This window comes from Ictalurus furcatus, chromosome 22, assembly GCF_023375685.1.
Source record: "Ictalurus furcatus strain D&B chromosome 22, Billie_1.0, whole genome shotgun sequence".
Classification (NCBI taxonomy): domain Eukaryota; kingdom Metazoa; phylum Chordata; class Actinopteri; order Siluriformes; family Ictaluridae; genus Ictalurus; species Ictalurus furcatus.
The window spans coordinates 2556033-2624934 of NC_071276.1; the positions used below are offsets into that span (position 1 = coordinate 2556033).

The 68902-nt window shown below is 42.9% G+C and overlaps 8 protein-coding genes and 1 long non-coding RNA gene across 19 annotated transcripts in view; 3 read left to right on the plus strand and 6 right to left on the minus strand.

Annotated features, from left to right (window-relative positions):
• The window catches only part of tango2 (transport and golgi organization 2 homolog (Drosophila)), a 14653-nt gene extending 7666 nt beyond the window's left edge, over positions 1-6987 (plus strand). For 2 of the 3 annotated variants that reach the window (XM_053610486.1, XM_053610488.1), the window contains 6 exons: positions 152-271; positions 1001-1115; positions 3988-4055; positions 4217-4367; positions 6163-6267; positions 6374-6987. In XM_053610486.1, coding sequence (XP_053466461.1) covers positions 152-271; positions 1001-1115; positions 3988-4055; positions 4217-4367; positions 6163-6267; positions 6374-6494 — 680 coding nt within the window. In that variant the 3' untranslated portion in view covers positions 6495-6987. The remainder of the gene's footprint in view (positions 1-151; positions 272-1000; positions 1116-3987; positions 4056-4216; positions 4368-6162; positions 6268-6373) is intronic. The other variant, XM_053610487.1, reaches the window with a different exon arrangement.
• Positions 6988-11122: 4135 nt separating this feature from the next.
• On the plus strand, positions 11123-17188 carry tmem150aa (transmembrane protein 150Aa). 3 transcript variants are annotated; one of them, XM_053610483.1, is made up of 9 exons: positions 11160-11221; positions 11327-11403; positions 12075-12302; positions 12400-12447; positions 12534-12620; positions 13192-13259; positions 13869-13996; positions 14088-14265; positions 14369-17188. In XM_053610483.1, the coding sequence occupies exons 3-9, from the start codon at positions 12238-12240 to the stop codon at positions 14629-14631; spliced, it is 837 nt and encodes a 278-aa protein (XP_053466458.1). In that variant the 5' UTR covers positions 11160-11221; positions 11327-11403; positions 12075-12237; the 3' UTR covers positions 14632-17188. The 3 variants fall into 3 exon arrangements, with proteins under 3 accessions (XP_053466459.1, XP_053466458.1, XP_053466460.1); XM_053610484.1 differs by lacking the exon at positions 11327-11403 and having other exon boundaries at positions 11123-11221; XM_053610485.1 differs by lacking the exons at positions 11160-11221; positions 11327-11403 and adding an exon at positions 11234-11251.
• Positions 17189-17408: 220 nt separating this feature from the next.
• rnf181 (ring finger protein 181) lies at positions 17409-19525 on the minus strand. Of its 2 annotated transcripts, none has more exons than XM_053610493.1 (6): positions 19367-19525; positions 18894-19157; positions 18500-18633; positions 18181-18296; positions 18009-18083; positions 17409-17848 (listed from the first exon to the last, which is right to left on the minus strand). In XM_053610493.1, the coding sequence occupies exons 2-6, from the start codon at positions 18977-18979 to the stop codon at positions 17789-17791; spliced, it is 471 nt and encodes a 156-aa protein (XP_053466468.1). In that variant the 5' UTR covers positions 18980-19157; positions 19367-19525; the 3' UTR covers positions 17409-17788. The 2 variants fall into 2 exon arrangements, with proteins under 2 accessions (XP_053466468.1, XP_053466467.1); XM_053610492.1 differs by having other exon boundaries at positions 18894-19007; positions 19367-19518.
• A 148-nt stretch (positions 19526-19673) lies between these two features.
• On the minus strand, positions 19674-24028 carry LOC128599102 (uncharacterized). The gene is made up of 3 exons (XM_053610498.1): positions 21875-24028; positions 20897-21040; positions 19674-20646 (listed from the first exon to the last, which is right to left on the minus strand). Exons 1-3 carry the CDS (start codon positions 21875-21877, stop codon positions 20494-20496), a joined length of 300 nt encoding a protein of 99 aa, XP_053466473.1. The 5' UTR covers positions 21878-24028; the 3' UTR covers positions 19674-20493.
• A 1971-nt stretch (positions 24029-25999) lies between these two features.
• LOC128599099 (vesicle-associated membrane protein 3-like) lies at positions 26000-28861 on the minus strand. 2 transcript variants are annotated; one of them, XM_053610495.1, is made up of 3 exons: positions 28779-28861; positions 26646-26789; positions 26000-26292 (listed from the first exon to the last, which is right to left on the minus strand). In XM_053610495.1, exons 1-3 carry the CDS (start codon positions 28779-28781, stop codon positions 26137-26139), a joined length of 303 nt encoding a protein of 100 aa, XP_053466470.1. In that variant the 5' UTR covers positions 28782-28861; the 3' UTR covers positions 26000-26136. The 2 variants fall into 2 exon arrangements, with proteins under 2 accessions (XP_053466470.1, XP_053466469.1); XM_053610494.1 differs by lacking the exon at positions 28779-28861 and having other exon boundaries at positions 26646-28313.
• A 2069-nt stretch (positions 28862-30930) lies between these two features.
• Positions 30931-38175, minus strand: vamp5 (vesicle-associated membrane protein 5). The gene is made up of 3 exons (XM_053610497.1): positions 37800-38175; positions 34066-34209; positions 30931-32131 (listed from the first exon to the last, which is right to left on the minus strand). Exons 1-3 carry the CDS (start codon positions 37800-37802, stop codon positions 31973-31975), a joined length of 306 nt encoding a protein of 101 aa, XP_053466472.1. The 5' UTR covers positions 37803-38175; the 3' UTR covers positions 30931-31972.
• Positions 38176-42436: 4261 nt separating this feature from the next.
• On the minus strand, positions 42437-50453 carry vamp8 (vesicle-associated membrane protein 8 (endobrevin)). The gene is made up of 3 exons (XM_053610496.1): positions 50254-50453; positions 46087-46251; positions 42437-45646 (listed from the first exon to the last, which is right to left on the minus strand). The coding sequence occupies exons 1-3, from the start codon at positions 50278-50280 to the stop codon at positions 45473-45475; spliced, it is 366 nt and encodes a 121-aa protein (XP_053466471.1). The 5' UTR covers positions 50281-50453; the 3' UTR covers positions 42437-45472.
• Positions 50454-51953: 1500 nt separating this feature from the next.
• Positions 51954-53776, plus strand: LOC128599104 (uncharacterized). Its single transcript, XR_008384361.1, has 3 exons — positions 51954-52066; positions 53030-53202; positions 53676-53776. It is a non-coding gene; the product is annotated as an uncharacterized LOC128599104 (long non-coding RNA).
• ncaph (non-SMC condensin I complex, subunit H) lies at positions 52054-58468 on the minus strand. Of its 5 annotated transcripts, none has more exons than XM_053610472.1 (18): positions 58315-58468; positions 57477-57687; positions 57286-57373; positions 57098-57187; positions 56854-56968; positions 56591-56733; positions 55743-55932; positions 55570-55652; positions 55218-55423; positions 54966-55111; positions 54761-54870; positions 54522-54641; positions 54281-54388; positions 54078-54206; positions 53659-53769; positions 53431-53504; positions 53037-53112; positions 52054-52455 (listed from the first exon to the last, which is right to left on the minus strand). In XM_053610472.1, exons 2-18 carry the CDS (start codon positions 57680-57682, stop codon positions 52396-52398), a joined length of 2055 nt encoding a protein of 684 aa, XP_053466447.1. In that variant the 5' UTR covers positions 57683-57687; positions 58315-58468; the 3' UTR covers positions 52054-52395. The 5 variants fall into 5 exon arrangements, with proteins under 5 accessions (XP_053466447.1, XP_053466444.1, XP_053466446.1 ...); XM_053610469.1 differs by having other exon boundaries at positions 57286-57376; XM_053610471.1 differs by lacking the exon at positions 58315-58468 and having other exon boundaries at positions 57286-57376; positions 57477-57868.
• Between the last annotated feature and the right edge of the window lie 10434 nt (positions 58469-68902).

Sequence of the window (68902 nt, forward strand, 5' to 3'; positions counted from 1 at the left end):
AGCATTAAATGAGTATTAGTTCATTTTATCTCGGTAGTTTACTAGTAAAGATCTGTTTCATTCATGGCTGGATTATACTGTAATAATGTAACACGCATTATTATTATTATTATTATTATTATTAATATTATTATGATGTGTGTGTCCTCAGGATTGGATATGGAGGAGGGGAAGGAAGGCGGATCCTGGCTCGGCATCAGTAAACGAGGCAAACTAACAGCGCTGACCAATTACCTGGAACATAAGAGCAACCCGGACGCCCTGGGCAGAGGTGGGACTTCAACATTTTGATCCAATTTTTCACGCGAACGCAGATTCAAAGAGGTAAAAACGTCGAATACGGTGACTTCGGAGTCAAACCGGATGATTTTTGCACCACTGGGACTTGAGTCGGAAATTCTGTGCTTCGTTTTCAAATCGGATATCGAGTTGAATCTTAAATTCGGCGTGCTCGGTGCAGAACTGCCTGCCGATTGGCTGAAATCTGACGCGATGAGTTTGAAACGCGGTTCTCCCGGCCAAATTCCGCCGCGAATTCTTTGGAAACGTGTAGCCCTGCTTCCAAATTCAAACCGTTTGTTTGTTTAGAGGTTGAAAAGCGTGATCTGCGATTTCTAAACGAACGCGTACAAATTCGGACGTTACTCTGTTGGCTGTGGAATATGGTCCGCTCCGATTTGGCTGCGAATGGGACGTCCTGTTTACGCCGACACACGCCCATTAAAGTGCGTGAGACGGGCCTGAGTGATCCGCTCATTGAGTGTGAGGTGCGCTTCCAGATAATGATTTTCACTCAAGGCCCCGGGTCTCGTTGGCGACGCTGCTGATGAAGTGCTATTAAGATCGCGGCGTCTTATTGAGTGATGCTGGCTCTTTTATCGACGCGGTGCTAGTGGGGCGTGACGATACACTGCACCTGGCTCAGAACGTCAGCTTTAGGAGCATGAGAATGCTCTGCCTTCTTTCAGAAACCTTGACTTCTCCCAGTTTGTTTCTCCAGGGTTTTTAGTGTCAAATTACATGACCGAGAACGTGGACAGCTTCTCGTACCTGCGCAAGGTGTCATCCGAGGGGCAGCTGTACAACGGCTTCAACCTCCTCACCGCCGAATTCAGGTGAATTTTTTTTTTAATTCTTTTTTTTTTTTCTCCATGACTTGAAAGATATGTAAAACACGATTAAAAGTAATGGGTTAAGACACGGCCTCGGCACGAGTGGCCGAGAAATCCCGTTCAGAACACTGACCTCCGGTCCAGGATGCTTGTTTGGGTCACTCCACTGTATATCCTGGGGGCAGAGCCTCATGAACTTTGGTAGGAATTTGGGGGAGGGTGTTTTAAAAAAAAAAAAAAAAATTAAAAAACCCACCTTTTTAACTTTTATCTTGACAAGCATGACTAATTTTACCAACTGCACCTTTAAATAATAGTGAAGATTGCTTCATTTGATTCAGTTTAACTCCTTGTAGAATTCATGTCAGTCGTGGAGCTGAGGCGGGTTCTGTTTTTTGAAACGGTTGCATATAATAGTTCGATTGAGAATCTGAACGAGTCCAAAGACTTTATGCTAGCTTCCATTATGAAGGGAATTAGCATGTATTCGAGGAAGGTCATCTCCGTCCGTCTCTCTCTCTCTCTCTCCTTGTCCATCTCTTTTGTGATGTGGGATAGAGCTGTAAAAGAAGTGATTATGTCTGATCTCAAAGGTCTGATCCATTGATCTGGCCACCTGCTCTCTCTGCTCTTCCTAGAACTGGAAGGACTTTGAGATCCCTGTTTAGAATTCCGCTCCACGGCTGTTCCTAACAGCACACCGTGTCCTCCGGGGCTTCGTGGGCTCTTTGTTACAGTGAGGGTTTTTTACATTTTTATTTTAAAGAGGTGATTCCAGCAGACACAGCTGTGGGATTGTGGGATTTGAATGGTGAAACGTTGGCGTCGCTGGATTGGACGGATAGCGCTGCGTTCTTGAGTGCATCAGAGGCGTCGAGTGAAATCATTCATTTAATATCCCTATTAAACACTATACAGCTGATCCAGGAAGTTTGTGAGTTTGGGTACTGAGTCGTATGGGCACTAATCCAATACACCGCTGCTACAATATTGGAAAAATCTGCACAGTGTCTGGACTGTACACTTGAGAATAGATAGCACATGTCCATGAGTACGCTCCACACACTAGGGGGCAGCTGTGTGCCTCTACATAGCCAGGAATAGCAGCAAAATAATGTGGTCAACTTGATGACTCTGTTGATAGATTCTGCAATGTTTTTTTTTTTTTTTTTTAGACACTTTTCCCAAAAAAGAGCCTAGTGACCAACTCGATACAGCTCTCCAGCTCACATCTCAGCTGCTGAGAGTGTGTAAAAGGAATCACTGATCAACATAGTTCTCAACGACCAATGACTGATCAGCATAGTTCCCAACGCCCAATCACTGATCAACATAGTTCCCAACGACCAATGACTGATCAACATAGTTCCCAACGACCAATGACTGATCAACATAGTTCCCAACGCCCAATCACTGATCAGCATAGTTCCCAACGCCCAATCACTGATCAACATAGTTCCCAACGACCAATGACTGATCAACATAGTTCCCAACGACCAATGACTGATCAACATAGTTCCCAACGACCAATGACTGATCAGCATAGTTCCCAACGCCCAATCACTGATCAACATAGTTCCCAACGACCAATGACTGATCAACATAGTTCCCAACGACCAATGACTGATCAACATAGTTCCCAACGACCAATGACTGATCAGCATAGTTCCCAACGCCCAATCACTGATCAGCATAGTTCCCAACGCCCAATCACTGATCAACATAGTTCCCAACGACCAATGACTGATCAACATAGTTCCCAACGACCAATGACTGATCAGCATAGCTCCCAACGACCAATCACTGATCAGCATAGTTCCCAACAACCAATCACTGATCAGCATAGCTCCCAACGACCAATCACTGATCAACATAGTTCCCTACGACCAATCACTGATCAGCATTGTTTGTCCCACCCTCATACTTTATTTTTGTTTGTTTTAATTTTCCTACTGCTTCATTAGTGCAGAATTTTTAAAAATATGCAAATCGATCGTTTGTGGTGCCAACTTGTTCTTTTCTGAGCAGCCATCAGCTACTTTCTCCTGAAAACAAACACTTGGCAGCACTGCAAGCAGTGAAGAATTAAATCACTGGAGTCATTGAGGAGGACGTTGACAGGCTACACCGTGTCATGGTGGACACTTTGTATCTTTGAATCTATTACGGACCGCTTCGTTTATTCCTTCATTATCGCAGCCGAAGGTATAACAGTCCAGACGGTTACTGGGCTATTGGCCCCCTGCTCTCAACAGTGATGCATGCAGCAATAATCTCTGTGGAAACTCGACCGTGGCGATCTCATTCCCAAATCAATAGCAGCATCCTGCAACTGGAGAGGGGTTTTCTATTATAATAAAGAGACCCCCCCCCCCCCCGCCCCCCATCTTGCCCTCCTGCAGTGCCTCAGCTCGTGATGAGACTCTAATGTTTGCTGTGATGTATACACGGCCTATAAACATTCCTCTAATTTCCACTCTTGATAACGGAGAAGAGGAGCTCCACGCTGCCAAACAGAGCAGTAAATTGGAATCGTGTTAAAAGGAGAAAAGTAAAACGTTTCGGACGAACTGAAAGAAACTAGTTTCAGAAAAGAGTCGACTCCTGACCGTGTACGTCGGGACGATGTGACAAATATCTCTACCATATCTAACAACACTTCACAGGAAGTCGTGTCTCACCGTGTGACATTTGACCTCCGAGTTTTTCAAGATCAGTGCTGAGGCTGATTAGCGATGGTCTTCACTCTCTGCCACTCGTGGGCGGTGGCGGTGTTCAGTGAAGATAAATGGGCTTCATGATTACGCTAATTTGTGGGGGGGTTTTTTTTAGTGTTCGCTTATTATGTTTCATCTCTCTGTGTCGCCCAATGCAGAGCCAGTGAGGACACGATGTGTTACTATGGAAACAGGGGCAGTCCGGAACCCGTGCGCCTCAAAGCGGGTTTGTTCTGTTCCTCTATGGGCACACACACACTTAGCACTTTCTTCTATGTGCATGTCGTATACTTGACAGAAATGCGGGTGAGAAATGCAAGTATGTGAGCAAGGAGGACAGAGCTCTGTGTGTGTGTGTGTGTGTGTGTGTGTGTGTGTGTGTTTCAGCAGGAATCTACGGTCTCAGTAACTCTCTGTTGGACACTCCTTGGAGGAAGATGCAACGCGGGAAACAGCACTTTAGCAGTGTGGTGAATAAAACACTGCCCCCTGAAGGCCTGGTCCAGGAACTGCTGCAAGTCCTGAACGACGAGGAACTGTGAGGAACTGTCTGTCTGTCTGTCTGTCTGTCTGTTTACACACACACACACACACACACACACTATGTTCTGTATGCCATGTTTCTACTCTTTCTTGGTTTATTTGGAGTCACACACTCACATTCCACTTACATACTGAAATCCTTCTAGACCCTCCACATGTCTCTCTCTCTCTCTCTCTCTCGTACTTTCAGTCCTCTGATTTGTTCACTTTAGGCGAAATCCAGGAGAGTGTATTTGAAAGTTATTGCAGAAGATCTTTGAAAACTTTAAAGCAGCGTTTCGGGGTTTTTTTTGCCCCGCAGCCTGAGGAGGTCGATTTTAATGAACTCGTCGCTCGTGCAGCAGCTCACGTCCGTCTGATCATCAGAGAAGTACAAATTTAACTGGAACTGTCTCTCTTTCACACATGCACACGCAGATACATCTCTCTCTCTCTCTCTCTCTCTCTCTCTCTCCACCTCGTTATCACTTAACAAACACTGACGATAGCGAGCCGCTACACGAGCACGTTTAGCCGTGCCCTTGCGTGGACTAGATGGAGAAAATGGAATGTTGATGAGGTGTTGAGTGTGTGTGTGTGTGTGTGTGTGTGTGTGCACGTTATTAACCTCCGCGGAACTGATGTATTGCTATAACGAGTTTCAGACACGGCACAAGCGTCTTCGCTGTGGCCTGACGCTCAGATTTGAGCTTTGTACCCTTTTTGTGAGCTTTGAACCGTGTTTAAAAAAGTGTCAGGAACGTGAGAATTCGTTAATACGAATGAGCACAAGCGGAGCAGGTGACGAGCACGTGATGAGCTAATCAAAGCCGTTCTGGGTTTTCTTTAACGCTCTGCGTTCACCAGCCAGCAAGCAGCGAGCAGGGGGCCAGGCATTTCCTGTGGAAGCGCAGATGCGAAGAGAAACACGGTGCTTTACTTATGTTAATGCAGTTGAGTTCTAATGTGAATTTATAAGCCGAACGACGGGGTTTAATCAGACCCCGGATTAGAGGGAAACTCGCCGGGATTAATTGATGTTTCATTGAGACATTCGTGATTGAAAGATGATACTGTGTCGGAATCAGCTATAATTTTATCCCGTCAGGGTTTGGGGTTTGTTTGAGACACTCGTCCTGTCATCGGGGAAAAGAACATTCAGTGGGCTTGCAGATATTGCGAGCCAGCAAAGCGGCGTAAATTTGAATTGATGTTATTCATGAGACGGCGTGATTGCTGTTCTCGTTATCCTGAACAAATACAGACCTGCATCCCTGCGGCTCCAGTTACGTCTCTCGCCCTCTCTGATAACGAGCCTTACTCTACACTGATGTTCATGTGCGACGCGACGATCCCTGCTAGAGAAAACAACCGTGACCATCGGTAGGGTCGTCTCGCTGTTTATTTATTATCTACTTAGCTCTTGTTTATGATCTGTCATGCAGGATGAAAACCACTTTGTCTGAGAAGTTCTATGAATGAATCTGAAAAGGCGTTGCGTCTCAGGAAGAAGACTCGGGATGTAGTAGAGGTCATGATATTGGGTCGTTCCACCCTAGTTCAACTAGGTTACATGGTTTCCCTGTGCTCTGGGGGTTTCCTCTGGCTACTCCGGTTTTCTCCACCAGTCCATGTCCAAATTGTCCATAGATTGTGACTGTGCCCTGTAGTGGGATGGCACCTCATCCAAGGTGTCCCCTGCCTTGTGTCCCGGGTTCTCCATGTGACCCTGTGTAGGACAAGCAGATACGCGATATGGAAAAATGGATGGATCGATGGGATCTTCTTACCTCTCTCTCTCTCTCTCTCAGAAACACACCTGACCACATGCAGGAGAGCCAAGGTGAAGGCTTCAGCAAGGACTTGCTTAAACTTCTGTCCGCTGTGTGTGTGCGTGCGCCGGGTTACGGCACCAGGTTGGCGAATTATTGTGTTTATCTTGAACGTTTGGTGAAAGTTCTCTGGACCGTAGCGTTGTTGAAGTCTGTTTACTTTGCGTTTCTTTCTCACTCTCCGGTTCAGGACGAACACCATCATCCTGATCGACAGCGAAGATAACGTCAGCTTCACCGAGCGCACCATGCTGAACTGCGACGTCACCCAGTGGAGCACACGGTCCTTCCAGTTCAAGCTGCAGGAATGAGCGCACCACACCCGCCGCCACTCGTGCCTTTCTTCACCATTTCCATTGAACTCTCACTCTCCGCTGAAGCGAGGGATTTCTTCCAGCAAGCGTCTGTGTAGAGTTCCATAAGACTCTGAAGTGTGAAGACCCCCGAGGCACCGTCACGTGGCTGAACCTGAACACGACGTCTGTGGTAGTGTTGAATGTTGCACTAAATGTCGTTTTTGGTCCATTTTTTTTTTAAATAACTACTATCGATCAGTATTGATGTAAGACTTGAGTAGTGATGTTGAATAGGTTAGAATTCTTTGAAGGCTATCTGCCAAAGAAAACAGACTCTTTTTAATTTGGAGACATAAGTGAGTTTTGTTTTGATTAGTGACCTGCTGTTTAAAAAAAAAAAAAAAAAAAAAAAAAAAAAAAATCAGCTCACGTATGGCACAACTCAGGAACTGCACATGATGTATGGTGCTCCGATCACCACAATAAACTTTATTTCATCTTCCATAACTGTACAAACTGTGTGTTGTACACAACATGGTTGTTCCCTTGATGTTGAGCATAATTTGTATTAATCTTGATTGAGATATTATGAGTGGTTTTTTTGGTAGGCAGTTGTAAGATGTTAGCATAACGTTAGCTATGTCTCAGATTGAGTACTTGGCATAATTTAGTGCAAAAAAAAATTCATTTTTACAAACATATACCAATCTGAAAAAATAATATATGCTTTATATTATATAATGTTTTTGAAAAGTGACTGGGCCTGCTTGAATACTGTCCCAGTCACTCCCACAGCAAGTTTGACCAATCCCTATCACTCCCACAAAAGGTTTGACCAATCCCTATCACTCCCACAAAAAGTTTGACCAATCCCGATCACTCCCACAGAAGGTTTGACCAATCCCGATCACTCCCATAGAAGGTTTGACCAATCCCGATCACTCCCATAGAAGGTTTTACCAATCCCTATCACTCCCATAGAAGGTTTGACCAATCCCTATCACTCCCATAGAAGGTTTGACCAATCCCTATCACTCTCATAGAAGGTTTGACCAATCCCGATCACTCCCGCAAAAACTTTGACCAATCCCTATCACTCCCATAGAAGGTTTGACCAAACCCTATCACTCCCATAGAAGGTTTGACCAATCCCTATCACTCTCATAGAAGGTTTGACCAATCCCGATCACTCCCGCAAAAACTTTGACCAATCCCGATCACTCCCATAGAAGGTTTGACCAATCCCGATCACTCCCATAGAAGGTTTGACCAATCCCGATCACTCCCGCAAAAACTTTGACCAATCCCGATCACTCCCATAGAAGGTTTGACCAAACCCTATCACTCCCATAGAAGGTTTGACCAATCCCGATCACTCCCATCGAAGGTTTGACCAATCCCGATCACTCCCGCAAAAACTTTGTCCAATCCCTATCACTCCCATAGAAGGTTTGACCAATCCCTATCACTCCCATAGAAGGTTTGACCAATCCCGATCACTCCCATAGAAGGTTTGACCAATCCCGATCACTCCCATAGAAGGTTTGACCAATCCCGATCGCTCCCATAGAAGGTTTGACCAATCCCGATCGCTCCCACAGAAGGTTTGCCCAATCCCGATCGCTCCCGCAAAAACTTTGACCAATCCCGATCACTCCTGCAAAAACTTTGACCAATCCCTATCACTCCCACAGAACGTTTGAACAATCCCACATTCTCCTGCAGAAAGTTTGACCAATCGACCGGCTTCTGCAGTAACTTAAATCACAATGACCCTGACCAAAGTGAAGCATTTACTCTGGCATTTATCCACTGAAGCAAGGGTGAGACTTGGGAATAAACTGTTTTTGGCAAGTGTGTGTTTTTAGGTTCTCCGTATGGGACCATCCACAGGAGCAGAAGGTAAGCCACAAGTGCAGAAGCAGAGCATCAGGACGGATTAAGAGTACGTTGTATGAGTCGGGACTCTGGCAGGACTGGCTGTGACAGCATAACTAACATGGGTAACACGCTTACGAGAGCACCCTGGAACATAACCTATCACCAAGTGCCATGAATCGCTGCGTCGCACTAAAAACCTCCCTGTTTACCAAAACTCTGAATGCTCATGGGTTTAGATTTCGGCTCTGAACTAAGGCAACAGTAAGAGGACAAAAGCTACACTTGCCTACAGCAAAGTGCTGGTTGTCTGAGCAGATCAGATTTGATGGAGTGTGTCTTATGAATCTAGTTTCCCAGCTTTGTAAGTTTTGAGGTGAAATAACAGTTTCTCTTTATTTACTTCATGACCTCGAATGACTGACTTCCATCGATTAGTCGGATGGAAAGATGCCGAGACTTTTGGTCGCCTCAGAAGTTGTTTTTGATGAAGGAATGGGGAAAAAAAATTGCACCCTGTCTTGAAAGAAGCTTCACTGATGCACAAAAACCTCACGATGGACTTTTTACATAAGCAACCGTCGCTGAGTAAAATAAACTGATGTTAAGTGCAGTTTAATTAAAAAGAAAAATTCAAACGAGATCAATTTTAATCAGTTTTAAAAGCGTCACATATAAGACACATATAAGGGTAGGATGTCCTTTTACGCACAAAGGTTTATTATTCGACTGAGATGAAAATTCTTAAAAACTGTTACTGCATTTACTGATTTGGTCACACACTTTAATCTAAAGCAGAAACCAGTCCCAGTAAAAGCCATGGTAGGTGCTGTAGTGTTTTCACACACTGTTCAGTATTATTCTATGCAGATTAAAATCTAGCACATAATTTCTCTCTCTCTTTCTCTCTCTCTATTTCTTTTAGCAATCTGTACATGGAGGGTTGTTTTTTTTTTATTATTATTGCTGCGGCCAAAAATGCTTGATTTTAGTTTTTTGTGGTAAACTACTTTAACTGGTGAAATCACGATCGCAGGAAATTGTTTTTAAAGGTCTTTCACAGTGGGGTTTGTTGGTAAATGAGACCTTTTAGCTGTACTCATGTTCGACGCATGTGAATCGAAGTGGGCTTTGGCTTGAATGCGTGTTGTGATGACGTCATATGACGCACCTTGGCCAAAATCTGCAGTAATTTTTAAAAATTGCAAGCTCCTCGGAATACTGCAGAGTGGAGGGATTTTATTTGTGCTGTTGTGAGGGGTTCTATTCAGGGGGTTGAATAATTTAGAGACTGGAGACGTCATTATAAGTTGCATTTTCAGTTGAGTTTGGGGAGACCACTTGAAGCATTCGTCGTGTTGAACTATTTCAACTGCTTTTTTTTTATTTGTTCATTGCAGACAGTTGAAAGTCTGTACATTTTGACAATAAACCTGATTTGTAATGGGGAGGGGTGAATAATTTTGATTGCATCTGTAGTTATGTTGTACACTTGTATGGAGTTTGGGATAAAGACTTTGACCGTGGCAGCCTTGTTAGTGCCAGATGGGCTAGTTTGAGTACACTATATTGCCTGTTCCAGCATGCCAGTGGCCCTGTGCACAAACCGAGCTCCATGAAGACATGCTTTACCAAGCTTGGGGTGGAAGAACTCGAGTGCCCTGACCTCAACCCCACTGAACACCGTTGGGATGAAGTGGAACGCCGACTGCACCCCAGACCTCCTCACCTGTCCTCATTAATGTGCTTGTAGCTGAATGAACACAAATCCCCACAGCCACGCCCCAAAATCTAGTGGAAAGCCTTCCCAGAAGAGTGGAGCGCATTATAACAGGAACCGGGGACTAAATCTGGAATGCGATGTTCAACAAGTGCATATGGGTGTGATGATCAGGTGAACACAAACTTTTGGCTGTGTAGAGTATCTCCTGGTATCTTCACCCACAACACTCTCTAGAGTTTACACAGAACGGAAACGTCTTGTTGTGTGAGAGAGGTCAGAGGACAATGGCCAGACTGACAGGAAGGCTCCTGAAACTCAAATAAGCACTCTACAACCGTGCTGAAGAGAAAAGCATCTCAGAATGCACAACACGTCGAACCTTGAGGTGGACGGCCTATAAACAGACCACGTCGAGTTCCACTCACGTCAGCCGAGAACAGGAATCTGAAACTCGCGGAAACCCCACAGGGAATGGATTCTGAGCTAAATTACTTATAGCATGTCGTTTTTAAAGCCACTATATTATTTTCTAAACTGTGGTATTTGATGACTTATCACAGCTGAGCTTGGCAGCAGTTTTTGCTGGTTAGTAGCTCAAAAGTTTGCATCTCCCTTGACCTTCATGGTCATTTGAATGTGCGTCAGTAAGGTATCTAATGACAGCACGTGTTCACTTAAAAACTGGAGAATCAGACAATTTTACATCATGAAATATACAAATATACAAATTATATTAAATAAATAAATAAATAAAACAGTATATATATTAAATATTTAAAAAAAAAAACTTTAACCAAACGGTTTGTTTAAAATTGTTATATAAAAATATGAAACAATCTAAAAATTCTATGTTGCATTTATTTAGGCTTAAATATCATTTAAAAAATGACACATTTTATATAAAAAAATTATTGCGCGCTTTTATTTTCCATATTAAAAGTAGCGTTACTGTACCGCGGCTGTGCGCTGTGCTTTTAAATCACCATGCTGGGAAATGTAGTCCTCTGTTCCGCCATCTTTGTTTTAACTGAACACAGGTGGCGGGCTCGGAGAACTACAAAGACCACAAGGCGGGGCGGACAAGTCCAAACAAGACGGGCGTAGGCGTTAGCTTTAAAGCAACATCACCAAGGTTGTTTAGGTACGTACCAAGAGAATAACAGCGCGTAAGGTATGTCCAGAATAGTGTCGATTTTTAATCAGCGTTAAAGCTAACGTGAGAACTGACGCCATTTTCCCTCTAAAGAAGTGCTAAAGTGAAGAAATAGCGAAGCTAGTCGGCTAATTATACAGTGTAGCAGGCTAGCGATAGTTAGCTGTCAGGTAAGCGCACTCGTTACTGTTACATTATTAACGTCAATTTATTTCAGTATTATTATCTGTAAAAACTGTAATATCGGCGTCGCTATTGAACAAGTTCGCTGATTAGCCATTTATAGCTAATTTAGCTGTATTAGGGAGGTGGGGGAAAAAAACCCGGAAAGTGCTTTATGGCTCGTTGGAACGTTACAAATTGACGCTAAAGTTGAACAAGATGTCCGCCAGAACGAAAGATACTGTTTAGCGATTTAAGAAAATAACTTGTTATGAATTTAATCTTCAAACCGGTTTCATAACGTTAGATACACTCGCTATATTCAGTCTGGCGTGTGAGTTGTTTTCATACCCGTATTGCCCCCTGCGGTGTGATTGGCTAGTAGCCAGTCCTCGCGCGAAATGAATAACACTAGCCAATCATAATCCAGAACGAGGAATCGCGGTAGCCAATCGTGAAGCAGGAGGTGGGATTTATCGGTTGTGGTTGAAGGGGGAAAAGGAACTAGCTGGCAATATGAGGTTTCACCTCTTTTTCTTTTCCTTCTTTAACCTGTTTTCCGCAGTATTAAATATTTGCCTGATGCACATTTCTGTTGTTATTGTGAAATTATTTGTCTTGTATCCATAATGTGTAGTTAATAAACTATTTACCCCATAACCCCCACGCACCCCCACAGGTTTTTCCCTCTTCCCCGGACCGGGTGGTGAGCAGAAAGCAGCGCCCCGTCTCCGTCCTCCTCTCATGTCCATCCTCTGCGTGTCCCGGTCCATCAGCGCCCCCTCACACCCCTGTACCCCCCGACTCTGTCCCCCTGATGCGCAGGACCGAGCGTCAGCCTCATGACTGCGTGGATCATCCTGCCCGTCAGCCTGGCCGCCTTCTCCATCACCGGGATATGGATAGTGTGAGTGTGGAAACATCAGATCTGCTGTTCGCTCCACCTGTGTGCATCAAGATGGATCCTAATTTAACCCTGTGTGTGTGTGTGTGTGTGTGTGTAGGTATGCCATGGCCGTTATGAACCACCACGTTTGTCCTGTGGAGAACTGGTGAGTGCAGACATGTTTAATGGCACTGTTTTATCTCCCTGTTACTCCTCTACAGCACGATTTACAGTTTGTGTTGTTCACTGAAGGTCCTATAACGAGACGTGCTCAGAGGAAAAGGCTGAACGGGGCTTCCCCAAAACCTGCTGCACCATCCAGCACATCCCACTCATCAGGTACACACACACACACACACACCTGCAAAGCGCTGAGCTTAGAGTTGATTAATAATTAAAGAGAAGACTTGGGCCAGAATTCTCCCATCACTGACACTGAATGGAAACAGAAGATGGATCGATGGACAGGAAAGTGGATGAGTGGATAAATGAGTGTACAAACAGGTGGATGGATGCATGAATGGATAAGTAGATGCATGAAATTCTGAATAAGTGGATGGAACAATGAGTTGCTAAGTGGATAAATGGATGGACAAGTGTGCAAATGGACAGATGGATGTGTGGGCGGGTGGACAGACAGACGGAGGGGCGGACGGAGCGTGTGTGTGTGTGTGCGTGTGTGTGCGTGTGTGTGTGTGTGTGTGGCCGGACATAGTGTGTGACCGGTCGGAGGTAGGGTGGCCGGCCGGGCGGACGGTGTGAGTATGTGTGTGGCCGGTCGGAGGGAGGGTGGCCGGGAGGACGGAGTGTGTGTGTGTGTGTGTGTGTGTGTGTGTGTGTGTGTGTGTGTGGCCGGGCAGACGGAGTGTGTGCCCGTTGATGGTGTTCTTTATTGTGTTTTGTGTTGCAGTAAATGCGGCTCATTTCCTCCAGAGAGCTGTCTGTTCAGCCTCATCGGCAATGTGGGAGCCTTTATGGGTGAGTGCTGCCTCTCTCTCTCTCTCTCTCTCTCTCTCTCTCACACACACACACACACACGCACTCACACAGTGTAAACATCAATATGATGTGGATGGATTTGGGGGAAGGTAAAGTGCTGAGAGATGCACTCCTAATGGAAAAGGGAAGTGATGCGTCTGGACATTACTGGGGTGTTTATTACCCCACACACACACACACACACACACACACTGCTGAGAAAATGCTTTATTTGTTTGAGTTTTGAATTTCAAAATAGCTGACTCCATCTGGGATTCAGAGGAGGAAAATCCTAAAAGTGTTCAGTATAAATATAACTTCCTGATGCTCAGGCTTTCGTTCACACCTGCGACATTTAAGTGGGACTGTAGTGGGATTGTAGTGGGATACACACCATCACGCTGCCTGCAAACGCATCAGCTGACACATCACTTCCTTTCCCATGCTTTTAAAAAAAAAAATATATATATTTTTTTTTTTTAGGAAACTATTATTCATATTTCTTTTTTTAAATTCAGAATGACGTTTATCATTCCTATTTGGCCAAAGATAAAAATAAAATAAAAAAAAGCGAAAGTGTTTGACCTTTCCTGGTGTGTGTGTGTACAGTGGTGATGGTGTGTCTGCTGCGCTATGCTCAGATCATAGAGCACAGTCAGCACTGTTGGACCAACACGAGCAGCCTGATGTGCGGCTTCACCAACGCCGTGGGACTCGTCATGGTGGGGAACTTCCAGGTCTGTACCGTAATTATCCCTCCTGTTCGTAATCGTGACCCGTTTCACCACGTTTCTGTGGGACGAATAACCTGATTGGCTGTCGGTGCAGGTGGACCACGCTAAGACTCTGCACTACGTGGGTGCGGGCGTGGCCTTTCCCGCGGGCATGGTGTTCGTGTGTCTGCAGTGCGTGCTGACGTACCGTGTCGCCGTCACGCCTCTCGATTACCTGATGGCCCACGTGAGGGTGGCGCTCGCCATCGGCTCTCTGATCGCCCTCGTCCTCAGTATCCTTCACCTGGCAGAACAACAACAACAATAATAATAACAATAATGCCATATGAAAATGTTTACATTGTAATCGTTGCTTTCCCTAACCGCTTGCCTCAGGCGGCGCCTTCTTCATCCACGAGAGCTTCGTCCTGCAGCACGCCGCCGCCATCTGCGAGTGGGTCTTCACCGTCCTCATCCTCGTCTTCTACGGCACGTTCACCTACGAGTTCGGCTCCGTCACCAGAGACACCTTGATGGCCGGTATACAGAGGAACCTCCCCCTCGGGGGCGGGGCTTCCAGGGAGCTCAAGGCTCCGGGCCGGAGCAGCACCACATCTACACAGCTGAACTGCATGCCCGAGAACATAGCTATGCTTTAACTAAAACATGCACGCACACACACACACTGCTGCCTTGAACTAATTCCCAGAATTCCCTGCACTGCACTGATTTAGTGGTATCTTGGCACTTTTAAAAAAAAATTTTTTTTTTTAAACATCAGAATGATTGTCAGTCGCCATATTAACCAACACCCCTGGAAAGCCCGCCCCCTTCGTCAATCTCTCATCTTGAATTTTTACTTTAACATTCGGCGTTTCAGACACTGCAAATATTTACAGCGGAACACTACAAGTGAAATCTTTGACCGCTTTTTGCCGTGGCCGGATTTCCGGCGCGTCCCTAATAACCATCGTGCGCCTAATAACCAACCCGCGCAGCTCGCAGTTTTTAACAAACGGCTTTCCAAGTGGAGGAGGCGTGGTTTCAACAAGGCCACACCCTTAAAATCACGGACAAACTTGAACGTTGTTATCCCTTAAACGGTGCAGTGCAGGTCAAATCAAATAAAATAAAGTAAACCCATTCCGCACGTCCACTATTTCCACTCGTCCTGCCATCTTCACGCTCCTCGGTTTGCCCGATCTGCTCCACGGAAATGAAAGAGATGCGAGTCGATTGGCAGACACGGCTCATGGTGCTTAGCTTGGCTGCTGTAACGTTGGCGTGGAGCGGTTACACGCGCGCACGCTGGGGTTTTGTAAGGGTTTGTATCGGCCCTCGGGTCGAAACATGTTTTTATCACGCGTTTGGTTTTTTTTTTCTGCACAAGACCCCGTTGTTTAGTGGCCTGGAGCTGCTCGCTGCTGTACGGAAACGGTTTGTTTGGTTTTTTTTGCACGTCACGCACGCACGGACGACGTTCCGGCGAGGTGCGTCGTGTCCCGGAGCGTGCCAGCGCGCACGTTTAAGAAATGTACAAACACAACCTGAAATCGATAATCAAGTAGTCGCACATCCCGAGAAAAATCTCCAATCGTTAGTAATCACTGCCTTATAGAGACGATAATATTTATGCCTGTTTTTTAATATCTATATATATATATCTATATATTATTCTATAGATGTTCTGTTCTCTTTATGCCTGTTTTATTTTTTGTTGTTGTTAACATATCAATTCTTTTTGTCATCTCTGTATTATCAATCACACTCGCGTCATCTTTCCCAGCCGTCCATCAGGAACTACCCATGAATGACATTTTCTGTCCATTTACGTCAAAATTTCATGCCAACGATGAGCTTGATGATGAATGTCAAACTTGTAGCCAGTGTGTGTTAGTTTTCTTTTCTTTTTTTTTTATATTTATTAATTCCGGCCAAAAATCTATCTCTTTTTTTTTTTTTTTTTTTGTATTTAAAATTTTACATTTCATGCCGTTGCCGTGTTCGTTCAGTCTACCAAAGCCGTCGCTATCACAACATGGAGCCAGGTTTCCGCCGTACAGCCGTCCGCTTTAACGCGTGACTGAACTGTAAATCCGTGTGTTGGCGTCCAGGCTGGATCCTGGAAATCCCACTGGTGAAGCTGTTTGTGGCCTTAATCCTCCGCTAGATGCGCCTCGAAACCCAAAGTAGGGCTCGGTCGTTTGCGCCGTCGCATCTAGTTTCGAATTCCGCACAAACGTTTGCCGGACAAACGTTTTGCTCGTACTCGAGGATTCCGCCGCCGGACCCGCCGAAGCTTCCTGTCCCGCGGACGGGATTCGGAGGAGCTTGTTTACGTCCTCGGTGCCGCGAGGATCGTTTTTAGCCGGGCGATTTTAACGCTTCATTTCTTCTTCACGTCATCGACACTGTTTCCTGCAAGGTCGGAGTTCTGACACTGGAGACTCCTTCCGTGAACGTTAGTCTCATTACCATAGCAACAATTACGCACTTTTCGAAAAAAATAGATGTATACGTGGACCGTACGAGTCCCTGTGAACGTGGCCGTTACTATAGAAACGATAATGTATCCGAGCGTCGTCATCACCACCTGAAAAACTGCCGACGTTTTAGGAAGGAATTTTATTGGATACGTAGTGGAGATCTCTGAACTCCGCAGACGTGCGCCGCGTGTCGTCGCCAAATCGTGCGCACGTTAAAGCGGACGGTTTTATTTCTTTGAGAACGCCAAAAACGGCACACGCACGCAGAACCCAAGTCAGGTGAGCGCGCTACCATTTCGCGACCTCGATCATTCGTTTCTTTTTGTACCACGCGGCCTGTTCGAGGACGGAGAACAGCTTCACAGGAGGGAAACGTGTTTCAGCCGTCTTATGTTTTCGCCCGGCTCCGTTTGTACGGGACGACGTGTCCGGCGTACAGCGTTTACAACCGAACCGAACCGAATGTCGCCCTGCTGTAACGCGATCTGTAGTTGTCTCTTCCATCACTGTATGAAGTGCGGCGCTGCCGACTGCACCGATCTGTGTCACCGTTTGTTTTGGGGTTTTTTTTTAAAAGCGTCCAAACTTTCAACAGCCTGGAACACACATTTTCAGCAACAGAGCAATAGACTTGTGACATGTCGCTTCCAGCGTCTTTTACATCAGCGTTCACTTAACCAAAGTATGTACTATTTTTGGCTTTAAGAAAAAGGCCCAGACAGTCACGTTAGTAAAACTCGAATCACTTTTATTCATTCATTCTGTACGATTCTTTTTTTTTTTTCTTTTCCTTTTTCTCCCCGCAGCCTCTTACACTTTCACTGAGGTCTTTTAAAATGTGTATTTTTTTAAATCGGCACAATCTCTCGTTTAGGATCGAAGGATCAAATTTCCAAATCTGAAATAGAAACCGGTGCAGAGAGTATTTTTTATTTTATAAATCACTTTGGTATTAAAAAGAAGGAAAAATAAAAAGTAAGATTTCCGTATGGTTTTGATGATTTCTCTCTGGTCAGATATTTCTATTCGATTACAATCTGAATGATGAATGAATAAATAATAATAATAATAATAATAATCTGTCGTTTTTCCTGCAGTTGATGGGAAATCCTGATTTATTTTGATTGTAGAAGAGCAGTGTAAAGGTTGATATTATATTTATTATAAAACCTAATGACAGTAATAAGAATAAAAAGCACTATATGTGTACAGTTCAGTTATATATTTATATAAACCTGGTCCAACTTACTTGCATCTGAGAGACAGCAGCATGTCAAAGCCACATGTCATGATTTAAACCCTGCAGTTAAAGTGTGTGTGTGTGTGTGTGTCATGTGTACATGGCCCCATGAAGATCCTCCAGACGATGTTCTCTCTGTTTTCTCCGGTCCTACACACACACACACACACACACACACACATATGTATGTATCTTTATATAATTATAGCTCCTTAATAGCGTCTGGTATTTTTCAGGACTGTCATGTGTTTGTTGGCCTCTGGGTGGTGCTGTGACAGGGTGTGTGTGATGAATCAGTGGGTTTGCTCACCTTGTCCTTTTTAAACTGCTCGTAGTCGGGGTTGTCCGTGGGCAGCTCGAGTCGACACAGAGGACACGAGTTAGTCTGAAACAAATGGGTCTTGCGTTGATTTCATAAGAATACACACTGTAATGGTCACGTGTGTGTGTGTGTGTGTGTGTGTGTGTGTGTGTCCCCTCACCTTTCCCAGCCAGGGCAGGATGCAGCCGGAGTGGAACAGATGTTTGCAGGGCATCTCTCGCACTGTCTCCTGCTCCTCAAACTCCAGTAGACACACAGGACACTTCAGCCCTTTATCTACTCGAACAGAGACACACACTCATCTGAGACAGACACACACACATGCATATCTGAGACACCACCCTCGGGCTCCGTCTCAAACCACCAAGCGCAGTGGAAAGCTAAGGACAGTCTTGAGCGCTCTCTCAACTCCAGTGCAGGAGGAAACAGCAGTGTGTGTGTGTGAAGGTCATGTTGGGTTTGATGATGTGGGACGTTACCTGCTTGCTGTGGGGAGATGACACACAGAGGAAGACTCTGCACTACAGTTCTGGCTGCAGGAGGAGGAAGACGCTGATCCCACTCGGAAACGTCCAGAGATCCAAAGTCCACGTCCAAACCCTGCATCAGAGACCTGCAGGAACAAAATACACTCTGAACTACATACGGTGTACACACACACACACACACACAGCTCAGAAGAGTTACAGCTCTTGTAACTCTTGTGTGTAAGTGTGTGCACATGTGAGCGTGTCTATAAGAGTGTGAGTGTGTACGTGTGTGTGTATAAGAGTGTGAGAGACTGTATGAGTGTGTGTGTGTGTGTAGAAGTGTGTACATGTGTGTGAGATTGTGAGAGAGTGTGAGTGTGTATGTGTGGGTGTGTGTAATGACCTGGCCAGCTCCAGCAGGGCGTTCTGTCTGTACTGCTCCTCTGGGTTTGTGGGCTCACAGTCATGTTCATCAAAATACGAGCTCATGATGCACACACACTCTTACAGCTCAGTCCTGTACACACACACACACACACACACTCTTACAGCTCAGTCCTGTACACACACTCTTACAGCTCAGTCCTGTACACACACACACACACACACACTCTTACAGCTCAGTCCTGTAGACACACACACACACACACACTCTTACAGCTCAGTCCTGTAGACACACACACAGTTCTACAGTTAATGATCAGACTAACACCATATTAGCAAACAAGCTAGTTAGCTAACTAGATTAGCTTCTCGGCTAACAGCTACACTAAAACGAGCTTAAACCGGACTAAACAAGTGACAGTGCAGATGAAATGAATGATGATTGTTATTATAGGATTATTATTATTATTATTATTATTATTAGTCTCTGACCTGTGCAGGAGGATAAGCGGCTCTGTGGTGACGGTTAAACCCGGAGCTAACTCTGCATCATCATCCCCACCGGCCCGCTCCCAAACCCCTCCACACTCACTACCCCAGTGCACTTCACACTGCCGGAGATAACCGAGGACACGCCCTGTGGAGTGCACACTTCTAACACACCAGCAGCTGACTGAACAGCACGCGATTCGACGCACATTTCGTCACTTCCGGTGTCGAGTTTCGGTTTCTAACGGACGAGCGGCGATTTGTACAGTTTCATTATTAATAATAATAATAATAATAATAATAATAATAATAATAATATTCAGTGGATTGCTGATATTCTTGCAAGTTTTCTTTCACTGACAGTCATTTATGCAAATGAGGTTTCGTCTGTTTATACATGCATATATTTGCATATTTAATAAAACACCCCCTCCCTCGCTCCCGCCCCCCAAACAAAGTTAAATAAATAAAAAATCCAGTTTTTTCATGTTGTTTGAAATAAAATGTTATTTCAGTGTGAACAAACTCTCAAGCACAATTTCATTATTATCTCATCAAGACATTAACATGCGAAAAAGGCCACTTTTGTTCAGAATCTTACTTCAATTAACCAGTTTAAATCAAGACACAGCAAAACAGACGGATAAAATCAACTTCCAGGCTAAACACTTGCAGTTTAAAATAAAAAAAATTAATAATTAAAACAAGCATAGTGTAAACGTCAGATATTTAAAATAACATGGAGAACATTGTCAAGTGTAATTGTTTGTTTCGTTGCTAAGACCCTTCATTTGCACATGTGTTGGCTCCTGAGAGAAACGTGACAGCGCGGAGATCTCGAACCTCATCGTTTTTTGTCGGTCGCGTGCACCGTAGCATCATGAGCTAAATGAATGACTTGATGTCTCAATCACGAAGAAAAGAAAAAATTGAGAATAAAATGAGTTCGCACTACACCGTGTGCTAGCTTTGTCCCTAGCTCGTCGTTAGCTTTTGCGCTAATAGTGTTTCACAGGAAGCAGCTCGATCGCACGGCTGTTTATGCGTGTTCAAGAGCGGGAGCGTGCGACGTCTGAAGACACGTCTCGAGGAGAAATCAAATCCGCAAGCTCGTCTCGTCTTCGTCGTCGTCAGATCCAGTGATTATGGGTCGCGATGATGACGACGATGAGGACGGCGGTGACGATGATGGAAAAAAATACGCAACAAATCACTTTCAAAGTCACGTTCCTCTGATGCTGATTTCCGTTCAGATTCGATGTGGTCCTGCCGAATCTCCTACTCTGAAAAAGAGAAGCACAATCAGAAGATTAAGGACCACATCACCACGAAGCGACATGAGGAAGAAACCTCGGAAACTCAAAAAGGGAATCGGTCCACTTCTGGGAGAGTGAGGTTATGAATCATTAGAGGTGTGAGATGAGCAACAGGGCAGTCTTTATGATTACAGCAGGAACACGTCTCCGGTATCCTCGTGAGTGTATATTCATAAGCGTTTAGGGGGAAAAAATCAATAAAATAAATCACACGTACACACTTGAGCAGCTCGTCGGCTCTGTGGTCCAGCTCTTCTAGGTTTTCGCCGCGCTCTCTGGCCTTCCTCACGTTCTCCTGCATGATGACCACGACATCCTCCAAATCTTGATGAAGATTCTGCAGCAGGCTCTGTCGTTCCTCCTGAACACACAAACACAACCCACACGTTAGCGGATGGACAACAGTAGTAACTAGGAAACTGAGAGAGAGAGAGAGAGAAGGAAGAGTTAATGGTTTATTTTGTACTTGCTATAAAGGTGCTTGAAAGTTCTAGAATTTTTCTAGATTTCTGCATGAATGTGATCTAAAACCTCATACGAGTCCTTGCTTTCAGTATCTGGTGTGATTCCCCATTTGCGGTAACTGTTGATCAGTCCTGCGCATCGGCTTGGGGGAATTTTAACCCGTTCCTCAGTACAGAACAGCTTCAACTCTGAGATGTTGGTGGGTTTCCTCACATGAACTGATGCTTCAGGTTCTTCAACAACATCTCTATTGGATTAAGGTCAAGACTTTGACTCGGCCGTTCCAGAACATTCACTTTATTCTTCTTTAAACATTCTTTGGTAGAACGATTCGTGTGATTAGGCTCGTCGTCTTGCAGCATGACTCACCGTCTCTTGAGATTCAGATCATGGACAGATGTCCTGACATTTTCCTTTAGAGTTCACACATCACGCAGCGGTGGAGGAAGCAGGTGTTTGCTGTGACTCATTTTTTTAATGTTCTCCAGGAAAGTGGAGATTATTAGTACAGCAGAGAAAACTTTACTGAGGAGAAAAAAACGTTTTCTGTCATATCTTAAATACTAACAGTTGTGTGGGGAAAGTGTATTCAGGTTATTACGAGCGTTGAGCCAGAGCATCTCTACGGTGAAACGTGTTTAATATCCTGTCCCGCACCGAATGACTCAAAAGTGCATGAAGGAATGAAAGAAGAAGAGGAAAGGAGCGGAGAGAAGAAGGAAAAACTTACCATGACTGTTCTGTGCTCTCGTTACGGACTGCTGAAGGACATCCGAAAGGCAGCACTGAACCTCCTGAAGCTCTGATCCCAAGCTCTGTCCCTTTTCTCTTTATTTCCTTGTGTGTGTGTGTGTGTGTGTGTGTGTGTTTGTGTGTGTGTGTGTGTGTGTGTGTGTGGATGGGTGGGGTTGTTATCCTGTGAGCATATAGGTGTGTTTGATTATTAATGAAATCTTTTTAACCTTGTGCATATTCCCCATGTATGTGTGTGTGTGTGTGTGTCACGCCCCTATCTGGGTTGCCAGATTGATGATTTCAGGGCGAAGGGGGCAGACTCCAGACGTTGACCTTGCACGGTACAGTGATATCACACACTCAGTCCGATACATATTAGGAAAAAAAAACGTAAAAAAACCAAACCGTGACCCGTCGGGACTCTGTACTCAACTAAAAGGATAACTAGGGTTATTGTCTTAGTGTCCAATGAAAAACCTCCCAGATGATAATCATAGTTATTTATAAAATAATATTAAAATGCATATGAACCGATATCGAATAAATAGGTTGGGGGAAATGAGGAATTTGAATGAATGAATGAAGAAATAAATAAATAATCAGATGTAAATATTCTCTGTACACACGGTGTTCAAGCATTTAAACAGCACTTTATAAAGCGACATGAATTTCAGTAGTTTCATTAATTGCCTTTGATAGTATTAATAAACGAACGATACGATTCATTAACCAGGCCTTTCTTTCATTTCAATAGCATTTAACAAAGCGAAAGCAACTTAACGCATTCACTTAACGGAATATTATTAATAATGTATTGTTTACTTATATTTATATGCATTTACTATAATCTGCGTAAATAATGTTCCACAAAAAACAGTCAATCTGGCAACCCTGTTCTGTATGCCGTCACACTTCTGTGTGTGTGTGTGTGTGTGTGTGTGTGTGTGTGTGTGTTCAGGGTAGCATTGTTCTTCAGCTACATTTACACTTTCACTTTCATCAGTACCAGTGCACACGGGAAAATCCCCGGTAAGGGGAAACCCAGTCTCTCAGCGCGGAGGATTGGAGCGTTGCATCACTCGGGCATTTCCTCCTGTAGGAAAGGATTTGAAACTGTAGACATCTTCATAATGTCTTAATAATGTATTCCTCTTCATATCAGATAATATTTCAGCACCGTTACGTAAGGAATAAAGCACCCTGTGTCATCATGGTGATTAAAAAAAATGTCATCAAATTCGCTCGCTTAATTAATCACAAGCGTTTCCGTCACGGTGCTCGAAGCAGGATCGCTTGAAGAAGGACTTCCTTCACATCGTTAAACACTTAAAAGTCGTTAGACTCAAACAGAACGTCAAATAACGTTCAAAATCGTGGATCATTCGAGAGCGAAACAACGACGATAACAAGCCGATTACATTTGTAGACGAAGTCGGCTGAGAGATCGTCCCATTATTTATTTTTTTTCCGAGCTTCAGAAAACATGACGTCATTTCCTGTAAGGGAACAGAGCGAGCATGGACGCTCGCCGGTTTTTCCGGTGCAATTGAGAAACCCCTCAAAATGGCCGACTCGCTGATCAACGCTCTGAACTACTGAACGAGGGACGCTGATTGAGACGCACCCGCTGTCAAGCTTTTGTCGTTTGTTGTTGTTGTTGTTGTGTGACCCGTTTTTTGGATGTATCTCTACGTAAAAAAAAAAGCCCGTACTTTGCATCTAACTCCGCCTCACGTCCCTGACGTTAGTGAGGTCACGCCTTAATTTTACTGACGTGTGAAAAGTCAATTGGACCAAGAAAAAAAAAACAAAAAACGCTTTGATAGAAAATACCGCTCTTTCACACAGATAAAGACGATATTAATGTGTTTGGTTTGAAAACATTCGCTGTTTTAAACACAAAAATACCCCTTGGCATCTTTTCCAGATTCGGTATCACCGCATGATATCAGTTCTCCTTTCGACTTCTCCTTGAAACGCTGCTGCGGTGTCCCGTGAGGAGTGAAACAGGAGGAAAATAATCAGCGATGCTGCAGCAGCGCGATGAGGCGGAGTTACTGTTTTCCTCTGACGGCACATCCGGAAGTGTTTTATTCCTCTTGTACCACAGCGACGTGTCGACGATGAACGTTTACAAACAGAGGAACGATTTTTTTTTTTTAAACCCACTTATTCAAAAACGAGGTCACTCGAGGTCATTCCCACATGAGTGAACAAGCTTAAAACACGTTTCTTTGTCGTGCTGTGTGGACAAACCTTTAAATGTTGGTTTTGTTTCTTATATTTATGCCCCCAGAAAAAGTTTTGTTTTTGTTGAAAATCGATTATTCAAATCAAATGACGTGCAGTATTGTAGCGAAACGGTATTCCATGATAAGTAATTTTGCAGCTGCTTCTTTCCTCAAACACCTGGGGTTTATTGTGAAAAACAACAACAAACCCCCCCCCGCATGTTCTCCTCGTATCTGCAGGGGTTCCCTCCAAGTTCTCAATTTTTACTTTCACTTCTCAAAAAATGGCATGCCGGGGCTGTGGACTGTTCCTGATAAATTGCCCCTAGGCGTGGACGAGTGTGTGAATGCGTGTACATGGACTGGCGTCCCATTCACTACGCATGACGTGAGCTTTGTTTTGTTTTTGTTTTTTTCAAATCCGTCTGTCATCGGTGCTTTTGATAACGAGTCTTTATTGGTCACGTGTACATTACATCGCAGTGAAATTCTTTTCTTCGCATACCCCAGCATGTTAGGAAGCTGGGGTCAGAGCGCAGGGTCAGCCATGATACAGCGCCCCCTGGAGCAGAGAGGGTTAAGGGCGTTGCTCAAGGGCCCAACAGTGGCAGCTGTGGCTTGTGCTGGGGCTTGAACCCCCCCAAACTTCTGATCAGTAACCCTTAAGTAACCTTAACTGCCAAGCCACCACTGCCCCCACCACCACCACCACTGCCCCCACCACCACCACCACTGCTCCCCTGGTTAACCAGACACGATTTCACCATGGGCAAGTTTTACAAGTTTGCCGCTTGTAGTTCTGCAGTGTCAAAGAGGCGAATAATGTAGACTGAAGTGTTTAATGAATTCATTCAGAGCATATTTTACAAAGACGACATGAAGAGAAAACCTGGAGACTCCAGATAAAAAGTAATATTTAGCACAAAAGGTCACACATCTTTATGTAAAACTATAAACACATCAAAGCCTTGCTAATCCTAACCCTAATCCTAATCCAAATCCTAACCCTAACCCTATCCCTAATCCAAATCCAAACCCTAACTCTAACCCTAATCCAAACCCTAATCCTAACCCTAACCCTAATCCTAAAACTAACCCTAACCCTAATCCAAATCCTAACCCTAATTCTAACCCTAATCCAAATACTAACCCTAACTCTAACCCTAATCCTAACTCTAACCCTAACACTAACCCTAACCCTAATCCAAATCCTAACCCTAATCCAAACCCTAACCCTAATCCAAATCCTAACCCTAATTCTAACCCTAATCCAAATACTAACCCTAACTCTAACCCTAATCCTAACTCTAACCCTAACACTAACCCTAACCCTAATCCAAATCCTAACCCTAATCCAAATCCTAACCCTAATCCAAATCCTAACCCTAATTCTAACCCTAATCCAAATACTAACCCTAACTCTAACCCTAATCCTAATACTAACCCTAACTCTAACCCTAATCCTAACTCTAACCCTAACACTAACCCTAACCCTAATCCAAATCCTAACCCTAATCCAAATACTAACCCTAACTCTAACCCTAATCCAAATACTAACCCTAACTCTAACCCTAATCCTAACTCTAACCCTAACACTAACCCTAACCCTAATCCAAATCCTAACCCTAATTCTAACCCTAATCCAAATACTAACCCTAACTCTAACCCTAATCCTAACTCTAACCCTAACACTAACCCTAATCCAAATCCTAACCCTAATCCAAATCCTAACCCTAATCCAAATCCTAACCCTAATTCTAACCCTAATCCAAATCCTAACCCTAACTCTAACCCTAATCCTAACCCTAACCCTAATGCTAACCCTAACCCTAATCCTAACCCTAACCCTAATCCTAACCCTAGGCTGGAGCAGAAGAAAGTGTTCACATGTATTGTTATGCTGGTGCAAACATCTGAACACACATTTTAACCCAGAACAAAAGAAAAAAACACTCCTGAGTCGCTTCAATAGCCATTAATCCCATCAATTCATCTTCTCTGGCTGTTTTACCCAGAGTCTCCGTTCTTACCGCGGCCACAATACTGCAATGATGATAATGGTGATAATGATGATCAGAACAACTATTCCAGCGATCACCCTCCAGTTCTTACATCGCAGTCTTGCGTTCTCGGTTTCCGTCTTCCGTCTCACTTTCCTTGTCGACTTTCGAAACTGTTTGCCCTGTGAAAAATATGAACAGAATTACTGAAGATTCCAGATCACATGTTTTCAATTATAGGCTAGGTACAGTTTCATTACTGCGAGAGGAATATGATGATGATGATGATGATGATGATGATGATGATGATGACGACGACGACAGCGCAGGAGCATGGCGGACATTTTGGCGACCCACATACAGTAACTACGACTACATCTAAAGCAGAGTAGATGATGTTTGGTTGAACTCGATAATAACTGTTTAAAGATAGTTTCTATAAAACCCAAACCCACGAGATTGTTTAAAAACTGCTTAGACGTTCTTACGCAGCTAACATTATTTACGCGTGAGCGTTCAGAAGGTCCATATTTACACTCTTTAACAGCGCGTCAGCTCTCTTGTCCAGTTCCTCTAGCTTTTCCTCACGCTCTCCGACCTTGTTGAAGTTCTGCTGCATGATGACCACAACCTGGTCCGCATCCTCCTGAAGCTGTTGCAGCTGGCCTTTTCCCTTCTCCTGAACACAAACAGGGCACATGCTGGGGGAAAATGCTGAGTATACACAAACAAGTCTGACATCATCACACGCGTGTAACATTTGATCGATAAACAGCATGTAGATCACAGGAGAGGGGTCCCAGGGCCGAGCTTCCTCCACCTGCACCAGTCACTGATGGGAGATTTCCATTAACAACACTGAGCGATTTCTTTTTAAACGGATTCTTTCATTTTCAAAAATGTACAAAATGTCGGATGTTATGACAATGTCTCGCCCACTATTCATTTTGTAATGAAAGACCGAACCCTGGCAAAGTAGCCCAGGCAGAGAAACCATCTCCATCCACCTCCAGGGTGAAATTTTACTGAGAGAACGTGAAGAGCGCCTTCTGCAGGCGGAATTTCATAAATAATTTAAGACTGTTTAAGAAATACTCAAGGCTGAGGTTTATGGATAGCGACAACGCTCACGATGAAGACCCTTACTGATGTGGTGGAAGATTGACGTGTGCTATGTGGAAAAACTTGCACTTCAAGACCCAGTGATGATTACTGCCGAGGAGGACGCTTTTAATCATCCACTTTCCTATTATCAAAGCCTGACCTAATATCGGACTTGGCCATGATATACATTAGATGTGCAAAAACATATGATATAAATGCGAGTGTTTCTGAGAGTTTGTAAAATGCGATCCTCAATTTGTTTTCTTTATTTAAACGACTCATAACAGTGCTAGTCAAATCAGCTCGCTAACTGCAGTAATGTTAGCGATTCGTTTATTTCCACACAAAATGTTTTACGATTCTTTTTTTTATACATGATTTTTCACACACTTAATTGGTTTTCACGTGATTCATTTTTTCATTTTTTTGTGATTTTGTTTACGATTCGTTTTTTCCGCATTATTTCTTACGATTCATTTTTCATTTGATTCATTTTTTTTTCTCCCCAATTTTCAGATGTGATTATTTACGATACATTTTTGTTCACGTGAATTTTGACAAGATTCGGATTTCATTTGATTCGTTTTTTCCCACATGATTTTTTACTTGATTCATTTGTCATTTGATTCATCCGCCCCCATGTGATTTCTCACATGATTCAATTTTCACGATTCAGTTTTCACTCATGGTTTATCACGATTCGTTTTCTTCCCATGTGATTCGTCCCATAATTGAATCTGTCCCATGTGAATTTCCATTTGATTCACTATAAACACATCTTCATATGACGTCTCAACATTTTAGCGCAGAACACAGTGAAATGCACCGTATTATCTTTTTTTTTTGCTAAGCCTGACATGTCACACTCCCGCATTTAAACTGCACAAAACATGATTTATATCAGCTCAAATTTTTTTTATTTTTTTTTACACTTGCTAAGCCTGTTCTATTTTGAATACTTCACCCACAAGCCACACCCATCTTTGTCCTTGTGCCATGAATATGTGAGCGTCATTACATGCCTCTCACAGTTCCTACTGTTCAAAAAAAAAAACTGAATCAAAGTGTATTGTTATAGTATAGACAGAAACCCTGTATCCCTGCCTGTCACCATCAACCATGCCACTCTCAAAGTCACTGAGATAACATTTTTTTCCCCCATGCTGATGTTTGATGTGAACGTTAACTAAAGCTCTTGACCTGTATCTGTATGATTTTATACATTGTGCTGCTACAACACGATTGGCTGACTGGATAATTGCCTGAAAGAGCAGCTGTGCAGGTGATCTGTACAGGTGTTTCTATTAAAGTGGCCGGTGAGTGTAAATATTCTGTAAAAGAAGCATGGCGTTGCCACGAGTTATCTGTCTCTTAACCGTACCTCAGTTGTATAGATGTTGAAGGGTGCATATAAACATGCACAGACCTGCACAGACCCGCATAGACCTGCATACCTGAAGATGCTTCAAGCATTTCACAGCAATTCAATTCACTGTATAGGTTTATGGAAGTAGAGAAAGTGAAACTAAAGCAAAGTGGATATTATAAAGAAAAATTACTTTACCATGTTTGTCTTCTTGTCTTGACAGGTTCCTTCCAAAGAAGGTCTGAAAGACAGCCAGCAGCTCTGATCCTGATTCGTGTCCCTTAAGCTCTTCTCTATGAACTCTGAGTTCTTGTCTTGACAGATTCTTCTCTCTGAAACTCTCTCCAGTCCTCTGAGCCCAGAGCTTCGTGTGTAATTTAAATGATACACCGTTGTTTTTGGGTTTTTTTTTTTTTTTAGTCACGTGATTGTGTACCTGGCGTATGTCACAGGTTGCCAGATTGAAGGTAGCAAACCAGATTCAACCCATCATCCGATTGCCAAGGCCAGCTTGATTGTTTTATAGGTTTTAATAGCACATGATCCATTTATAAGTTTTTATTATCAGCTAAAGTAAAGGGAACAGAAAATGATCCACTAAGCTGCAGATGTTGACACAAGGAGAATTTTTACCATTCTCACCCCTGGTTAAAACATTAGCTATCCCAGTATACGTCCCATTTCCTGGTATTTTAATGTAAACCAATGCACTACTCTAATTGGCTAATCATTTACCCCTGTAAATAAACTGTATTTTACTGTAAACTATTTTTTAAAAATATTTTTTGTGGTTGGCCTGCAGGGGGCAGTACTGAACTGATTAATGACTTGTTTCTGTTGTAAGGACCTGCTGAGAAAGGTCAATTTCTTTTCTTTTCTTTTTTTTTTTTTTACCCACAGAGTCACTGAGAGATCTTTATTAATGTCACTGTGTATCTTTCATTTGATATCTTCCCACAGATCAATATAACTGGGACAATGTTTTCTTTTTTCTTTACTTTAACTCCATTTTGTCCCAGTTCGGTCATGATCGTGGCATTGTCGGGATTCATCCTGGTAACAGCAGGACGAACGTGAGGATCACCCGACTCAGTGGAGAAATTATATCTCACAGTTGGCTTGAGAATGTCTCGAATCCCCCAAGATGAGCTGGAGTCTGTGGCTGACGGCGGAGATGTCTGGAACTTCCCAGGCTACCTTCCACCTCATCCCTCAGAAAGAAAAAGAAGGGTCTGAGGATCTTTTTATTAATAATGTGTTTGCAAACTCTTCTGAGTTGTCCTCGTCATTCAGTCTGCCTCCGTCTCACCTGTTCCGTTTCTTTCAAATTAGGCATTGTGTCTCCTCCCTATTCGCTGGGTTTCCCTCTTTACCTACAAAGTCTGCATGAGAAGAGGTGTTCAAGCTGAATCCTCATAAGGGCGGCATTATCTCACAGATATACGCAACGATCTGGTCACAGGACGATTCTTACAATATCAAAACCATTGGTGCTTGGGAAGAGGAATTGGGCCTGGAGCTTGAGGATGATTACTGGGGCAGAGTGTTAGATAATATACGTACCACCCCGTCCTGTACTAGACTTAGTTTCATACAATTTAAAGTGGTCCATAGAGCTCACCTCTCTAGGAGTAAACTGTCTAAAATATATCCCAATGTTCCTGTCGTGTGTGAAAAATGCAAACTTTCGCCCTGTAACCTCAGTCATATGTTTGCACTCTGTCCCAAAATGCAGAACTTTTGGAACTCTTTCTTCAAAACTATGTCCGACGTTCTTAAAATCAGATTGGATGTCTGTCCTTTAATAGCTACCTTTGGTGTTCCATCTCAGCATCAGCCTCTGAACCATAAACAAGCTAGTGTTGTGGGTTTTGCATCGTTACTTGCTCGGTGCAGAATACTGTTATCTTGGACCTCTCCACAACCCCCCTCTATATCAGTCTGGCTTAAAGATTTAATCTTCTTTTTACAACTTGAAAAAATCAAGTACAACATCAGAGGCAGGGGTGACTCATTTTTGGGAAAATGGCAACAATTTATTACCTACTTCAATGATGTACGCCCCCTGGAGGTGGACTGGGGAGAGGTAGACGGTAAACACTAATCATCTTACTTGTTGGGGTTGTTGGGTGTGGTGTTATAATGTGTAAAATGCAAATTTCCAATCAAAATTCTATGCTCAGAAAGAAAATGACTGACTGACTCAGGTGTACTGAGAAAGAACAGAGGTCAAGCAGTTCCTGTAGGTTTTCCGCCGCAGGAAAGTCTTCATGTTAAAAATAGGACTTTGTAAATTGTTGTAGTAAAATCAGTCCTATAGCAATGAACTGACAACTCAAAAAAAAACACGTTATTTTTAACAGCTTTATTTCAGAGCATTAATCACAGACGCACCTAAATTAAGATTAGAAACATCAGATGCTAAAGAAGAACACAGCTTACAGTACTGAATGAGTAGAATGTTTTTTTCATGGCAGGTTATTACATTTTATAGACAAAAAAAAAAACAAAACTTCCAATCGAGTCACAACGGTTATATTTTTTATTGATACTAATGTAAAGAGCGTGCGCTCTCAGAAAAAATAAAGGGTTCCCCAAGGGTTCTCCAGCTCTGACTGGTTAATGGACGTGGCTTTTTATCGTAAGTAGAGCCTTTAAAACGGAAAATCTACAAATTTCCACCCATTTAAGCCAGTTTTAGTCACGCTGGACAAGACTCTAATAACATCTTGGCCAAATTCTGTAATAAAGTGTGTCGTATACGTCGGATTATATGCTGAAGATCCTCTAACGATAGACCCGTGATTGCGGAAAATGGTGCGGTCGGGATTTTTAACGATCTTTGTGCTCAAACGACAATTCAACAAACTTCTCTTCTTCTAAAATCACATGGTGTTTTTTTTTTCCTCATCTAGGTTTCACTACCGTGTCTGTAGCTGTCCCGGGTGTTTGACGTCGATAGCAATACCCTGTCACCAACAGTAATCCATATTCAATACATTTCAATAGTATCTACAGTGTTCAATTCCTCAGTTTAAAAAGAGTAACAGTATGACCAACATCAACGTTTCCAGCTGCTGAAAGCTCTTCACCTTCAGCTCAGCGTCGCTCCAGCTTTTTCCTCCGACACACATTTGTTCAGGTTAACTATTCAGGCGGCTGCACAGAGGCCGGTTACAGACGTTACTCGACGTAGAAATGAAAGCAGAGACAGCAGCAAGTGTCCACGAGTACCATCGGATCTACCTCTGAACACACAAGTCTGGGATTTTAAGACAGGACAGACACAGAGTCCCGGGGTTTGCGTTCTGACAAACGAACCGACTCCGGAGCGGTCCACCTAAAAACCCCCCCCCCCCCAAAGCAATTCATTTTCTCTTCCTTCTTGCTAATCAAACAGAAGTGTTGTTATAAGAAGATATGACAACCGGGACGATGATGATGACCAACACGATGACTCCGATGATGACTCCCAGGATCACCTTCAGCCTCATGTTCTCCCACTGTGTTTTTCGCTTCACTTGGTTTGCGGTTTTGGAAAAAACCTTGCTCTGAAAAAAAAAAAAAAAAAGAAGAGAAGAACAATAATATGGTCCATGATGGTACAATATGTTGTCAGACATTCAGTTTGTGCTCAGTGGGTTTCAAGGTGAAGGTGAGAAGGTAGCGGTTGGATGGTTTTTCTCTAAATATGGATTGAATGGATACACAATACTGCACCAAGCATAATAATCACAGGTAGGACTTTACAGAAGCAGGATTTTTATCTTATGTGCTTATTTTTAAGCACATTTTATCTCAAAGTTCCTGTGGAAACTAACTCACCTCAGAGCCCGATCTCTGTCCCCCACCCCCCGCCCACACACACACACACACACACACACACACACTTCATCTCATCACAAAAGGAAATAACGTTCTAAAATTAACACCGTCAGCAAAAAATCAGGATGTAAATTCTACAATCTTCTGTTACCATAAACCCAACCTACAGTGTATTTACAGACTTCAATATGACATTTCCTGTTAGGCCTTGGAACTGTCGAAAGACGTATTAACTCTACTGTTTGCTAAGGGCCAGAAAGCTTGATTAGTGTGTTTACCGGCCTTCCTGGTTTGCGTACCAAAAAACCCCCAAAACTGTTCTGGGAAACGTGAGAGAGCAAGTCAGGCAAGATGATGATAAGATAAGAATAAAAACAAGGATAAGAATAGAAAATAAAACCAGTCCAGGTTTTCGGGAAAGCACTCGTGATAATATGAGAAATATACCAGTCAAGATCTGTATTGTACTACCACCACGCGCAGCTAGTAAGCTTCCTGATCACATAGTAAATTCAATTCAATTTTATTCGATTTGGATAACAATGGACGTTGTCTCAAAACAGCTTTAGAGAAACATATTAACAAGGATAGAGATTTTAAGCGTGTGAATTTATCCCTATTGAGCAAGCCAGTGGTGACGAAAACCCCCCTGAGATGATATGAGGAAGAAACCTTGAGAGGAACCAGACTCAGAAGGGAACTCATCCTCATCTGAGTAAGGATCTGGATGGACTTGCCGTTTCGTCATGTGCGGCAGTAAAAGACCTTGGAGTGATTATTGACTCCAGTCTTTCATTTGACGCTCATGTAGATAATATTACTAGGATAGCCTTCTTTCACCTCAGAAATATTTCTAAGATAAGAAATATATTGTCACTACATGATGCAGAAAAACGAGTTCAGTTGGATTACTTTAATGCCTTACTGTCTGGATGTTCCAGCAGGAGCATAAACAGTCCAGAATGCAAGACCTGCAAGAGTCCATACTAGAACCAGAAGATACGACCACATCACCCCGATTTTATCCACACTGCATTGTCTCCCATAGAAAATACTACTATTGACCGGAGCGAACTTTTGGTCTTTTATGATCCGCCACGCCTACTTCGATCAAAAGGTGCAGGCTGTTTGTTGGTACCTCGAATAGTGAAGGCTACAGCAGGGGGAAGAGCTTTCTCTTATAGAGCCCCACAGTTATGGAACAACCTTCCAATTAGTGTTCGGGACTCAGACTGAAAACAGGCTGAAAACATATTTGTTTAGTCAAGCCTATTGTGAATAGTTTTTTTCTTAGGTAAAGGAGCAGATGTAAAATGTTCACGAGTCTAGAGTGTTGTGGTGAACTTGGATGTTTGGATGCTGTTTTTTTTTAACCATGTAGTACACAGTTAATTAAGTAAGGGAACTATTTATAATTGCACTATTCATTTTCACCCAGATGAGGACGGGTCCCCTTTGAGTCTGGTTCCTCTCCAGGTTTCTTCCTCATATCGTCTCAGGGAGTTTTTCCTCACCGCCGTCGCCTCTGCTAAATTTGCTCATTAGTGATACATTCATCAATTTAACATGTATATCCTAAATGTATACATTTCTGTAAAGCTGCTAACCATTGTTAAAAGCGTTGTACAAATCAAACTGAATTTGAATTGTTTTTGTTCACCTGTTCCAGTAGCTGGTCAGCTCTGTTCTCCAGGTCTCCCAGTTTCCCCTCACGCTCACTGGCCTTGTTCAGGTTGTCCAACATGATCTCGCGAACCTCCTCCACGTCCTGCTGAGCCTGCTGCAGCCGGCTATGCCCGTTCTCCTGAACACGTGCAGAACACATACATCAGGATCAGTGATTAGCTCAAGACTGGGACACAACAGGATAGCAGGAAATGGGACAAGACGATAAAAACACACGACCAGAAATGGAAGAAATATGGTAAAAGTGGGACATAACAGGCAAACGGGAAATGAGAAAAGATGGTAAAATATAACGGCATACCAGGAAATAGGACAAGATGGTAAAGTGTGAAGATGATATAAAGGGACATGACGAGGAAGCAGGAAGTGCAGAAGGACAGGATGGTAAAAACGGACAGATGCAGAAGGAAACAGGACAAGACGGTAAAACGTGACGAGACACTAGGAAAAGGGATGAGACAACAAGACAGGACGTGAACAGGAAGCAGGAAACCTGCGCACGATCGTGAAAGAGAGAGCAAGATGACGGAATGAGACAGAACAGAAAATACGAAATGTAAAGATGTTATGAGGATGCGGAACAGGGAACGGAAACGGTCGGTAAAATCACTGGGGGAACAGCAATTGCTACCGGATTGGAAACAGGACAGGAAAAGAAAGAGGAACTGTGCCTGGGACGTTCCAGGACGTTAGAGGACAGGATGGACAGGAAACAGGACAGAAGTATTGAAACAGGAATTCTAAGAGAGGCAAAATAGAATGGAACCGGGAAATGTGGACATTAAAGTAGGATTGGAATGTGTTTCATATAACCATATAAGGTTGATGTGGTGTTTACACGTTTTCTATTTATAGATGTGTTTATTTAACATTTGTGGGAAGGGGTTCTAGTGTCAATGTTGTGGAACAGTCAGTGCTGAAAGTTTTCCAGTTCCATGTTTTACTCAAGAGAGTTGTAGAGTAATAAAACGCTTGGTGAACGTGCTGTTAAAGGAAAACGAATCACCTTTTGTCCCTTAACTGTGATAAATCGAACGCGCAACACTGAATGCGAACAAGAAGTGTTAAGATTCTTGTCTGTGGTTTTAGCCGAAACAGGCGTGATGCAACAGAAACGTCTCTTTTCTTTAAAACCTAAACACAGCGAGGACAGACTGGAAACAGATTTGGTGGAAGGCGTCCAGGCTGGTTGCTGTAAACCCCGGAATGCAAGTCTGGACGTGCGCCCTTGTTTCGTGTCCCTCTTTCTCAGGCTAAACAAAAGACAGAGCAGGCCCGAGCTACACTGTGCCATCTAAACTTCACAATGTGTTCAATGTGAGTGCGGTGTCGATTTATGACTCTAAAATGGAGGCATTTAAGGACGCTGACCCGCTGTGACCTCTCTCATTATTACATGCCCATGCATGTAGCACAAACATTGTAATGTACACAGAAAATATAACTGTCCATACAGAGGAACAGACGGAGAGAAATCTACACACTCATTCACTCGGACAAAGAGCCGGGAAACGGTCAGCCGGGAGCTGAACGAACATCCGATCCAACCTGCCTCATCTTTCATATTTAGCTGCCTCGCTACTTGTAAATGATGGATGCCTCTGGGTCATAAAAACAGGAAATGGCCGAGGGTGAGCGTTACGATAATGAAAACCCCTAACGGCGCATAACCATAAAAGGTTTTTCTGGTTCACTGAGGGCATGATCGTGTACTTTTCACTGTTCCTTACACAAACCGATCATCATCAGTCTACATGTTCCAAATCATACATACTGATACATATATATGGCACTGTCTTCCAAACTACACACACTATATACTACTACACACTATAACTGGAGGTGTTCCAAACGACACACACTAATCAGTATAAACTGGAGGTGCTAGAAACTACACACACTAATCACTATAAACCGGAGGTGTTCCAAACTACACACACTAATCACTATAAACTGGAAGTGTTCCAAACTACACACACTAATCACTATAAACTGGAGGTGCTAGAAACTACACATACTAATCACTATAAACTGGAGGTGCTAGAAACTACACACACTAATCACTATAAACTGGAGGTGCTAGAAACTACACATACTAATCACTATAAACTGGAGGTGCTAGAAACTACACATACTAATCCCTATAAACTGGAGGTGTTCCAAACTACACACACTAATCACTATAAACTGGAGGTGTTCCAAACTACACACACTAATCACTATAAACTGGAGGTGCTAGAAACTACACACACTAATCACTATAAACTGGAGGTGCTAGAAACTACACATACTAATCACTATAAACTGGAGGTGCTAGAAACTACACACACTAATCACTATAAACTGGAGGTGCTAGAAACGACACACACTAATCACTATAAACCGGAGGTGCTAGAAACTACACACACTAATCACTATAAACTGGAGGTGTTCCAAACTACACACACTAATCACTATAAATTGGAGGTGCTAGAAACTACACACACTAATCACTATAAACTGGAGGTGTTCCAAACTACACACACTAATCACTATAAACTGGAAGTGTTCCAAACTACACACACTAATCACTATAAACTGGAGGTGCTAGAAACTACACACACTAATCACTATAAACTGTAGGTGCTAGAAACTACACACACTAATCACTATAAACTGTAGGTGCTAGAAACTACACACACTAATCACTATAAACTGGAAGTGTTCCAAACTACACACACTAATCACTATAAACTGGAAGTGTTCCAAACTACACACACTAATCACAATAAACTGTAGGTGCTAGAAACTACACACACTAATCCCTATAAACTGGAGATGCTAGAAACTACACACACTAATCACTATAAACTGGAGGTGCTAGAAACTACACACACTAATCACTATAAACTGTAGGTGCTAGAAACTACACACACTAATCACTATAAACTGGAGATGCTAGAAACTACACACACTAATCACTATAAACTGGAGATGCTAGAAACTACACACACTAATCACTATAAACTGGAGATGCTAGAAACTAGACAACTAGACAACGCTGCATTAACTGATATATCAGCACCAGGAACACTGAACACATGGGGGATACCTTAATATGTCTCAGGGTGGAGTTTTCCTTTAAATACCCCCAGGGATTACAATGACTATAGTGAGTCTATGTGTGGGCAAGGGCAGGATATGCCCGTCTTAGCATTTCCTCCCATCGCTTCCTTCCTTACTTCCATTCCTCTCTCTTTTTCTTTTCTTTTTCCCCCCAGATAGTCTTTAAGCTCCCGTTGCATGCAGCTCATCTTATCATCACACGTTGTCCAAGAGCCAACTCGGTGATTCGAGAAAGCCCCCCTCCCCCTCCCCCTCCCAGAAAGATAAACCTGTAGACTTAAGATAAAGATGCGACATGAACATCGTCCGGCATTCATCTGGCTGAAGCATGAGACCATCTGCAGTAAATAAACCCTGTGGGGTGTGTGTGTGTGTGTGTGTGTGTGAAGAGTATGACTTGCACTAGCATCCAGTCCTTATGTAACTCTAATTGCCCACTTATTTTTTTACATACAGGCAACAGCTGTCAGCTGCTCAGCTGTCAGCTCTGTGTGTGTGTGTGTGTGTGTTTTGCAAATGAGTAAAAAAAAAAGAGAGTGCGATCTGACATATAAATGAAAGGATAGAGTGGAAGACTGAGAAGGAAAGGAGAACGAAACTTACCATGTCTTTGTCTCTGTACTCGTGTCACTGACGTCTTCTAAAGAACATCTGAAAGACAGCCTTAAACCTCCAACAGCTCTGGTCCTGATGTCTGTCTTGGATTTTTCTTTGTATGTGTGTGCGCGCGCGTGTGTGTGTGTGTGTGTGCGCGTGGGTGTGTGTGTGAGCTCTTGCCTCTCACCAGCTCCTCTGAGCTCAGTGCTCTGTGTTTGGCTTTTAAAGGGACCTTGTCTGCTCTGGGGTTTCACACGCATATGACGTTGACCCTTGTCCCGGGTTGCCAGATTGACATAATTAAAAACAACAACAACAACAACAATAATAATAATAATGATACTGTGTGCCACATTTTGTAATGATTATACAAAACGTTTAGGAGGAGTAGCAAAAAAATACAAATCTCAATCTCAGGTGGAATATTTCATAGCGTGCGATGAACGCGTTGCGACTCAGGGACCGTAGACGCACGGTTCAAACGTTACGATCATAAACGTACTTCAGACTTCAAATATGTACTTCTCTCTTGGTATTAAAACATCAAATAATGAACAACAATAATGCAGTATATCAAGGTTTTTCTTATATTTCTGCTGCACCAAACTTTAAACCTCGTTTAAAAATAAGCAGGTTTAACCTTCACTTTAATCCTGGATTTCATTTCAGCATAAACCTGGATTAACTATAATCTCATTGCTCCATCAGTTTACGTTTCAGTTAGGGATTAAAGTTAAACTTGCTATCGAGGAGGGTTAAATGGTCAGAATGGCAACACGTACAGTGTTTGGTGGCTTGGAGAAAACGAATGAGTTCCTTGCAGAAATATAAGGGACCGTCTCAATCCTGTTGAGTTTTATGATGGTGCTTTGGTTAGATTAAATTGAAAAAAAAAAATTTCAACCTGGATTAGATTGGACATGGCAGTGACCGAAATGCAGCCAACCCACCCCATGCTCCAGCTTTTAACGGCCTTGCGCGTTACGTTACTGGTTGTGTCTGCGAGCAAAATTGTTGGAAGAGTTTCGTCGTCAATTGCAGCCTTTAAAAATCAGTTTATTTTTTGGACCCGCCCCAACAGGAGAAACATCTGCTGGATTTTATAGAAGATCTGGTTTCCAGGAGTTGAAAGAGCAAATTGACTGTACTCACATTCCCATTCCAAACCCAGGTGGAGAAAATGGAGAGCTGTTTCGCAACAGGAAGGGCTATTGTTCCATCAACGTTCAGGTTGTGTGTGATGAGAAATCCCAAATCACCAACACTGTAGCTCGATGGCCAGGATCTACACATGACCGCCACCTCTGCCTCCTCCACCTCTGTTTCAGGGCCACCTAGTCGGTGACTATGGATACCCCGGTCATACCTACCTGATGACCCCTGTCCTGAACCCTTCAACACCGGTTCTGAAATGATACAACACCTCCCACATTGCAGCAAAGGGGTCTTGTCGAGAGGGAGTTTGGTGTTTGGGAAAACGTGGTTCGAATAAAGCTCGAAACTACATTGGTAGTTGATCTGGCACTGCGCCATCATTTATTTTATTTGAATTTTTACAGTTTTTGCTTGTGTGTAAATATATTATTGTATGGCCAAATATAAAAAATATACAATATATCCCTGATAAAAAAAAATTCTAAACATTTTTTATTATTATTATTTACATTTTAAATCTGTTTGCCTTTATGGTACAGTGGGCATGAAAATGGCTCGAAATATAAAGATTATTCTTCATCTTCTTAAATATACACACAGAGTGAAGCACAAATCCACAGTGAATCTGGCAACCATCTTCCCGGCACTCGGTTTCCCAACCCGACCGCCAGCCCCCTCCACCCTTCCCCTAATGTGAGCGCGGTAGTAAGTGTGGGCAGGAAGGGACTTTCACGTTGGGACAGCCCCGTCCTTGCTCTGATCAGATCAGATTTCACGTACAGCACTACAGTACTGACCGAACTGCATCCCATTAAAGACCAACATGCTCAGCGTCACTGTATACATAGAGTTCGTTTCACACCATTTACACTTTCACGCTTCACTTCTTGGCTCGGCGAGGGGGGTGGGGTGGGTTGGGGGGGGACCACACTGCTCTGCGGAGAGGAAAGCATATAAGACCTTACCTTAAGTATGGGTGTTACTCGATTCTGGTATTTCCTGCAGCATGCGCTCATTCTGGTTCCACTTTAATGATGCTAGCTGTAAAGACTGTAAAGACTCGCCTGCTTTGTGTTTTACCCGAACTAGTACCCTTATTTAAAGTTCAGAGTTTGGCTCAACGTATGATTCTAATCCTGGCTATGTTTATGATTGCCTCTGACTCCACTTCCTGCCAATCAATCCTAAATTGTTTCAGTTCTGAGGCGTATCATCTTGCTTTCTTCCTGTTTGACCTCTGCCTGTGTGTGTGTGTGTGTGTCCATCCATCTTCTATACCACTTAACCTTCCTTCAGGGTCACGGGGAAACCTGGAGCCTACCCCAGGGAGCATCGGGCACAAGGCGGGGTACACCCTGGACAGGGTGCCAATCCATCATCACACACCCATTCATACACTACGGACACTTTAGACACGCCAATCAGCCTACCATGCATGTGTTTGGACTGGGGGAGGAAACCGGAGTACCCGGAGGAAACCCCCGCAGCACGGGGAGAACACGCAAACTCCGCACACACAGGGCCCCGGTGGGAATCGAACCCCCGACCCTGGAGGTGTGAGGCGAAGCACAAAGATCCTGTCCTGCTTTGCCTTGTATGGAGATTGTGGGCGTGGCTAAATGTAAATCAGCTGTGCCGTGAACGTGCTCGAGTAATTGACAGCCTATCGGCATTCCTCAACGTGCGCACGTGAAGAAAATGTCAAACTTGAGGTTTATAATAGATATAACGGCGTGCCATTATGAGAACGCGAGCTCCGCCTCCCAGTCAAAAATCCGAGTCGAACATTTCAGCGCGAACAAGTCCTGCTACGTTACTGACGGATCGTGTTTAAAAACGTGGAATATAAAATAAGAACGGAAGAAACGAAACGTCGCACGCTTGACACGGCTGATCGGACGCGTCCGCCTAACGGGCGGGGGTCAGCTTGGGATTTACCACGTCTTCACATCTTTCTTAACTTCTCCTTTAATTGCTTGCAGAATGACGGAAGTGTGCCCGTGACTACTTTTTTTTTCATGCTGTGGTTCTAGATTAACACGTGACGCAGGAAATGTAGAAAATGTAAGGTACGTACTACGAGCGTGTCGGATACGGGAGACCCCGAAACATTATTATTGCTGAAACATATCAGAGGAATTGAGGTCACGGAGGGTGCGTTTATTTTTTTAATACAACAAATTCACTATAATCCACTGTTCTTTGTGTGAACCCGAATAGCGTGACGCTGGGAAAATGAAGAAAACAACCCCGGGCAGGTCATGACAAAAGCACAGGAAGTGTCGAAAACACACACACACACACCCCACTCAGTGTGTGTCGTAAATGACTGAACGAGATTTCCAGAAACATTAATTAAATTTCAGTAAATGATTACAGTTCTCTGAGTCATGCTTCTTTGCACTGGAACAATGGTGTAAGTGATCTCTTGTATGGAACACACACTCAGCTGATGCATAACGGCAGGATTGTCAGTTGACTTATCGTCTGGAACAATGTGTTTATTATTTATTATACGAGGGGCTAAACACAGAATGCCTCCACTTCCTGTCGTGCGTCTTTCACTCTTACAAGCTACACTTACCGCAACCACATCCTGCAGCTACACTGCATGTACAGTGGATAGCAGAAGTCTGCGCACCCTTTAAGCGACAGTGAAATGCACTAAACGCAAAACCGGTTAAATAGCAAGCATTAAAATATAATAATAATAATAATAATAATAATAATAATAATAATAAAACAGTGAAATCGTTTTCACTTTATGACCTACACATCTATAATTAAGGAATGAAATAAGGCCTTCTGGCCAATCAGAATCCGACAGCATTTCGCTTTTCTAAAGTTGCTCAGAGAAATCTAGAAAGAAAGAATAAATTCTACAAACACTTTATCTCCCTCTGGTGGTGAACATCAGTCAGTGCGGCTATTTTGGAGAAAAAAAAAAAAAAAACACCTCCAACAGAACAAGCATCACACTGATTCATCATCAGTGTGATGATGAATCAGTTGAATCATTCATCATTGTTTGTAAGCATCACACTGACCTTTATGTGTACATGTAAATAGCTCTAAAGGCTTTGTACTTGATTTGAGAGAGGATAGGAGGCGACAATTCCCCCAAACACCAATTTTCCACATCACCTATGAATTAACGTTGGCAAATATATCACATCATCTAAGACGTTTTAATGTTAAGGAAAAAAAAAACTAAAAACCTTTGCTCCGATCTGATACGTCATCGTTTCTATAGTAACAGCTAATTCACACGGCGGACGCCCCACATAAATGGATTGTGTTTATGTGTTAATGTGTTTATTTAACACTTAGGGAAGGAGTCTCCAGTGTCAGTGCTTTGTAACCGTCAGAAGGTAGAGCTGTATCGTTGTGGTGTTTTTTTTTTTTTGTATTGGTCAAAATCTGAATAATTTATCAGCTAAGCACTGGACCACGTCGTTATTTTGTACAAAAATGACAAACGATTCAGCTTTAATGACACATCAATTGTTTATTTTTAAAAATAGCTCTTACAGGTTTTTCAGATTTTATTTCATTATAACTCTTGATTCTCATCCAAAGCCCCAGCACTGGTTGAGTATTTGATCTGACCCAGAAACACACCACCCGCTCACACACAGCAGCTGAGTTAATGTAATCGGGTGTTGTGGTGCGTGCTCGGAATATACACGCGTATACATTTTAGCCCTTAACTCCTCCAATAACAAGTATGAGACCGATTTTAAAAGAGGCAGTGTGTATTAATAAATGATCACGTTTTTGATTCAAGTCAAGACTATAAGACAACAAGGCACCTAAAAACAGCTTTACAATAAATAAACCTGGATATGTAACATTCTAAACGTTATTGGATGCTACAGCACGAGATTGGTGTGAACAGTTACAACAGAAACCACTGAAATATTTACAGAAAGAAGCAATTTTGACCTCGCAAGATTTCCACAGATTGACAGCAAAACCACAAAGAGCGTATTGATAGAAATTTAGAATTGAAAAAAAAAAAATAGGCTCTGATTAAGTCTGTTTACTATCGGACTTAATCGTAGCTCTGATACCATCACTAATTAGATTTACTCTGCACATTTCTACTGAAACAAAAAATCTATTATTATTTATATATATCTGCCTTCAAAATAATGATATTAAATGTTTCTACATTGAAATAAAATACCATGAAGAGCAGTAAACAGCAGTAAATGAAAAAGTCAATGTTTGGTGTGACAAAAAAAAAAAAAAAAAAAAAAAGTAGTCTCCAGTACAATGTGTACAGTTTTATAAGGAAATGAGCTGTAAGTTTTACTGAGCATCTTGCAGAACCAGCTACGATTTTTCTGGAGACTATGACTTTCACACTCGCTTCTTATTTTTGCAGCGAAACCCAGCAGCCTTCGTTGTGTGTTTTTTTTTTTTTGCCTAAAAAGTGATATGCTTTCTTTAATTACATACAAACAATTTTCTGTAACACTTAATTTTGAGCTAGAAAACTAATGTTTGGGAATCTAAAATGGTTTCTTTTGTACTGACTTGATAATGTAGAAGGTCATAAAATAAAAATCTATAACAAAAGTTTGTACTTAAAATAAATAGGGTGCCTAAAACTTTTGCACAGTACTGTGTGTGTGTGTATAATATATTTATATATATAGTAAATGTAGCCAGTAGTTCTTTCAATCAAAGCTGTGCAAAATGTAAAAATGTTGGAATCAAAACTGGCCACTAAAGAACTGTAAAGAGGGTGCATTTGTTTTTTCCTTTTCTTTCTCAACAATGAAAATCTGATAAATGTTGGAGTTTAACAGCAGTGACAGGAATGTTAAAGCAAAATGTTAAACCCACATTGAAGCAAAGTGCATCTGCGCTATTGTTCGTACTGATTTTAAACTAGGCCTTCGAAACGTTAAACAGTTACAACAAAGAAAACAAAGGACATTTTCATCTTGTAAAAACACACACACACACACACACACACACACACGGGCAAAAAAAATTCACACACACACACTGTATCATTAGTACATTGAGGAATCCGTTTACGCAGCAGATGAAACGAAATCCCTCTGCTGTTTAAAACGTACAAATTTCAGAATTAAGGGTTATTTTATCGTTGTTATTATTAACATGTAGCATTAAGGACTAATTAACATTTTCAATAGGCAACCTAAAAATATCTTACATTTCTCCCCATTTTTAATAAGGAGCTTCTCTCCAGCCCTCAGGTTTCATTTCCAGATCTTTGTAACAGTAAAGTTGACAATTTCCTTCATTCATCAGATATTTTCATTGTTTACTTCTTATAAAATTCACGATCCGTTCAGATATTGTTTCGAAGTTTGTTTTTTTTAAATTATTGTTCATTTTTTCAAATTATTAGTGATTTATTGTGTAACTTCAAATGTTGTAACTTCAAATTCCAACTAGTCAAATTTAGTTAAATAGTATTCAAGTTTAAATTCAGATCACTTAAAAGGTACATTTTCACTTATCGTCTTATTTTTTTAAATAGGTAACTCCTAATAAATCTCCTTAAATTCAATTGATTTCAGGGCAAATTTCTAGATCTGTTCAATTCCACATCTGAACCTTAAAATATCTTAATTTGGGGGTTAATTCAACATAAAATGTCTTCAATCCCCAGCTATTATTTAGGGTTTTCCCCAGACGCGTTCGCTGTATGAGAAATATGGTAACATCCCTTAAATCTGGGTTAATTTTCCTCAACATTTTCCATGTGCAACTTATAAATATCTTTAATTGCAGATTTCCAGATATTTTCAACATGCAGTCTCGTGAGTATCTTAAATCCCACGATCTGTGTGAAATTCCGGATACTTGAACGTGTAACACCTAAAATACATCTGTCAAAGTTCCAGCATACAGATTTCATTTCTAGATAGTTCTATAAATTCGTGGAATGATCAAAGTAATTCCGGCAAACAAAACCCCTAAAATTTTGCTGTTTTCCCACAGATAGACGTCGTATCGCGTGCTAACACTGTGGACTCGGGCTTGATGACTCGAGTGAACAGGTATCGCCGTCTCGTCAAATATCTGATGAGCCGACGTTGCGGTCGGTGAATAAACGCGGGTAGGAAACGAGCGGGTGCTAACGAGCTTCTTCGTAAGCAACATTAGGAGTTCCGTGTGAAGTACGGGAAGTATCGTGAGCGTTTTCACATTAAAAAAAAAAAACCCCTAAATTGTGAACGTTTTTGAGAACCGCTCCTGCGGGACCCTGATCTGACAACATCGGTGTTATTTCAGAGCTGAATGATATTTAAGAACACGTCTCGATATCCTGTTTGGACAAAAGGTTTACGCTTTTGTTTTCCAAAACGTAGACAGGGAAAAGAAATATTTGGGTTTAGGACCGGAATGAAATCGTACTTGAGGGAGCTTGTGTCCGAGTGGGACTTTTTTTTTTTTTTTTTAAATGGACTAACATGAGTGTGTGTGCCTTCGGGTTTCTGTATAAAGTAGGTCTGTGCGTATGAGCGAGTGCGAAGGTGTTACTTTGGTGGTTTGGTAGTCGACTGGCCATTTGTCGGGATCACTCCTGTAGCCAGCAGCACGATGATGAGCACGATGACGACAACAATCACGACCATCACCACGATCAGCTTCACGTTCTTCCACCAGTAGGCGCGTGCCACCTTCTGCGACGTGTGCTTGAAGTTCTGCGCCTGCGGAGAAACAACGTCGTCATCAAGACGCCTGGTACGTCGCTTAAACTTCATGACCGACGTTTGCCCTTCGTTAACTGTAGCTCGCTAATGTAGAACTTCGTAACTGCCTGCGTGGGCGGGGTCAACAAACACGACTTCGGTGTGGTGACAGTGACGCCGCTTCATCACACCACCCGGGCGTTGACGAGTTTACAATGACGGCACAACACGGACTGCTTTATTCCGTAGAAATCTCACGTACAGCACGTTTACGGTGTTTTTAGACCGTACATTTTTAGAGAACACGCTGTATAATCACGATATTTCTGCGTGTTCGGTCTAATCTAACCTGATCTCGTCGTCAAAGTCATTCCGTAGCACAGATTTGTGCCTGTGAAGAACGAAGCTGGCGGTTTACGTTTGGCGTTTATTCGTGCTTACAGACGAGGGCCCCTTACCCCGGCCTGCAGGTCCTCGGATTTGTCCATCAGATCATCGAGTCGTTCTCCGCGTGCCAGGATTCGCTCCACGTTCTGGGTCATGATGTCTTTCACGCCATCCACCTGAGACTGCAGCGACTTCACCGGTTCCACTTCCTCCGCCGGAGCCGACGCCCCCTGCTCCTGCACGAGAAATAAAATTCATTTAATAATAATAATAATAATAATAATAATAACAATAAGTTTGTAACAAAGTACTCAGTATTGTGTTAAATCTAATTCTAGGGTTTATTTCTTGTAGATAAAAAGCAACTGCATCCAGACGCAAAGGTGTCTTGCACTTCAGTAAATTCGGTGAACTTTACTGCAGCGTAAATATTGGCACCCCTGCGCATCACCCCGTCGTTCTGTCTGCTTCTTACTGACTACAGTGACACTCGCAGCAATGTATCAGCACAACGGAAACTCTACCGGGTGTGTATACAGTTACTAGGCCACACACTAACACCATTTTGTGACAAAGAGGCCGCGTGTTATGGTGCGATGCTCAAACGTTAGTAGCTACGGAGCTCAGAATTTTCACACCACATCAGTTTCAAGCGGAAATTCACACTCTAGGCCACCCGACACGTTTCCTCAGGCTATGATCTGGCAACAACATTCAGCACGCACACACACACACACACACACACACACTTGGTCAAGATCACTTGCTGAGCCATGAAAGTTACACACCACACCACAATAATAATAAAAAAAAGCTTCTTATTTACCGGGTCAGCGGCAGGGTACGGGTTCTCCAGGTACACATTGTGCGAGAACATGACTGCGTGTGCGCGTGTTTAACAATCCGCACTGACCAAGCCTTCATAAACAACAGGGAAGGGTAACCGGGAAACCAAACAGCTCTGAGACGTCACTACCTGCAGCTCTCTCCCAGTGTGTGTGCGTGTGTGTCAATACCAGAGAGCTATCATCTAACATCTGCTACTGAGAAACAGAGAGCGAGAGAGGCAGCCCGTCCACATTTTTCCCCTCTGCTCTCTAACTCTACGCACGTATTCCAGTCGTGCGGTTCGTTTTGTTTTTGTTTTTTCACCCATGTAATCTCGGGTGTGTTCCCGGGGAAGATTTCAGACAAGATCTGGGATGTAAACCCATAATCTCGTGGCTTCTAGCGCAGGACCTTAACAGAAGAGTTCTCGCACTCGCCCGGCCGGTGTGAAGGATAAGCTGACCGAGCGCTCGTCTGCGGCGCTTACAGCTCACTTCAATATCACGTTTAGGATATTAGCCAATAAATATTCAAGGTTTCAGCACGTCACAGATTTATCAATGAAACATCGCACTTTTATAACGGATTACACTTCCATTTAATGCTGTGAAACCTCCATTAAACACGTTACATTCGAACAACAAATAATCAGTCTGTACAGGATTTCGCCGAGTTTTTTTTTGTGATCATTGCGGTCAAGAAACGCTGTATAACTTTACAAAGCAGCGGTGACTGGTACGAAGCCCTGACACTGGAGACTCCTTCCATAGACGCTACAGAAACGTCTCCTTGCAGAAAACACCACCACATCTATGTTCTATTTATATCTTTAAAAGGAATCAGTTTATTATCGGGTTTAGTTTACGTGCGTACGAGTGGCTACTATAGAAACGATAGCGTATTACAGCGAGCTCGTTAATATAAACGTTACAGAAGGAGCGACTGTCCGATATATTGTGTTATTTAACGGATCCGTTGTGTACGACGGGATTGAGCGAGGCTCTGTGAGGATTTAGACGTGCTACGTTAGCGCTGTAGCTCCAGAGCGAAACCGGTCTCCGATACAGTCGGTGTGAGGAGGACCTCCTGCGTACGTCCGATTTCACCGACTGTCCGCCATGCTTGGTTTTTCGTGCGCTGAACATCGGGTTGCGATTTTACTCCGATAAACGTTACAAAGCGGCAAGAACGTACTACCGTAAACTGGATTCCTACGCCGTGTTTCTGACAAAGCGGTCCCGTCGCAAACAAACAAAAACAAACAGGAATAAATAAACACTCGGGTCGTATGAAAAGGTCGGAGTGTTAAGTGTAGACAAAAGTAAACCGGAAAAAAATAAATAAATAAATAAAAATAAATGATTCCAAGTTGTATTAAAAACTTTGGAATGTTAGGGTGAAGAAAAAAAATGTACGTAAACAAAAACAAACAAACAAACGTGGCATTTATACAACAAGTTACACGAAAAGTTAGTAATGTTAAGATCAGAGTGTTTTTTTTTAAATATATATATATATATATATATAAAAATACATAAAACAACAGATACAACAATGAAAAGTTGCGGTTATTTAAAAAAAAAAACATTTGCCTGAATGTCTGAACGAACCGACAGAAATTATCGACGGACTCTTTAACGGTTTTAATGGTTATAACGGAAACTGTACTGGTTTTAATGGTTATAACGGAAACTGTACTGGTTTTAATGGTTATAACGGAAACTGTACTGGTTTTAATGGTTATAACGGAAACTGTACTGGTTTTAATGGTTATAATGGAAACTGTACTGGTTTTAATGGTTATAATGGAAACTGTACTGGTTTTAATGGTTATAATGGATGCTGTACTGGTTTTAATGGTTATAATGGAAGCTGTACTGGTTTTAATGGTTATAATGGAAACTGTACTGGTTTTAATGGTTATAATGGAAACTGTACTGGTTTTAATGGACGCTGCACTGGTTTTAATGGTTATAATGGAAACTGTACTGGTTTTAATGGTTGTAATGGAAACTACTGGTTTTAATGGTTGTAATGGGAATTGTACTGGTTTTAATGGTTATAATGGAAACTGTACTGTTTTTAATGGTTGTAATGGGAATTGTACTGGTTTTAATGGAAACTGTAACAGTCCGTGAGGGTGTCTACTGGTAATTTGTGTTATGTAGTGAAGGTTGTCGTAACGGCGACGGTTTTAATGTTTAACAGCTGATGGTTTGTAACGGTGTCTGAAGGGGGAACTGAATTTCTGTGACGGTTCTTGTGGTTGTCGTTTCGTTTTTCGGCAGAGAGGCTGGACAAAAAATAAGGAACATTAAGGTAAGTTGGCGTCTTTTATTTACTCGCACCATTTCTTATGACTTCGCTTGTTTCGAATTCAAAAAGCCAGACAGGTCACGTCGACTCTGGCCGAATTTATTTTCCCCAACTGTCGGGTGACTCTTCGGTTGCGTATATATTTACTATTATTATTACTAACTTTAGATTTGAATCTGATAAAAGATCTTTGGGAATGTTTTTGAATGAATGAAGTGTAAATAGTGGCTGAAATGGGAGCTGAACAAAAGGAAAAGAAAGAAAAATAGCTGAGTCACTATTATACTCTGGTCAAATACAAAGCATCGCGAAACAATGCTCAGGTGCAGGAAGAATTAGTGTGTAAATACGAGTGCGATCCAGCTTTATGGACGTGTTTATGCTGTGTTGTACACAAACAAACAAACAAACGAACAAACAAAACTAGTGACGCTAACACAGCCGTGTTAGGCAATTTTTACTAATCTTCAGGACTGAGATCAACTGCGCACACACACACCCCTACACACACACACACACACACACACACACACACACACAACCACCCTCCCACCCAATACACCCACCAACACACACACCCACACCCCCACACACACTCTTTTGTAACAGCAGTTTGTCCCAATGTCTTACTTATTGTGTGCACCAACGATTATAGACGGACGGACGGACAGACAGACAGACGGACACACACACACTTGCAACTTCTGAAACTGTTCAACACGGCTTTTTCCCCTGCTGTAAATAATCCCTCAGGTTGTTGTTTTTCTTTCTCCACACTGCTGCTCAATCTGCCTGCGTAAACAAATCTCTCTTTGTTGAAAGTGTCTCCCAGAAACCAATCGCAGATTTACTTAAAAAGCACAAAATGGAGTCTGTAGACTTTCTTGTAGTGTTAAAACCTGCTGAACAACCAGGAACTTTACTAAAGCTTCCCTAACACCACAACCGTACACAAAACATTCACAATCAACAAGAAGTCCACACAACGCATTCACCGCTAAAGAAAGAGAAAAGAAATAAAAAGTTGTTTTTATTTAATAAATAAATAAATAAAACAAAAAAGACCGAGCAGTAAAAGTTAAACGAGGCCCTACCAGTCTGTTTGGATCTCCAACTCCCATCTTCTTACACCAAGACGAGGTGGCTAGTTCAGTAAAGCGCAGAAAACACCGGATTTTCCACCGGAGAAATGTTCACAAACCCTCCAACTTTTCGCACTTTATCAAAAACACCGAAGGCGTCGCGAACTTCCTGCTTTCTCCGCGTTATCTCTTCCGCGTCGGCGCGCGTTCCTCCGCTAAACGGGTGCGCGCCCGATTTCAACCACTAGAGGGAGCTGCGCAAGTCCCGCCTTCTTCTTTGTGATTGGCTTATAGTTCGCACTTCTCGCTAACGGTTCGCTGCCTGGAGGATCAAAGCAGCCAATAGTAGCGCAAACACCGGAATACGGGTAGGAGGAGAAAAAAACTTTTAATCGGTATTTAAGTATGCCTGAGCAACAGGTTGAAACAAGAGGGTTTTTTATTTTTATTTAAAAAAAAAATGTTTATGATGGGTTAAATTCAACAAATCACGAATAAACTTGTGACTGAATAAAATTAAAAAAGGCAGAAGTAGTATTATTATTATTGTTCATATGTTTTTTGTTTCTTTTATAATTCGTGTTTAAAATGTTTTATGTGTTACATCACACACCCAGAGAATGCTGGAAGACCTGTCTCACGACCAGAAGTAGACATTTAAACAACAACCCTAATTATTGTTCTCTTGTTCCGCGTCACCGAATCTGAAATCCGCCCCGCCCAGCTCAGGTGGTTCGGTGACGTCATCGCGCCACGCCCCTCCCAGCACATCGCCCTTCCGTTCTTTCCCGTGCAGGTGATTTGCCTCAACAAGCTTATTCAGATTAGTCTGTTTAACAGTGAACGAAAGCTATCGAAATATACAAATAAGACGCGCAGACATAAAAAAAAAGATTCCTATTGGCTGTGGCTATGAGAAAATTAGCATATGTAAATGATAGAGCGTCCTGATATCTATTCCGTAAATAGGCTTTTAGGAGTTAATCAGAATATGCAAATGAGCTGTCACTAGCTGGTTCTTGTTTACAGGCTGCCATAGGAGCTACTTAGAATATGCAAATGAATTGTCAGTAGCTCTTCCCTGGTTTTTTATAAAGGCTGTAGAAGGTCTAAAAAAAAAACTTAATCTGACTGGCTCCCTTTAGCTTCAGTGTGGACAACTGGGTGGTAGACTGCAGTGAATTTTAAAAGCAAGACAATTTGTCTTCTAAAATGTTATGTTGTGCTTTTGGGTGCCAAAGATATAGCGTATACTTTCAAATCGGACACCTTTCCAAGCCAACATATTTTAGTTGTAGTTACAGGCAATTAGGAGAGATAACTGGTCTGAGGAGCTTCATTTTATCAGTGAAGTTGGCTTTCTAACCAAGAATTTAGCAGGCTTGGTTTGCTCGTTAGCTAAAATGCATGCTTTATATTGCTGTAACAAACCTGCATAACTCACCTAAAACCTACAGTGAGAAAGTAGCTAGCTTAAATACATCATCATCAAAGTCTTACAAAGGGCCTCTCATTGGCTGCTGCAATTAGGATATGCAAATACCATGGTTCATACTGGCCTTAATATATTGTTTATCTAAGCCTATTTAAGGATGCAGTGCTTTACATTTTTTAATTGCTTAAAATTCAGGTAAGAGTTTTAATGATGCAACACATACAAGGAAAAAACACATAAAAGGAAAAAAAAACACATTAAATGTAACAGGTTTAAATTAACAAGACGAGACATAAAAGAGGAGAAAAGTTCACGGTGTTCGAGGGTCACTGCAGTGTCGGAGCAAGCGGCCTTCATAGGTCGGCGTGAGAGCGAGAAGGTCACGTCCAGGTACGTCTGTATTCTATCTGCAGACGCAGTTCACCTGCTCCTCCCTCGGTGTCATTTTTTTCACATGATGCTGAATGACAGACTTAATTAAGTGTACATTTCCGTGTCTTGTGTAGCACGGTCCACAAAACAAAACAAAACAGCACGATTTTCCCTCTAAATCACGGTTAAAAAGTTTATTACGGAACATTGTTTGCTGTATAACAGCGGCTCCTTACATGTGGGATAAAACGTACTGTACACTGTAAAAAAAAACAACACGGCTCTAAAAAAATAATCCCTTAAAATGATTTAAAAAATAATAATAATCCGGTGGCGTGGGCGTGTCCTCAGTGTCCTTGCCTGATGATGATGTCCGACATGTCGTCCACTTTGTGAAGCTCCAGGTTCTGTGATCGAGAAAACACACGACTTCTGGTGAGCGGGAAATCACACTCTGTAGGAAGACTACATTAAAGCTCTTCCTCACGTTAATAAATTAAAAAAAAGCCCAGCTTGCCTAAATCACCCCAAACCATGTTGCAAAAATGTCTTCCGATCTGATGAAGCCAAAAAAACCAAGACAACTCATCACTCAAAGGACACGATACCCACGGTGAAGCGCACTGAAGCAGATACAATTTACCCAAATAATAATAATAATAATAATAATAATAATAATAATAATAATAAATCCCTCAACATGTTTCTCTGGTAAACCAGTGTACCGACCAGCTGTTTTTCTTTTTCTTTTAAATAGAATAACACTCACGTGTTTAATACTAACTGCAAAACCATTACAGTGTCATAAAGTCCACTTTTTAATTGTCGTTTTTACCGTTTACGACTCTCGCTGATGACAAGCCCCGATGGTTTTAACGCAGAGGGCCTCCAGGTTTTATGAAAGCGAGACGCCGGACGCTTTATCGCGTGGAAAACAGAGCAAACCTAATGGCTGCGGCTTTATTTATTTATTTTCTTTAGGACTCACCTTCTCATTGGCCAGATGCAGCAGAGCGACGAAGGCCAAGGGCACGGACAGGTTACTGGCCATGGTGCCGGGCAGCCTGGAACGGGAAACGAGCGAAAGGCACGAATTAGTATATAATCGATCCTGGTGCGCGAAGGAGAGCTGCGCTCCTTCAGGCATGCGACAGGTGTGTATATTACAGGAAGAGCGATCTGAAAAATCCCAACCGAATCGGTTTAGGCGATTTCGGTACGAGTGTAGTAGCCGTTATGTTTTTAACCCTGTGTGGTGAACACATGCATGAATCCGGAAGCCATCTTGGATTTGGCGTACTCTTTTGGTCTGTCAATCAAACGTTACCATAGTGTCAAAAATGTGCAAATAAGCATAAGCCTCGAGTGTTCCGGTGTCTTACTTTCGTATGAGCGTCCTGGTGGACTGGCTGAAGGATTTCTCTCCCGGCACTTCTGTAGTCTCGCTCTCAACATCCTTAAAAAAAAAAATCATACAGAAATTTAAAACAAAGCAAACAGAGAGAAATGGAATGCGAAATGAACCCGGGCGCCTCAGATCGGGGATGAGATTATTATTACTGATACGTACTCGCCTATCCTACTGTGTGTGTGTGTGTGTAACAGAATACCTTGGCTGGTTTCTCAGGGCTGTCTGTCAGGAGGCTCCACATGCTGCTCTTCAGGCGCTTCATATCCATCTTCTTGGCCGTCTTGGCGTAATTAATCTCAATGATGTTGACCTGGAACAGAGAGAGAGAGAGAGAGAGAGAGAGAGAGAGAGAGAGAGAGAGAGAGAGAGAGAGTTGATGCATCTTTGTTTCCTTCACATTGCCCAACTCTTGCAGAATAATACTATCCTCTCAGTAAATATTATCTCTCGTCCTTACGGGAATCCATACTCGGGACTAAACGGCCCATGTCGCTCCCTGGTGGGGGATCATATTCGTGATAAACACACAGAAATAATAAGGTGAAGGTAAACCCAAACAGCGAGAACGTCGACTCTGTTATTATTATTATTATTAACAGTGAGAACGTCTGCTCTTACTTTATGCGGCTCAGGCACCAGGCAGTCTTCTCCGTACGTGGAGACGCCGTCAGCGTCCAGCCTGTCCGTCATGGGCTGAGAGTCATCCGATCCTGCGAAGCCTTCGACCTCGTCGTCACTGTCCGAGAGCTGCCAGGTTTCATCACAGGGGTGAGCAAAGCGCCAAAAAAACCATTAAAAATCGCATTGCTGAGCGTGCGTACCTGCAGCCGCGGGCAGAAGTTAGCGGTGTCGTTAGCGTTGTCGTAGTCGTACTCTCCGATGTCCTCGGCTAGTTCGCCCGATATCCTCTTCTTGTCTTTTACAATCAGCTAGAGCGTAAAAAAAATGAACAAATAATAATAAAAAAACCACGTTAAATTGTTAATGTATCTGCGTAAAGTTCGGCAGCTTTAACAGGAAGTGACGTTTGTTCAGTGTGCTGCAGGTCTTTCGGCGAGTCACCGTGCTGGCGGGTTTGAGGCTGAGCTGCGACAGGTTGCCGAGCGGGTACTGGAAATCCGCTGGCAGCGTCGTTTTCTTGTTGCTGGTGTTCAGGGCAGATTTGCTGATGGTGGTCGCTGCCTGGAAATGAAGGACGTGAGTCACGGGAGGACAAAATAACAGGAGTAGAACAGACACCTGTTCCGGTAAAAAAAAAAAGAAAGCTGTGTGTATTAAAGCAAACCGGAGCGAGATCTTACTCTGGTCGTGCGGAAGTAGTTGTGAAAGTGGACGTCCTCGCTGAAGAAGTCGATCACCAGGGGATTTCTCGGCGCCCGCTTTTTCGTTTCCTTCTCCGGCTTGTGGTCGTCTGCGCGGCGAATAACAAAACACAACCAATGCTGCGTCACGTGACGTGACGTGACAGTAGGAACATTTAACAGTGTGGAATCTGTACGAGCTCACGTTTGTTTGTGGGTTTGAAGAGCCAGTATCCCGGGCCGACCCACGTCGCCATGGTGCGCGGGCTGAAGTACGAATACTCCCTGGGTTTGTCCGACAGCTGCAGGCACATGGTGGTGATGTCGCCTTCTCCGATCGGTATGATCCCCCTGCACGGAACACGGCACGCGCACTTCAGCGCTCACCTCCACTGCTCGGTTCTACGCTTTCGTCTTTTCATTTAAACGATAAAGTATTTTTTTGCTTCTCTCTCACCGTCCTTTCTCGGGGCTCCTCCTAGAGCAGGCGTCTTTGTGCTCGTCAAAGGGATCCCCGCCGTCTCCCGCTCCTCCGTCATCGTCTCCGTCCCCGTCGAAACAGTCGCCGAAATCCGCCGCCTCGTCCGGCTCGACGTCAGCATTTACGTCGAATGCGTGCTCGCCCTGCTTCATCTTGTCCAGCAGCTGGTTCAGGTTGGTCGTCTGTGCAGACGGACAGAGAAGATTCATCCGTCACCAGCGAGTGTGACTCTCAGGCTTCCACATCTTTTCTTTTTTCTTACACGTCACTTTAATAACACGTTAGGACCACACGACGGGTGGAATTTCCCTTTAATATGCTTGTGTACCTGCTCAGGTGTCCACTGGGTGAAGGAGAACTCTTCTAGAGATGGGCAGATGGGCATCTTTTCCTCCAGAGTCTTCAAACTAACTGCAGGTACAAAAACAACAATCCCCCAATGAGGCCTGTCTCGCTGCTCAGACTTTACGTACACAGACGGACAGGTGTTTAGTGCAGTACCTGTGAAGGGGGAGGCAGGTATGTGTTGTACAGGTGAGGGCGAGCCAGGTGGTCTAGAGCGCAGCAGGGTCATGTGGGAGGGGAACTTGAGCTCACAGCAGCTGTCCTCGCTGAACAACACAGACAGAAACACTCCAGCCGTACTGTTCTCGTCGAAAGAGGCAGCCATGCGCTGGAACATGGGGTCCACCTGTAACAGGATACACATGTGACGAGGGATATCAGGCATTCTGCTCCTAATAAACAAACACTTACTATATAAACCTATTTCCCACTCGTTTTCCTTCCACCTCTATGATTCTATCATACACAGTAAAGCAGGTGTGGCCTATGTGGCTATCATACACAGTAAAGGAGGTGTGGCCTATGTGGCAATCATACGCAGTAAAGGAGGTGTGGCCTATGTGGCTATCATACGCAGTAAAGGAGGTGTGGCCTATGTGGCTATCATACGCAGTAAAGGAGGTGTGGCCTATGTGGCTATCATACGCAGTAAAGGAGGTGTGGCCTATGTGGCTATCATACACAGTAAAGGAGGTGTGGCCTATGTGGCTATCATACACAGTAAAGGAGGTGTGGCCTATGTGGCTATCATACACAGTAAAGGAGGTGTGGCTTATGTGGCTATAATACACAGTAAAGGAGGTGTGGCCTATGTGGCTATTATACACAGTAAAGGAGGTGTGGCTTATGTGGCTATAATACACAGTAAAGGAGGTGTGGCCTCTGCAGTAGTCAGTCCCTGCATTTTACACCCTCACTTTGATACAGTGCAACAAAGCATATGGTTTTGAGATTCTTCATTAAGAGTGAAGACTCTGGTGTGATGAGACGTCTATGTCCTTTACCTCACACTTCATCTCTGACTCTGAGAGGTTGATGTTGCTTAGGTTCTGCTCCACCGTCTTCTTTGGAGGACGTTTCTTTGGGGCCTGCTTGGTGGCTGCCTGTTCACTCACACTGCCCTCTGTCTCTTCTTCTGCCTCCTGGTCTGGTACAGAAACACAAAGTAGAACATAGAACACACAGTGGCATGGCATATGTCACCTTTAATATGTGGATATAATTTCTCACACACACACACAATATTACTGGCACATCTAATGCAGACCTTTCGGTTTGGTCTCGGAGCCCAGCCCTCCCAGAACTCTGTATGCATCGGCGTGTACTGCGTCCACCCTCACTGCGTAGATCTTAGTGCTGGCGTCCAGCGTCCCTGCAGCCACCTGAACACGAACACACACACACGGCGTCCCATCACACGCCTACTACAGCAGACCTGGGTATCGCCAGAGTGCACGTGGCATTCCGACAGAACGTTTAAAGATATTCATGAAGGTCCAAGACTCACTCACCTTGAAGTTGAGCTCGGAGTCTTTCTCCTTGAGTATGTCCGCCATGTAATCGATGAGGTGCAGGCCAAACGCGTTCTTCGTGGTGATTTTCTACCGACAGATTGATGAGCTTATTATAAATATACACCAGCACCATTAGAACTGTTTAGCTCTGCGCGTACACGTGTGTGTTTTGAGTTTTCACTCACGTTTTCCGTCGAGAGTTTGATGCAGGTGGAGTAATGCTCCGAGATCTGTGCCGAAGACAGCTTGGGCACAGCAGCGGGAGTTCCTGTGCTACTGTAAACACACCAAACACGTTGTTTCAAAGATTATAAATGAATACGAATACAATTCCTCCCTGTAGCACGATCAGTGGAGCGAGGGAGTAGGGACTCACCCGTAGGCCTCGTTGATGGAGGAATCGGCCCCTGCGTGAAGGTCGACGACTTTGGACCTGCGCCTCTGCCTTCGCTCCTGCTCATCGTCGTTGGTTTGGATGGATCCGAGAAGCGGCGTGCTGGTGGCGGAGAGGGCCGTCCTGTGCCCCAGCGCCGGAGAGGACCACTGCCGTGGCCGGGAACTCGGGGTGCTCACTACACTCATGCTGCCTGTCAATCAAACCTAGAGTGAGGGGTGGAAAATACTGTACCATTCCCAGATTACAGATTCCCAGGTCTCGTGCACTCAGACACACTGGTACGGTAGGAGGAAATGATCAAGCAGGACCGATGACACTGACATCGAGGAAGCAGTAGCAGGGACTGAGAAATGCTGTTCTTTTTCATGACTCGAATCAGCTGAGTCGATTCACTTGAATGATTCGTTTCTGAATCGTTTAGTTAAAAACACAAATAACCCGAACGTTAAAAGGCTTTCTAGTTCACTCAAATGCTAATTCACGTTGCGTGTTTAAAGAAATATGCACCTTGTCCTTCGGGAGATTAAGAATAATTCACTTTTATTCCGAATTTAGTACTTTAAGATGCGTTAGTTAGTTAGCGACCTAGCTAGTTAGAATAAATATGTGTGTGTGTGTATATATAAATATATATAAAATATATTTTCGTTAACTAAATCTCTATCTCCAAGGATAAACGTGAGCCAAGTTACAAGCAAAACTATCCAACTTTAAATAAAACATTAAAATGTATACAACTAGCCACATTAGCATGCTAGCTCGGGTCACTAATAAACAATTCTAACCCACATTTCAACAAACATGATTAAATACTCACTGTATACAATCGCGCAACTTGCTAATGAATATCCGGTTACTTATTTACGATTAAAACAATGTTATTTTACAGAAAATAATCTGTAATGTACTGTAAACAACGGAACTAGTCGCACACAGGCGAGGAACTCCGCTACCTTTCCTCCTATTTGAAATTTAGCGCCGGACGGTTAGTACGTCATACGTACGCGAAGACGACATCACGCACGCACATACGCACGACTCCAGAAAAAAAAGCATACCGCTGATCTAGGATCAGGTATGTGACGCTAAAATGAGGTGGATAAGGATCAGTGGCTAAATCGAAACTGTTCTCAGAACAGTTTGTTATGGGAAGCATTACCAGACTCTCAGTGTTTGAGTGTGGTTACTTTCTATTTAGCAAGATTATCTATCTGGTACATTACAACACTTATTTGTTGCAGAAAGGTTTTGAATATATTTAAATAATATTTGTCAAAAGTCTTTGTGAGATGAATAATAAACCACACAAACGCATAATAAGCACATAAACCATGACACAGTTAAAAGACAGTTCTGTACTAGCTAGTTCAATTAGCTAGCTGACTACCTGTTTCAGGATATATCCCTTTTAATAACATTAAGTGCAGTAATATTTTGTTGTTTTATTACGTACACTACTTCGTAGCCATGGTTGTTTTGTACTTTGTTATAACAGTGTTGGATGTTAAGCAGGTGTAGACTGCACTACTGGTTATAACAGGACCACCAGGTTAAAGGAAAACCCCACACTGAAACCCATTAAATATGTTTTTATTGAAATATTTGTGATGTGCTTGGTGATGTGGTGATCAGTTTGTTGGTTTGTGCTGTATTTTCATTATTTCTGTGTGAACTTAGCAGTTGCGTGCTACTGTTTCGCTGTTAGTCGGTAAAAACCAAAAGAGCAAGATCTTCTTGACATGGTCAGCAATCATATTAATGCGAAATTTAACGCAGAAGTTGGAGAGACGTTGGTGCAAACGTTGGACTCAAAGTCTCACAATGCAATGCGGCTATACGACGCCGGTGCAATGAGTCACGGCAAAGATCCGGCTTGGCTAGTCAGCAGCCTATGAGATGACGGGTGCGATGGGGTTGTGGTATTTTAGCATGAAGATTGAAGCTTCGGAAGCTGACCGGTTTGTGCTTAAGGGTTAAAGCGCTGCTGCATCGCTCTCTTTAGGTAGAGATGAACCGAGGGCTAAAATCATACTGCAGCACTATCAAGCTGGTAGTCGAATAGCATTGTGGGTAAGGTTTTATCGAGTAAAGTCAGCTCAGATTTTCAGTACAAAGCAAATCTGAAGGTCATATTTAAATGATAAAGACTGATATGCAAGGTGGATTTTTTTCATTTAAAGAGCGTGCACAGGAAAATAGTTTGGAAAGGCCGCATAGGACCCAAATGTGCTTTGCCTACAAGGTTGACGGGAAAAAGACTGGTAGAAAGCACTAGGTGGCAGTAACGCCTCATGACCTCCAAATGAATCAGTCTGACAAATCTATAAACCTATATGCTCCAAACTCTTAGACTGAAGTAACTGAAACTCAGTTAACTATTAATTGAAAATCCTCTGGACTTTTATTATCTGCCACATCTCTCTATCTCTCTCTCTCTCTCTCTCTCTCTCTCTCTCTCTCACTCTAATGCTAATATCCCTCCCTGTCATACATAGACACAAACACACCAGGGAACCGAGGAGTTTGGATAGGTTGGACTGTGTCAGAGTTCACTGTTGCAGGCCAGAGAAACTTTTTACAAGGTCATAAATTAACAAGGGATCGTGAAGCGCAGCCAATTATCTCCCCATTGCTGGGAAATTAGCGTCACATCACTGCAGCACCTCTTTCATTTTTTCCCCCTCATCAGCCCTCATTAATGTTTTTTTTTAGTAAATGCAGTCTCGAGCCACGTTCCGATCTTCTAATTAGCATGCCTTAGCCGACCGTTCCTCGCCATTTCCTACTGGTGGAATCCCCTCACTGTGTTCCGGTCCCTTTGAGTAGTTTATCAGCCCAAGAGGTTAATCAAGAGATGCCTTGAGTAATCGTGACTGTGTACTCTCATAAACAACAGGATCGAGCTGTACTTTTCCTTGTTGCTGGGATAGTACTATTAAGGGTGCATAATTTGGACTTTTATTGTGTATTTTGACCTAGGAAGTTTCATGTGGTCCTTACGGTCCAATTATGTACTGTAAAGCACTTTTAAAGGTACACTATATTGACATTTTCAGGAAAACATCATACATACAAAATGTACAAACTCTGTTGCATTTGTGGTACCACACCAGCGATAAGAATAAGTCCAGTTTGGTGTCTTTGTTTCAGAGAGTGTAGATTAGAACTCAGAAAGCATCGCCAGCCTCTCAAAAATAGCAATCGATGAAGGTCATTGCCCCAATCAAATATTGGATGTAGCAGCTGAGGTGGTGCGTGTTCTTTCGACTACATCTCCTGACTTTGATACGCTGCAATGTGACACACAAGCCCAGTCCTCTTGTTTATATGCGGTGGGCCTTTAAAATGTGGTTGCTCGCCAAAAAAAGGGTCAAAAACCCCAGGGTTAAGGATTAAGAGGGAGGATTTATCATCATTCTGTTGTGTTTGTTTCTTATTTGGACCTTATGTGCATTATTTTAGTTGAATTCCTCTGACCTAATCATGTTCAAGGTTCATCTTTCCTCACAGACACCAAGGCGTCAAGAAGGGATTCAAATATACAGTATAAGACTAATTATAATCACGACACGAGGTTTGTTTTGTTCCTCTCCTCCTATCAGAATGACGAGCAAACCCGGAACATCACAGACGTGTGTTTGTGCTTACGACCAAGCCGAATTAGTGACTACGTCCATTTCCGTGGAAGAGGTTTATCTACGCTGATACACCTTGGCTGAATTCTGCGTGTCGTGCTGAAACGAGCTATTCTCAAGGACCGACACGGGAGGACTGAACAATGCGATGCAAACAATTACTCTTGTTAAAGAGAGCATGTGCTGCTACGCCTTTATTCTCCCCACCGAGCTTATCAACCAAGCGCCATGGCTGGCGATGTGATGTTTATCCTCGCAAAACAGACCATGCCTCGATACTTCGTCTTTCGTGCCTTTGCAAGTCGTTTTTCGAGCCACTAAACTCTTATCGAAATACCTTCGCATTGGACTAAAGAAAAAAAACAGGATCATAACGGGTTATGTGATATGAAATATTTATATTTGTGCGCTTTTGAGGTGATGTATCAAAATATCAATTTCCCCTGCTCTGTGCTATGTGAATTAATATCAGAGGACTTAAAAAAGGAGTAGCTCTGCATCATGTCATGTATGAGTAAGCTCACAGAATGCTAAGCATGATTATAAAATGAAAAGAAGACTTACTCTTTTTTATGTACTCCAGGTATGGCTCTATTTGATCAATTTAACAATTTGACAATTAAACCCTATTCAGATGGGATTAGTTTTCCGGACATACTCTGAACAGTCAGTTCTCGAAGTTGATGTGCTGGAAGCAGGACAAATGGGCAAGTGTAAGGATCTGAGCGACTTCGATGTGATGGCTAGACAACTGGATCAGAGCGTCACCAAAACAGCAGGTCTTGTTAGAAGTAATCTTCCTGATCTCACAGTAACTCTGGATGGTCTTTCTGTTTCATCATGAGCAGCAGTAAAAGACCTTGGAGTGATTATTGACTCCAGGCAATCCTTCGATGCTCATGTAGATAATATTACTAGGATAGGCTTCTTTCATCTCAGAAATATTTCTAAGATAAGAAATATATTGTCACTACATGATGCAGAAATATTAGTTCATGCTTTCATCACCTCTAGATTAGATTACTGTAATGCCTTACTGTCTGGATGTTCCAGTAGGAATATAAACAAACTCCAGTTAGTCCAGAATGCAGCTGCTAGAGTCCTAACTAGAACCAGAAGATACGACCACATCACACCGATCTTATCAGCACTGCATTGGCTCCCAGTGAAATCTCACATTCATTATAAAATACTTTTATTAGCCTATAAAGCACTAAATGGTCTCGCACCACAGTATCTAAGCGACCTTTTGGTTTTCTATGATCCGCCACACCTACTTAGATCAAAAGATGCAGGCTATTTGACGGTACCTCGAATAGTGAAGGCTACAGCAGGGGGAAGAGCTTTCTCTTATAGAGCCCCACAGTTATGGAACAGTTTTCCTATTAGTGTTCGGGACTCAGACACAGTCTCAGTGTTTAAGTCTCGTATTTGTTTACTCAAGCCTACCCTGACTAGACTTTCTGTTACGGTAAGCACAGTCCTAATAATCTTTTCTCTCCCTCTTCCTCCACACACGATTTTATGGAGATACTAGAGATCCTGATCCAATCTGCTCTCCGGACCTGCCTGATCCGTTTCGGATGTCCTACCTCTGGATGGAGCTCTCAACTACTCCAATTCCAGACTGCTGGGACTACGGCTGCTTCTAACGCCATACAGACTTCATATAAATCCATAATGAACTTTTTCACACTATCTGTTGTTACCCAGATGAGGACGGGTTCCCTTCTGAGTCTGGTTCCTCTCGAGGTTTCTTCCTCTTAACATCTTAGGGAGTTTTTCCTTGCCACCGTCGCCACTGGCTTGCTCAACTGGGATAAATTCGCATTTTTAATATCTGTATACCGTGTTGATATTACTGTAAAGCTGCTTTGAGACAATGTCTATTGTAAAAAGTGCTATACAAATCAGATTGAATTGAGTTGTTATAGCTGCTAGAACACTTGCTTTGGGGACGTTTCAGAAGATTAAATGCAACTATAAAGAGATAAAAAGTGCGACCTTTTATGCCATTTATCTCTAACTAGTAACTCTTTTTCATCACGCCACTCAGTTCTGCTTTGATTCGTTCTGAATGGTCTGTACAGAGCACGCTGAATCATTTTGCGTACCTGGTTCATAACCTCTTGCCCTTTCTCTCTTGTTATTTTCCCCCTCGCTAGCTCAAATGGAAAACTTTCCACTCATTACCGGGAAATACACCTTATTATCTCTGCACCTTGGTTCAAACCTACACACCCTGCACGCCAACTATAACCCGTCGTGTTGTTCTCTGGAGATCCCAGCATGATCATAATGCAAGATCTCACTCTTTCGGTGTCCTGAATTCACCCTCAAGTCTGAACAGTCATCGCGTCTCCATTCCCTGCATAACGGTCTAAACACTTCCGGATTCTGATAGTATAAACTCGTACCCGTTCTCGACCGCTAGGCGACTAATTCTAAATGAAATATAAAGCGGGCAGATACGGATCAGCACGGTGTTGCTCAGCAAGGTTTATAATCACAAGTGTTTGTGTCAGATTATCAATTCCGAGCAGTCAATGCTTGCCTCTTGCTTGATGGCGCAGCGGTAATGCGATGATTGAGATGCCGTGCTAGTGACTGGAAGGTTAAAAGTTCAATTCGCAGGACTGCCACAGAGCCACGGTTTGGCTCACGGGCAAGTTATTTAACCCCTCGAATGCTCAGCTCAAAGGTACCGTGTACAAACCTTCCTGTTCTTCAAATTCAACAGGATATAGGATATACTTGAAAAAATACGGTGATGCATCCCTATTTCAGAGTGATTCTAAAGACCGACGTTGAGCAAAAAGCCTCAGAGATGAATTCCAGTCGCTTTGGTTTTTACAAAATGACCTGAATGACCATCAATGTTTTCCTTCAACCCATTGGCATCTGTAGAGGTTTTTTTTTTAATCACTCAAAGCCAGTCCCTCGCTGTGTTTGCTGAAGATTTCGGATGGATTTAGAGAGCGACAGATGGCTTTGGCTTCTTCAGAATAGAAAAAAACCCCAAAACAAAACCCTAAAGCTGCTGAGAGTGCGTCTAATCGCAGTGCTCTATACACAGGCCAATGCTTTTAGTGCTGTAATTCACGAAGTCCTCCATCTCTCTTTTTTTCCCCTCTTTCGGACGCAAGTGCTGACTCGAAATGCCACGTCTTTCTAACTCGGAGATTCGTGGCATTCAGCAGAGCAGAGCGAATGCAGATGCTACAGTCCTCTCGATCTGCTGATGCTGTGTCTAATGGACGTATAATCTTTTAATGCTGTTATCAGACCAGTGTTTACAACCGCCGTCTATTATAGCACTGATAAGACAGAGAAGACGGGGACGAGGCATAAACACACAATAAGAACGTATCTAGTGCTGCTTTCGGTTTTGTCCAGAATGCAGGGTCTTGGAAAGACAGCTGCCTTTCTGCTGTCCTGGATTGCATCACAGGAGCACAAACGCTGCCAGACATTTCTCAAAATCCCACCGAATAAAACATGAGGCGAGCGACAGTGTTTTGTATGTCTCGTATATCTTATTAATGACAGGTGTCAACAGAAATTTGCCTCTAGAAGGGGAAATACCGTGGGATGAGGGGTACAGAGAGAAGCCATTTTCTCACTCTCACAGTGTAATTGAATCAAAATGTTTCCGCTGAAACCTAATGGAATGCAATGAAACCATTTCAGTCATAGTTAGACAAAAAAAAAAAAAAGGAATATTTTCTAAGTCAAAACAGTGAGCCAACTGGGAGTCAAAAAGAGTCGAATCTTATTGGTGAGCCGAGTCGAATGATCTGACTCCCTGAAAAGACAGGGAGCACGGTAGGCATTGTTTTGAAACGAGATTTTGTCCATTATATGTAAATTAGGTATGACTGTATTGCGAGAAATCTGAACGATTGGCTCAAATGACTCCTCAAATCAATCCTATAGCACGTGTGATCCGACATTTCTTCAGTTCCCCACTCACAAGCTCAAGTTCTCACCTGTAATCAGTTCCCATTCACTGTTTGAGGCACAAAAATGGGAGAAGTACTTATAACCATGCTTTCATGTTACCTTGTCATATACTATACAACCTCACATTAAACGTGTGCAGAAACATCACGAAGGTAAAATAAATAAAGCTTGGAAGGGTTGTAGCAGAGTTCGTTGGTGGCCCCTGTGAGTCTTAGCTTGCTTTGCAGATTAGTATGAAGTACCGCACTTTTCCGGTTTGGTTCTATGTGGAACCCGACAGCAGAGAGGCTTCCCAGAAAAAAACCTCTTTAGAACACTTTGAACCGTCAAATGTTCAAAGGTTTGGTACTGAAAAAAAATGGCAACGGGTCATTCGGGAGCCGAAGAGTCGACTCCTTTTGATATGAGTCGAATGAGCTGACTCGGTGACTCACTGAAAAGAACTTGACCGCGTAAATCAGTCACTTTGACGCCTCATATCGCGCACATCACAGGGTTTTATTTGTTTTTTCCTCTCTTCCTACGCTTCACGATGTCACAGGGACGCGATTAGATCGGCCGTCTATTGTAGAGCTTAATAAAGTGATTATTAAAAGTTCCCGTGTGCCGTCAGACGGCGAGTCTCTCGACTCCTTTGGAATGAAAATACTGATTGGCGAACGGTCTTTTTTGTGGACTTCATTAGTAACGCTAGGACTGATAAGGACGAGAGATAAACAGCGCTAGACAATGAACTGGTATTAAAATGAAAATTTCACACGACGATTTGCTTTTATCGCTGTCGCCGAAATTATTTTCGCCCTGTTTAATAAGACTTCATGGAAAAGAATTATGGGATTGTCTTCTATACGGAAGGCACAGACTTTATTTAGAAGAAACGGCTATTATTTGCATCACTCTGATATTATTATTGATGTTATTGGGATCAACAGAAAGTATGTTCTGTATGTGACGAATCTTCCGAGACAGAGATGACTCAGTGGCTGGTGTCTGTATTCGATTGGCTGATGAGGTTTTCGCCACACCGGGTAAAAATCCGATTTAAAAACCCATAGAAAGGCTTGAAAATGTTGTGCAAAAAAACAATAACAATCTGTCCAATGTCTGTAGGTCTTATCACGAAATCCTCAAAGGTCGAATCTGTTGTGAAAATTGTTCTTTTTTCCATCTGACATGCTTTCTAATAAGGTCAAATCATCAAATAGAACAAACCAAACACACACACGCGCAGTCACGGTGAGACGGGAACACGCCTTTTCATGTACTGTGGGCTTTGTACAAGCCAATATTAATCCCTCGGACTGTCAAGTCATGGCCACACCAAATGTTCAATATTTATGACTCCAAATCTGTTCAATATTTATATCTCAGCAAATGCTAATGCAGGGAAAAGCCAACTGTCATAGATTAAAAACATCGCCTGCCTAAAAGTCGAAACGCCAATGAGCTGAAATGAGTGTCAATATTTACGGACTGCCATGACATCACTTTCAAGCACAGCCGGCCATTCAGTTCGTACTGATTCGCGAGGATAGTCATGAGTGTCTTCACTGTGCTGCTTTTCTTTGTAAAAAATAAAAACAGAAAATACAGTCCCCTCTTAAATTACTGGAACTGAAGACATTTGGGTTTGAGATCAAAAGATGGATATGAGAAGAGAGTTTAGAATGTCAGATTTTATTTCCTGGTATTTATATGTAGACATGCTGGACAACATAGAACACAGCACGTTTTGAATCAGACCACCCAATCCGTAGACAAGCAAAAGTATCGTAACGTGTGACTGACAGGTGTTTCTTGTTGCCCAGGTGTGTCCTGTTTGATCAACAATAAATAGCTCTGAACATCTACTCTTGGTTTTAGCCTTCAGTTTGACCTGTGAAGACTGCATTTGTTGTTAAAAAGGCTAAACCAACATGAAGGTCAGCGAGCTGTCTATAGGAGAAAAGCAAGCCAAACACAAACATTACAACGATGTGGAATGTCCTGAAGAAGAAAGAAACCGCTGTTGTATTGAGCAACATAAAGCAAACGGATCGTTCGAGGAAAACAACAACAGCCAGTGACATCACTAACAACCTTCACAGGACAGGGGTGAAGGTATCACAATTCGCAAAGAAGTACAGAGACGATCCACAAAAGTTCTGGGACCAAGATGAACCTCTACCAAAGTGATGAAAGACCAAAGTGTGGAGAAAGAAAGGATCTGCTCATGAGCCAAAACATACAAGCTGATCTGTGAAACATGGTGGAGGTAGCGTCATGGCTTGGGCTTGCATGGCTGCTTCTGGAACATTCTCACTCATCTTTATTGATGATGAACTCATGATGGTAGCAGCAGAAGGAATTCAGACGTTTAGAGGAACATTTTGTCTGACAATTTACAAGGAAGTGAATCCAAATTAATCAGGAGGAACTTCATCATGTAGGAAGGCAACGATCCAAAACCACACCGCCAACTCAACACAGGATTTCATACTGGCCAAGTCAATCACCAGACCTTAACACAATTGAGTATGCATTAATTTAATTTAATGGAGAATAAATAGTAAGCGCATTATGTTCTAGTACCTCATGCTTTACAAAGTAAGCACTTTACTGACTTTAAGTTTGAATGTCGACACACCTCCAGCTCACACCGCAACATACACACATTCCACACTGATCCTGTTCTCTCTCGTCAAACACCCCGCACACACACACACACACACACCCCGCTGGCACAGCAAAGTGTCCATCTGCCATCCATCATGTTTGGATTTATTCATGGGAAATCCTGCAAGATCCAAACCGGCGAGGAAACATCTTGTCGTGTATGATGCAAAGATGACAACCAAAATGAAATCTGTCATGTATGTGTTGAGGTCTGGGGAAAATCTGGCACGCTGTGAGGTGATTATCCTGAGAACAGCCTTTCTTTGGGGAAAATATTATTACTTAGCTACGGTTGGTGATGTTGGAACGACAAATAAAACAGGAAGAAAGATCCCTTCCCAGCTCAGCGTTCTCCTAAAGTCTCCTACGCGTCACGTTCACCGAACTGCTCGCTCGGAAACGTAGCATGTGTTGCACAGAGAGACCGAGCCATGATGAATTAGTGCAACGATCTGCACGTTGACGTCTGTTTCGTTTCCGTCGGTCGCGCAGGCGTCCTAGAAGCTTCTTCTATGCTACTGATGACGAGAGATCATTTAAAGTAGGACTCTCAGGACGTTCAACAGTCAAAAGGCTTATAATGAAAGCGTGGCTTTGAGTCAGGCAATGAAAAGCTTTCACTTGGGCACACTTCTTCCTGGAGGCCATTTTAATACACTTAACACAGCTTCCTGTCAGCCTGTCCGTCATCCACGGAAGCCACCGAACCTGAACGGGAAATGGGATTCCCCCCTCTTCACGCTCCTCATCTCTCTCCAGTCCTCCCTCCTTCAATGTTTCATCCCTCCTTAACATTCCTTACACCCTTTTCTTTCTTATTTCATTTTCTTTCATCTTCTTTCTTCACCCTAACACCCCCCATATATATATATATATATATATATATATATATATATATATATATATATATATATATATATATATATATACGCCTATGCCTATTACAGCAGGAGGCAACACAAATTACACCCGTCTTTTCCATTCTCGTCCTGCATGTCTGACTTTAACACTGAACCCGTTGCTTCCTTTCTGCTTCCCCAGCGATTCCGTTTTTTTTTTTTTGCTCTTGAGTGTAATTTGGAGCGTAATGACCCGCAGCCCAGAGTAAATGGCGGAGGCCTATTAGAGGATGCAGAAAGTGCTGATTCAGGG

Coding starts and splice junctions, on each gene's coding strand:
- LOC128599099 (XM_053610494.1), bottom strand. CDS start 26,888: ATGCTGTTTATCGATCAAATGTTACACGCGTGTGATGATGTCAGACTT. Junction 26,293..26,645: donor CTGACGCGCTGTTAAAGAGT/GTAAATATGGAC, acceptor TATTTTTCACAG/GGCAAACAGTTTCGAAAGTC.
- vamp8 (XM_053610496.1), bottom strand. CDS start 50,280: ATGGGAGTTGGAGATCCAAACAGACTG. Junction 46,252..50,253: donor TTGGAGATCCAAACAGACTG/GTAGGGCCTCGT, acceptor TTTCTCGTGCAG/GAGCAGGGGGCGTCGGCTCC. Junction 45,647..46,086: donor CCGAGGACCTGCAGGCCGGG/GTAAGGGGCCCT, acceptor GTTTCTCCGCAG/GCGCAGAACTTCAAGCACAC.
- rnf181 (XM_053610493.1), bottom strand. CDS start 18,979: ATGAGCTCGTATTTTGATGAACATGACTGTGAGCCCACAAACCCAGAG. Junction 18,297..18,499: donor CATCTCCCCACAGCAAGCAG/GTAACGTCCCAC, acceptor CTGTTCGAGTAG/ATAAAGGGCTGAAGTGTCCT. Junction 17,849..18,008: donor AGCAGTTTAAAAAGGACAAG/GTGAGCAAACCC, acceptor GTGTGTGTGTAG/GACCGGAGAAAACAGAGAGA.
- vamp5 (XM_053610497.1), bottom strand. Junction 32,132..34,065: donor CTGACCAGCTACTGGAACAG/GTGAACAAAAAC, acceptor TTTTTTTTTCAG/AGCAAGGTTTTTTCCAAAAC.
- tmem150aa (XM_053610484.1), top strand. CDS start 12,238: ATGACTGCGTGGATCATCCTGCCCGTCAGCCTGGCCGCCTTCTCCATC. Junction 13,260..13,868: donor CAATGTGGGAGCCTTTATGG/GTGAGTGCTGCC, acceptor GTGTGTGTACAG/TGGTGATGGTGTGTCTGCTG. Junction 13,997..14,087: donor TCATGGTGGGGAACTTCCAG/GTCTGTACCGTA, acceptor CTGTCGGTGCAG/GTGGACCACGCTAAGACTCT.
- LOC128599102 (XM_053610498.1), bottom strand. Junction 20,647..20,896: donor CCGACGAGCTGCTCAAGTGT/GTACGTGTGATT, acceptor TCTCTTTTTCAG/AGTAGGAGATTCGGCAGGAC.
- ncaph (XM_053610469.1), bottom strand. CDS start 57,682: ATGAGTGTAGTGAGCACCCCGAGTTCCCGGCCACGGCAGTGGTCCTCT. Junction 54,642..54,760: donor ACTACTTCCGCACGACCAGA/GTAAGATCTCGC, acceptor CTTCATTTCCAG/GCAGCGACCACCATCAGCAA. Junction 54,207..54,280: donor ACTTCTGCCCGCGGCTGCAG/GTACGCACGCTC, acceptor GAAACCTGGCAG/CTCTCGGACAGTGACGACGA.